General features: G+C 33.4%; 4 protein-coding genes and 3 pseudogenes across 8 annotated transcripts; 5 read left to right on the top strand and 2 right to left on the bottom strand.

Moving 5' to 3' along the window:
- The first annotated feature begins 2,890 nt into the window (after nucleotides 1–2,890).
- On the top strand, nucleotides 2,891–6,965 carry LOC147395659 (auxin-responsive protein IAA16-like). Its single transcript, XM_086451101.1, has 5 exons — nucleotides 2,891–3,345; nucleotides 4,215–4,450; nucleotides 5,977–6,112; nucleotides 6,427–6,488; nucleotides 6,651–6,965. Exons 1-5 carry the CDS (start codon nucleotides 3,056–3,058, stop codon nucleotides 6,686–6,688), a joined length of 762 nt encoding a protein of 253 aa, XP_086307227.1. The 5' UTR covers nucleotides 2,891–3,055; the 3' UTR covers nucleotides 6,689–6,965.
- A 9,756-nt stretch (nucleotides 6,966–16,721) lies between these two features.
- Nucleotides 16,722–17,639, top strand: LOC147395658 (putative CCR4-associated factor 1 homolog 6 pseudogene; annotated as a pseudogene).
- A 3,280-nt stretch (nucleotides 17,640–20,919) lies between these two features.
- LOC147395657 (putative CCR4-associated factor 1 homolog 2) lies at nucleotides 20,920–21,848 on the top strand. The gene is made up of 2 exons (XM_086452978.1): nucleotides 20,920–21,160; nucleotides 21,373–21,848. Exons 1-2 carry the CDS (start codon nucleotides 20,920–20,922, stop codon nucleotides 21,846–21,848), a joined length of 717 nt encoding a protein of 238 aa, XP_086309104.1.
- Nucleotides 21,849–29,526: 7,678 nt separating this feature from the next.
- Nucleotides 29,527–30,456, top strand: LOC147395656 (putative CCR4-associated factor 1 homolog 6 pseudogene; annotated as a pseudogene).
- A 4,308-nt stretch (nucleotides 30,457–34,764) lies between these two features.
- LOC147395655 (putative CCR4-associated factor 1 homolog 8 pseudogene) lies at nucleotides 34,765–35,700 on the top strand (annotated as a pseudogene).
- A 730-nt stretch (nucleotides 35,701–36,430) lies between these two features.
- LOC147395654 (uncharacterized) lies at nucleotides 36,431–56,055 on the bottom strand. 5 transcript variants are annotated; one of them, XR_015180343.1, is made up of 7 exons: nucleotides 55,849–56,055; nucleotides 55,666–55,733; nucleotides 40,699–40,927; nucleotides 39,873–40,064; nucleotides 38,376–38,447; nucleotides 37,448–37,551; nucleotides 36,431–36,642 (listed from the first exon to the last, which is right to left on the bottom strand). XR_015180343.1 is itself a non-coding variant. In XM_086449729.1 (6 exons), the coding sequence occupies exons 3-6, from the start codon at nucleotides 40,765–40,767 to the stop codon at nucleotides 36,465–36,467; spliced, it is 423 nt and encodes a 140-aa protein (XP_086305855.1). In that variant the 5' UTR covers nucleotides 40,768–40,927; nucleotides 55,666–55,733; nucleotides 55,849–56,055; the 3' UTR covers nucleotides 36,431–36,464. The 5 variants fall into 5 exon arrangements, 1 of the variants encoding a protein (XP_086305855.1); XR_015180344.1 differs by lacking the exons at nucleotides 55,666–55,733; nucleotides 55,849–56,055 and adding exons at nucleotides 41,581–41,620; nucleotides 41,717–49,577; XR_015180345.1 differs by lacking the exons at nucleotides 55,666–55,733; nucleotides 55,849–56,055 and adding an exon at nucleotides 42,404–49,572.
- Nucleotides 56,056–56,195: 140 nt separating this feature from the next.
- LOC147395653 (uncharacterized) lies at nucleotides 56,196–57,518 on the bottom strand. The gene is made up of 2 exons (XM_086449728.1): nucleotides 57,235–57,518; nucleotides 56,196–57,141 (listed from the first exon to the last, which is right to left on the bottom strand). The coding sequence occupies exons 1-2, from the start codon at nucleotides 57,394–57,396 to the stop codon at nucleotides 56,461–56,463; spliced, it is 843 nt and encodes a 280-aa protein (XP_086305854.1). The 5' UTR covers nucleotides 57,397–57,518; the 3' UTR covers nucleotides 56,196–56,460.
- Nucleotides 57,519–60,948: the final 3,430 nt, after the last annotated feature.

Genomic DNA, 60,948 nt, shown 5'->3' with positions numbered 1-60,948 from the left:
AGGAACTCCCACTTAACTTCCTAAGAAATTAATTTTTTTTTATAAGAAAATCATAATGTTTTTTTTTTTTTTATTCGAGGCATCCAATGTATATAGATAGTTTACATTGAGGGTCTATTCAAATACAAAGGAAAATTAGTGAGAAAAGGATTTTACAATGAAAATATGATTGCTAGATGTGTGGCTAGATTATTTTTTTTTAGGGAAAATAAATTTTCCTAAGAAAATGAATATACCTCCTTGGTAGGAACTCCCACATAACTTCCTAAGAAATTAATTTTTCTTGATAAGAAAATCATAATGTATTTTTTTTTTATTCAAGGCATCCAATGTATATAGATAGTTTACATTGAGGGTCTATTCAAATACAAAGGAAAATTAGTGAGAAAAGGATTTTACAATGAAAATATGATTGCTAGATGTGTGACTAGATTTTTTTTTTTTTGGAGGGAAAATAAATTTTCCTAAGAAAATGAATATACCTCCTTGGTAGGAACTCCCATTTAACTTCCTAAGAAATTAATTTTTTCTCGATAAGAAAATCATAATGTAGTTTTTTTATTCGAGGCATCCAATGGCCCCCCTCCTTGCCTTTCCTTGCCGACTAACCATGTAATAAATCCCTAAAAGTTATTGTTAAGGAGCGATTCAAGTTCAAGACCTCTGCTTCTTGAAGCGTGGTCCTGGTGGACATCTTGCCATCCCTTAAGAGTTAAAAGCCTAAAGTTATTCAATCATAACTACCCACATCTCTCAAAATTAAAAACCAATGTCCTTTTTGAAATTTTCTAAGTGTAATCGAACATAAACAAATATTTTCTAATGAAATCCATTTTATGTCAATTTTCTAAATAAAAAAAATTAATTTTTTGAGAAATTTATTTTATCAGCAGCTTTTATATATTCCTTCTTTCACCAAAATCAACCCTTGAGTTAACTCAATTCAAGTCAAGCTTTATTTTTATTTTTATATATTTTTTTCAATATCAAGGAAAATAATCAACAGATAAATATGTGTGTGAAGTGTGTGGGTTTGTAAAAAAAGGTTTGGAGGGAAGGGGAAGGGGAAGATGTGGTGGGGGCGCCTGAAGCAGCGCACATGGAAGAGGGTCTGACGCTAGGCGACATGCCAACATGTTCACATGGACTTGGTGGGACCCACACTTCCCCCACCTCCACAATGAATCATACCACATGCATCCCTCTTTTAATGGGTCCCACCCTCTCAACACATGGGTCCCACCCCATTTATTTCAACCAACCTGGATCTAGAGAGAGAAACTACATATTAAATTAATTATTATTTTATTATTATTTTTTAAATAAAGCATTATTATCATCTAAAAGTGATCTTGTACTCACTATATGGTGACGCATGTATATATGAATATTATCGGTGTGGGCCCACATCACAGATTGATTAAGAATAAATTAAACGGTCGTGATCTTTTCGATCTTGTATCTCTCAAAATTTATCTAAAATGCATATATATGTAGATGAATTCGACATAGAACTAAATCGATGATCGTCAATTTTTCTATCTTATTGAAAAATTAAAAAGAAAAGTTTAGATAAATATTTGAGATCGGCTAAATAAATATTGTTTCTCCCATCAAGTCACATAGGTCCCCTAAGAAAGAACATCCTCACGCGCTCTAGCCCCTCAATCAAAGTTCGTGCGAAGCTTTCTATTAGCGTGTTATGACTTTACAGTCTTTGTTTGTTGAATCGAATCTATTGAGTTCATACCAACTACTCCAGTTTTAAACATCTCTAATTTGTAGAATCATTGTAATTATGATTAGAATCGGCCTTCATTGCTCATGATCAAATCAATTTAATTAAATTCCTGTCAGGTTTTCACATAAATTGATTAATTATTACTGTACTTTTTGAGATTAAGTTTACTTCTAATTTTATCTTTCATAATTTTTTGAACCATTCATGTAACATGCTCATTGCATCCACATGCTGTTTATTAACTATAAAAAACCTAATTCCATGAAGTATGATTGATTTTACTATTAAAGCTCAATATGTAATCAATTAAGAGAGAGTCGGCTTAGATAATTTGAGCATATTTGATAAAATTTGATTACAACCTTAGTTAGAAAAAAATATTCAAGATGAATTTTTGTAATCTCAAACAATTATTTGAGGTTGAGAATTACGATTAGCATAGAATTTTAACGTTGTTGAGTTCCAGCATAATTGGAGAGAAACAAACAGGGCGGCTAATTATCTTTCAAAGATGGGATTAACTGTTGATTCAGTCGTGCAGTGATCCTCAATTTTTTATCTCAAACGAATTGAACTTAATTATGAATTACGATTGTAATACTTTATTTACTTGTTTGTAAGATCTTCCATTTTTACCAATAAAAGGGTGGGGTTTCATTCAACCCATCTTACCAATCAAAAAAAAAAAAATTATGAAAGGCTGAGCATCAAAAAAGTACATAATTGACGATTTATCCACAAAATATGATCATTTACAAGTTTATTATAGCAGGGTATTTATAATAAAAAAATTTGACAAAAGAAAGATAGAAAATTACCATTTATAACAAAATAAGTTGATTACCAAAATGGTGTTTTAACCGTTTTGGTAAAATATTTGAAAAACCAAACTCAGATGAAAGAAGAAAGGAAACGTGGCGTGCATGTGAAATAATCGGCGTTTATAACCCTCGCCACACTCCAAAGAAGCTGTCCACTCGTTCCTCCACAATCATTCGAGAAGTGACGTCAGCATGTCATCACCTTCACCCGGCAAACTCGCGGGAGATCCAACTAACGCGACAATTCCACGTGTCACCATCACAACGGTCGAAACTCAATAAAACAATGCACCCAATCACATATATATTAATACACACTAAGCCAAATACACCTTCTTCCAAGGCTTTATTATCTCCAAAGCTATTTCTCTTTTTTTCTTCATCTAAGAAAGCTCTCTTAAGTTTCAACCACTAAAAGACTAACAAAGCAACCCAAAAGATCAAGAAGGGGTGAATTTCTTGTCCGAATATTTGAGTTCTTGCCGGAATCTTCATGGAAGTTAGTCGGAAAATGACGAACATGCTCGGTGCCGAGCGGGACAAGTATAATTTGAACTTCGAAGAGACAGAATTACGTCTAGGATTGCCCGGTGGCGGCGGAGGAGGAACTGAAGGCGAGACGGGGAAGAATTCAGGGAAAAGAGGCTTTTCTGAGACAATTGATTTGAAACTTAACCTTCCGTCGAAGGAATCTGAGATGGTTCCAAGTGATAAGGTGAAGAATTTGCCTAAGGAGAAGAATCTTCTTCCTGCTAATGATCCGGCGAAGCCGCCCGCTTCTAAGTAAGTTTTTTTTTTTTTTTTTTTCTTTTTAATTTATTTTAGAACTTAAATGTTCTTGGGTTTTGAAGAAATTTGGTTAAAATTGTGCAATTTTTTTTTTTTTTTTTCTCATTTTTGTTTGGTTGGTGCAAGTTTATGTGGTGAGGAGTGAGGAAACCTTTTTGCATGATTTTTTAATATAAAATGTATATATTCTAGATTTTTTTTTTTTCTTAGATAATGATACTTGATTCAAGATATAAAGAAAAGGATCTTACCACATCAAAAACAGAAGAAGAGAAAAAGATAGTTTTCATGTTGAGATGAACAAGATTTAGAAAATTTAAAAGAAAAATTATTAATTGTAGTTATTATGTTCAAGTGTAAACGATTCGACTTCAAATTTAAATAATGCAACAAATTAGTCTTGGATTTCAAAACAATTCTTGAAGTAAATACTTGTATTTTATAAGAACAACACATCGAAAGATGATATATTTTTCGTAAATTATTAAATGATTTTAAGGGAAATATCTAAATTTAATTCTAAGCTTGACCAAAGTAGAGCAATAATATTGGAAAAAAATGGATTAACTACCATTTGCTTAGGAAAAAGAAAAGGAAAGAAGATAATCTTTGAGTCATTTAAGAGAACTTTAAAGGAAAAAAGTTCTCCTTTTATATATTTCACTTTACTTTATTAGTTTCAATTTTAGAAAAAAAAAATTGGTTTTGCTTTATCTTCTCTTACGTTTGCATCTTTGCTTTTGCTTTTGCTTTAGTGAAAGACACCTGGCCCTTCTATCAGAACTTAGATAGGGGCAATTTTGTAGATAAGTTGAAAAATGAGGGTAAATCATAATTAATAATTTTTATTCATTGAATTTCAGGGCACAGGTGGTGGGTTGGCCACCCGTCAGATCATTCCGCAAGAACATACTGTCAGTTCAGAAGAGTGCTACTGAAGATCATGAGAAGGTTAACAACAACGGTGCAGCAACAGCAGCACTTGTGAAGGTTAGCATGGATGGTGCACCTTACCTACGTAAGGTGGACCTAAAGATGTACAAGAGCTACCAAGAACTCTCTGACGCTTTAGGCAAAATGTTTAGCTCCTTCACCATTGGTAAGTAGTACATCACATACATAGATGTCTCAAGATCTTTAAAGTAATCAATCCATAATGATGATATTTGTTAAAGATACTCTAATGCTTAAGTTAAATTTATAAGTTATTCTTAATAAAAAGGATCGTGATAATCTGACTCTTTGTCATAGAATCTTAGATCCTTTGCTTCAAGACAAAGAAGTAAAAGACTTATGATTCTGTAACTGCCAGGTCAGGGAGAGTATGAGAGGTGTCTGAAAAAATAGCGTCAGATTATCTTTAGTCTAATAAAAATATCATAACATTTAAAACATGGAACTTACATCTTTTTATGGAACATAAGAGCTTTCGTACATGGTTTCTTGCCATTACGATCTTGTTTGATTTGCCAACCTTGGCCTAGAGCAATGGTGAGAACTATTCGTATAGTAGTTGGTTTGACAACTAGCTCATAAACATGCCATTAAATGCTAAGAAAACAACATTCTCGTGAAATTCCCTTAATAGTTCCCTTGATTCTAGGGAATCAACATCATCAATTTCCGCAAATCTTACTTTCAGTTATGCACTATCGTGTTACTTCCAATAGCGATGTTAGCATCGTCCCATCGAAATCTCATTGATAGGGATCTCTCTAAATGAGAAAAATTTCATCACATTGTGGACTCGTTAAGTCCTATTATCATTATGGTACTAGTTTTTCTTGATTACAAACTTCAGGAATGGGAGGCATTCAGACTCCCTTCCCATATTCAGTAACTCGAAAGTAAATCTCGAGGTGAAAAATGTACATCTATTAAATATTTCTTTTTTTACACATACAAAACAGACATAGATTTATAGATCTGCTATTAGCACCCCAACTTTTACTTATTACACCCTAATTTCTTGAATTATTTATCACACTTTAATAAAAGATTAAAACACACCATTCAAGCAAATATTGCAAAAGTTTGGTTCAAATTATCCTCAACATTACAAAGAATTGTAACAACTTCAACAATTGTTTAGAAGCAATTAAACTTTTAGCCACCTCCTTTGTCATTTGCAATTTTGAATTTTACTACAGAGAGATTGATAGAGTAACTGATTTCTTGGCTCGATTAGAGGAATTTTTATGTAATTGAGGATGAAGGTGTCATGCCTCAAGAGTTCATGAGAATCATTTTAGACAATGTAACAATTATATCGGTGGATGATTAATAAAAGGGAGGGGGATGTCCCCTAAAGCTCTAGCTTACCGATCAGAAGAAAAAGATCATAAATCTAACAAATAGAAATCTGAGCAAGAGAAAGAGAGAGAAAACGAGAGAGTTTCTATTGGCACCCCAATTTTTATTGTTTCTCAATCATTGACTTATTTTTTTTAATTGTAGTGTAATAAGTAAAAGTTGGGTGCCAATAGCAGTTATCTACATTTATCATCATCAATTCTATATATAGCCAAATATTTTGTTATTATCATATTTGTTTCATCACATATATAGTTGCTCTGATTAAATTTTTTTTTAATTAATTATTTATATATTTTTTTACTTAATTAGGTAACTGTGGATCACAAGGAATGAAGGATTTCATGAATGAGAGCAAGTTGATAGATCTTTTGAACAGTTCAGAATACGTGCCAACATATGAGGACAAAGATGGTGACTGGATGCTCGTTGGTGACGTCCCATGGGAGTAAGTCCTTCCTAATTTGTCAAAAATCCAAAAACCATGCAAGTCATGTAAAACTAATCTCAATTTAATTATAACATGTAATTTAAAATTTACTGAATTGGATGAAAATACGAGAACCCTAATAGAGTTAATATTGAAAATTACAATAATTAAAAATGGAAGAAACCCTATCTTTTGTAGTTTAGAAAATACATATCGATAATTTTCAGTACTATATCACAATATTGCTGATGATCTAATGTATCTTTTGCATCGTGTTACATTGAATCATATTTTAATTTCTAATCTCTCCATGCTTTGATTTGATCAATCAGGATGTTTGTTGATTCATGTAAGCGCCTGCGTATTATGAAAGGATCAGAAGCAATCGGACTCGGTAATACAAAATTATTAAACATGAAATATCTTTGTATTTAAAAAAATTAAATTAAATGTTGTAGAAAGATCTACGAAAAAAATATGTAGTATTTGAAATATATGTTATTTATATTCTTTTTCACTTTTTCTCAATTAATTTGATCTGAATTTGGAATTGCAGCACCAAGAGCTGTGGAGAAATGCAAGAACAGAAGCTGAAATTGTAACCATTATAGCCTGCTCATTCGATCGCGTGGCTTTGGAAAAGATGAATGTTAATGAAAGCGTGTTATATGGATCGAGTAGGGTGTCTGTCTGTATCAGTATGTCTGTATGTCTGTATCTGTATTGTGGTTTGTTATATAAATATGGAGAAAAAAAATGGGATATTTCTTATGGACAAGAAGCAATAACAGTTGTTTTCAAGACTTTACTATGTTTAGTTTGTTTCTTATTAATGGTTTGCTTAATAATCATCTCCTTGTGTTTGTTGTTATTGTTGTTGGTGATGTTGTTGCTGCAGTCACTACTGTTGTAGTTGTTATTATTATGTATCAGTTATAATGCTGTTTTTCCATATTATTTTTTTAGCATGCATGTTGTATTTCTTTATTTATTTAAAAAAAAATTATAAAAAAAGAAAAAAAAAAAAAGGGTATGGACCATGTAGCCATTAAAAAAGACAATGACCCAAGTGAAGAAGGGAGCAAGGCCATGTGCTGGTTGATGGAGGGGCATTAATTCATCCATTAATTTATTTTGTTTGTTTATAAATATGATTATTTTTTTAATATTTAATTATTTTAATGACTCTAGTTTCTTTAAGAAGATGGTCTTTGATGGGTTGGAACTTTATAATGTTCATGGTGGTTACTATCACTTGGGTTTGCATGTTATTTCTTTTATAATGGGCATGGTTATCTGGGGTTGTTGGATGGTGGTGTTGACCTTTTCTTTACTAGATATAGTATATAAATTCATCAATCCCAAAGATTATTGAAATATTTTTTTTTGAAAGTGAAGATAATTAATAATTTAAAGATTTGATTGATCAGTCAAGTTGAAACTCTACATCCCTCTTTCAGCCCTTTCATTCGTGGGCGATCTCGTAGCTTTTGGTATGTGAAGATCTATTGTTATGTGATCTATTTTATTTTCCCATTAATGAGGTAACATATGCTCGAGAGATAGTTGTCTATACGCTAATAAAGGATGAATGGATTCTCGAGAAGAGAAGAGCCATGGTGCCCCCCGCCACTGGATCGTTCAGATCTCACGAGTGAATAAAAAGTTAAATGTTTCTCTTTATAGGAATGAAATAACAATTTATTCTTATGAAGCATCCAGGAATAAGAAGATTTAATATATGGGTTAGAAGTTTCGAAATGGGCTAATTTTTTGTAAGGATGATCTCTCTATGGTGAGGAGATCATCCTCACAAAAAGATCAGCCCAATCTCAACCTTCTAACCCCAATTTATATATATATATTGAATAATTAGTTTATTCTAAAACTTCTAGTTCATATATTGAAAAATGTTTGACACATTGTTTGACTCACTTTAGGGTCTCCAAACGCTTTCCTATACATAGAGAGAGAGTCATGTTCAACAGCCAATGTTGGTAGCCAACATTTTATCCTATATGAGTTAGAAGTTTTGGAATGGACTGATTTTTTGTGAGGATTATATCTATGGTGAGGATATCATCTTTATAAAAAATCAGCCCATTCCGATATCTCTAATCCCATCAAAAATGATTTACAAATTAACAATAAAAATCAACGATCCATGATTCTTCAACTTGTAAACCACTAATTGGCATCTTGAAGCATGAACAGTTTTCAGACTAATGTTTGTCTTAGAACTGGTCAGAAAATCAAACAACAATAACTTGATGACCAAGTCAATTTGGGTTTGGTTGAATTTTGCAACCAATAATTAATTGGGAAGTCAACATTATCATCCATGGCCTTTCCCAAATATTGGGGTCAGCATTGGGATCTAAACAGGTTTCTCAATAATTGCTTCAACTTGACTTCCGTTTGTTGGTAATTATCAACCCAAAATAAACTAAAATGAATATTCACTGGTTGCTGAGTAAGCTCAATCAAAATAAAATAAACCGAACTTGGTATGGATTACATTGTTACATGGAACTATTAGATCTTTGTGTTCTATAAAAAGGCTCAGTTTGGCCGTTTGTGAGCTACCTCGATAAATTTGTGCCAATAAAATGACATAACTGATGTGATGTTAGTTGGCTATTACATTTAAATTGCCGATTCACATAAATACTAAGTTTCGCCAAAGCTAGTAATGTATGCGTCCTTAGTGACCTGATCCTTCTGTTAAGGGTACCGCTCATACTCTCAAATCTCGTTCTGATATGAGAATCCTCTCTCAAAATATTGAAACTCACTTACATAAAGAGTCTCATTTAACATATTATATTAAGTACTTTTTTATTTATTAAATAATTATTAGTCATGTTTGTCATAAAAAAAATATTTTAAGGAATTATTACTGAATATTACAATTGGAAACAACAATATTGTAATTACTTAAAAACATTAAAATATTACTGTAATTGTAGAATTATTTGAATCCTTCAAAATAGAAAGAGTTTCAACCATTAAAATATGTGTTAATTATTTAATTGATAATAATTATATTGATAAAGAATTATTTTGTTGTAACTAATTGGTGGTGGTGAGTAGTGTAGTAACAACAGTAATTAAATGGTCAAGCTATATAAATAGTACAAAAAAATACAAACAAACAATAGATGTAGGGCGGATGAAAATGTAACAACTATGGATCATGGTGGAATCATGCAAAGAATCTACTAGATTTATTGAAAATTATTAATTCTAAATTGTAAAAGATGTATATATATATTGCAAAAGAAATTAAAGTAGGTAGTGATGGATTAATTAAAGCAAATGAAGTATACAATAGTAAATTTGATATTTGAATATATTATATATAACTCACTACATAACGTTTTGGAGGTGTAGAAACTATGTGTTTTTGTGTTCCTACCCCCACTTTGCACTCTAGTCACTAAGTGCATACCCACTTAGATCAAGCAATTCAAGGTTAGGATAGTAGGAGACAATGGAAACCACAGATGCATCAGTGATTTCTGAACCGAGTACAAGAGAAAGCATTTGTAAACCCCTGAACAAAGGAAACAACCAAATATCACTTGTGAGTTTTTTTTTTGGTTGAGTCATGATGAATGCATGTGGTCCTGGTAGGCAGATGGGTACGTGGCTGATGTGACAAGGGCATAGAATCATAGATCGTTTTCATCGGGATACATAAGAAAAAGATGTGTAGCTCTATACCCTTGCCACATCATCCACGTGCCCAACCGCATATCAAGATAGCGTGCATTCATCATTTTTTTTTTTTTTTTTGATCCCACCATGAGAACGCATGAATGCAAGTATAATGTAAATCAAACACTAAGAAAAACAGAGAACAAATGCTGATCCTGGAAACAGAAAATGAAACTTCTACCAGTACTACTAATAGTAACAGTTAACAACAGTAAAAGATGTATCATAACACAACAGATATAAATCAAACAAACCATCAACTCAAGAACAAACAAGAAAAATAATTAGAAGCACAAATGCTTCAGACAGTAATAATAACTAATAAATCACATATCATGCCAAAAATAGATCAAACTCCAAAATTAACAGTTGAAAAGAACAACTAGGAAACACAAGTACAAATCAAACACCAATTTCTGATTTGACAATAACATAATAAATCAGACCAAATGGAGTAGAAGAATTAATGGAAAGGTAAAACATACACACAATCTTGTATCTTTCCAAACTAATGGCATGCCCCTAACCTTTTTGCCATCCTTAAATATTTTGGATGATTTAGAACCCACTCTCTTTGGTGGATATTTGAGATACCTCCACTATGTTTCACAAATTGCGGAAAACCTCCCTTTGACAGATCAAGATTGATAAATTACGAAGATTGAAAACAAAGAACACGAGCAATTTATGTGGTTCGACAAGATTTTCTACATCTACGGTCGGTGGTGATAATTCTTTATTGAAAAAACTATGAAAATACCATATAATTTTTAGGGTTCCTGAATTTAAAATATATATGGCATCTTAGGGCAAAACACCTATTTTCTAATTACAAAAATGTCTCCACACCCCAACTACAAGATGCACCCAAGAAACTCAAGTTTGGGCAAAACACCTATTGTGAAAAAATATGTCCCCATCTAGCCTTGATGCCCCCTCTCCCTCAATATTTTGGGTCATTTAGACACCCTGAACATTTTGGTGAATACTTGAGATACCCCTTTTGTTTTGAAACTAATGATGTACTTCCTTTGACCTTTTTCTTCACTTTTTTTTTTTAGTATTTTTGGTCTGTTATTTTTTTCTTCATATTTTTTAACTAACAAACAATAACCAAATACCCTCATTTTCAATATGCAACCAAAAAGCCTTAATTTTTTCTTCCTAAAATCTTTAAGATCTTCAAACTTTATGACAAATTAAGTTTAATATATTTAACCTCATCTTTAATCAATTGTTTTTAACCTTGCCTTAATCCTTGTAGAAAATTCTCAATTTTTGTATTCTTCAACTTTAAAAATCATATCTTGATCTTTCGTTAAAGTGGGGAAATAAATCCCTGTTTTATAAAACAAATTTTTTTTTTCCAACAATTTTACTATAACTAAAGCAGGAAAAGTATTTATTATTTTATAAAATAGGGAAAAAATTACTATTCATTTCACATTGTATCATATTAAAAAGAAAAAAATAGTTCCGAAAATGATAATTTAACATTTTTTTAATTTAAAATGAATAGTGTGTCATTTTGGTAATTCTCTCTAAATTACACAAAAACCCTTCTTAAAATGGAGTTGTTTAATAATTAACACTAAGGGGTATTTAGTAATATTAAACAGTTTATTTATTAAACTTTAATCCAAATCAGTAATTATTAACAGTTTTCCCAAGTAAAATAAATAATGCATTTTTATCTCTACTTTTCCATTAATTTTCCCCTGTTTTCAACTACAAATTTAACTTTGAGTTTTTTTTAAGGTCCAACATCGTTGGACATAACTGTCCAACAAACAAACGGATGAATTAGAAAGTCTATCTCGAAATTCTTTGGGAATCCATAGGAAATCTCATTTAATCTTTATCTTAAACCCTACGTATCTCAAACATTCTACAGAATTAGAAAGTTTATCGAAAAAAACAAACGGATGAGATATAAAGATAATCCTTTAATATCGCAAATCCTAGTTCTAATCGGAATCAGAATTAGAATTATCCTCCGATTGTGATTGTTGGATCACGTTTTCAAGTTTCAGATATAATCGCTTTTAGTGATTCTCATTTGTTATAAAATCAACAGACCTCTCATCACTAAACTCAGAGCTTGTAATTGATTTTCGATAGAAAACTTTGAAGAATTTTGAAGAAAGAGATGGAGATAGAAGAGGTTCGGAGTTGGAACTTTGAGAAGGAGATGTCTCGAATAGAAGAAATCGTATTGAGTTACCCTTATATTTCATTCGACACCGAGTTCCCAGGATTTTTACAAAATACTGATCGAGATTCATCTCAATTAGATCGATACGAGGATTTAAAGTTCAATGTGGATCAACTAAAGATAATCCAATTGGGTTTATCATTTTCAAACGAAAATGGGAATCATCCAATTTTAGGTGGAAAATCTGATCAGTAACATTTTTTTCTTCTCATGTTTGATTGTAATCAAAGTTAAATTTCTTTAATATAAGTGAATGTCAGTATTTTTTATTTTTTCTTTTTTCTTTTTTGAGTTTATGATATAGAACACTGGTTGTGGATTGTTGTAAATGGGTGGAAAAACAGTTTTGGAAGAAAAAAAAAATGAATTATTATTTACATGTATTATTCTATATTTTTACAGAAAAATCATTTTCTCTACTTAAACAATTTTTTTCTTTAATAAAAGCAGAAGGGTTTTTTTTTTTTTTTTTTTTTTTGAGTTCATGTTATAAAACAATGCTAGGGATTGTTAGTTGCAGAGATTTTTATGATTAAGATGTGTATTAAATATTAATCACTCCTAATTTTTGAGAAAAAAAAATATGTTATGTAAAAAATGATTTGCCAAGTAAATATTTTTTCATAATAATTTTTCCATCTTGGGTGGAAACTATTCTTTAATCCAAGTCCTAAGATAAAATAATTTTGTCATTTGTTGGAAAATCGTAAAAAAAAATAAAACTTGTAAGCTTGGGGCGGTGTCTCCGAGGATGCACAATTGGTGTTCAATCTCTTGGTGTTGTCAAATTTCTTATATCAGCTTATGGAAGGAACTTAAAAGAAAATTTCTTAGAAAACTTACCATTTTGGGGAAAAAAAAGTTGATTACCAAAAAGATCAAAAGCCATGTTGGTAAAGTTCGAAATACAAATTGGTACAATAATTATGATATTTTCAAATTTAGCCAACTTAAGGGTTGGTGTGTCCGAGAAATAGCATTTAGTCTTTAACTTGAGGGTCACAAATGACTCAGGTTTCAATCTCTGTTCCTGTAGTCAAATTTCTCATATAAGGGTAAATAATAGGAATTAAGAGAAAATTAGAAAAATTACCATTTTGGAAAAAATAAGTAATTTTAGTAAATATTTTGACAACCAGGTTGGTTCAATAATCTTGGTGAAAATCACAGATTGAAGACATTTCCAGAATTAAAAATGGTGCTTTATTGAAAATAGAGAGGAGGTCATATGGTGAAGGCTACAAGTCATTCAGTCACAAAATGGTTTCCTAATCTAATAACAAATTCAGTCATTTATGTTCTTGATTCAATTCTGTTTTCGTAATTAGAAAAACAAACTCATCTCGTAGATAGGTTGGAATAAATTTAATTTAAACGTGTCTAGAAAAATTTTATGTGGCCTAAAACATACACAAGTTTTAATTATAATTAGAGATATTTACGAAAAAGTGATCAACTTTTGACAAATTTACGATTCTGGCCCACTGTTCATATTAATTACCAAAACATGAAAGATAACAAATTCAGAGGTTTTTAAAGTGACTATTTCACAGGTTTGCAATGGCAATTTCACTTTAAACCTGCGAAATAATCACTTCATTCTGAATTTTTTAACAAAAACATGATTATTCATGTTTTGGTAATTAAAATGAAAAGTAGCCGGAATTGTAAATAACTCATTTTCAGCTTACGGTACCCTAAAATTAATGGAATCCATATCTACAGTATAATATAGGATCCCAATATCAAAATTGATGGGTTAGCAATTATTATATTATGACGCAAACATGTGGCATCTGCCTAATGGGTAGTAAGCTAGTACTCTCTATATTTATGTGTGACAACTATTTCGATGAAGCTTCAATGAAAATGACGATGAGGTGAGAGAAATATATTACATTATAAAAAAGTGTAATAATTACAATTACAAAGGAAACTATTTCACATCTGAAAAGATATGTGATGTCTCAGCATTACACGCAGATATACATATGATGCTTTTATAAAGTCTGATATCATTAGATAATGCGTTGTGTTACAAATAAATTACTATACAGTACAAAGGTAATACAAATCGTTACAAAGATGTTTTTCCATTTTTCAATTACATCTTCTTTTTCAATCCTCTTCATCTTCGTATCTATGTTTTCAATAATCTTCTAAAAAAATTTCTGAGTTTAAAATCTTCTTCTTCAACTAGTCTAATGAAAATTTTAGCGAAAAGGTGAGAGAAATATATTATATTATGAAAAAGTGTAATAATTACACTTGCAAAGGACAATAATACTAGGTTTAGCGTCAGATCAGGGTAAAAGACATTTTGGGTATGAAAAAATATTTTTTGATGATGTGGCAACTTTTGAGGGTAAACTCAAAATTTAGAAGAGATGAGGCCTAAACTCACAAGTTAGGAGCTTGAATCACTAAAAATCCTAATTTTGTGTGTAGATAAACCTCTCATCAAGTTTTAGTATTGCAGGACTCACTTTATTTCATTTACTTTTCACTCCTTCTAATTTTATTATATTTTATCTTTTTCCCTTTTTAACCTACTTTTACCCTTTCAACCCCCCGTCAAGTTATATATTTCCTTTACATTTCACCCCCTATAGCTTTTTTATATTTTCATTTTTACCCCTTTAATCTATTTTATTATTTTCATATTTTACTCATTTAACCTTAAAAAATTTCAATGATACTCCTACAACTTTATTTTTTACATTTTTACCTCCTTAACCCCGAGGGAAGATGTCTGTATCATAGGCATAAGTGGACTCTAGTAAGAATATATATATTTGTTTTATACAGACCTTCAACCGATAGACGAATTGAATTGATCGATTCTACATTTTCTTTACTCAAAAATCGAATCGCAACTTGTTCCAAATTGAATCAAACCAGTCTAAAGCTATTGATTTGGTTTGGTTCTCAGTTTGAACTAGATCAAGTTGCACCCATAGTATAAATAACGAGAAATAATGATAATAAAGTATGCAATATGAATCTCTCTTTTGATAAAATTTTGAAACTTGGGATTGTTTTGATTCTTTTTAGTGAGAAATCTAAAAAGAAATTACTTATTTCGGTCTATAAGGATTTTTTTTTTTCAAATAAATATAATATTTTGAACTTGAGAGTACTTATTATATATATATATATATATATATATATATATATATATGTAAGTTTTTTGTTTAAAAGTGAAATTAACATTGTAGGAGTAAAATAGCATGCTTAATTTTTTTTTATTGTGCACATGTCACCTCGAGACATCAATCCCATTCTCGATTAATTTGATCCAAAAACTTCTCCATCTATACCCCAAACCTTCACTGAAACATGATGACCATGACTCCTAAAATTAACAGAAACCATTAGAACTATTGAATAAGATGTGATTTCATTTATCAAGAAGTGACCTTCGAACACGATTACAAGGAGGTGAAGTTGTGAGAGTGAGGTGTCAAATTGGTTTCTTTTATTACAATTTGTATATTATTTACTCTTTCTAAATTAACTTAAGCGTCAAAGTGGAATCAACAGATACCCTATAAGCATGAGAGCCAAAGGCAACATAAAAGAAAGAAGAATCTCAACAGTTCGTATCGTGAATCCCAAGATGTCGTTCCAAGGACCTAATGTATATTTATAAAAACTTTTTTTCTTCTATTATTAAGCTTGTGAACAAATTTGCAATAAAATGGATCCATAAGGTCACATAAATAGTTTCAACAAAAAATATTTGCTATTTTATTTTATTTTATAATTATAATTATATTTAATTTATGAAGATTTCTAATAGCATATTAATGATTTATTTGTTATTACTTACAATATTAAAAAAAATCAAATTACTTATTTTGGTTGATTTACAAAACATTCACTAAAAATAGGTAAAGTCCCGAACAAGCACACTAATCATAAAATTTTACCGAGTAGGAAAGAAACTAATTAAAGAGTAATTTACCAAAAAATGCACTAACAATTGAAAAATTATAAAAATTTCCCATTGTTCATTTTAATTCCAAAATCAATAATTTATAATTTTTGGAATTACAATATTTTCATTGAAGTGGGGAAAGAATTGCCTGTTTTATAAAACAAAACAAAACAAAAAAAAAATCAATAGTTTTGGGGAAAAGTTACTATTCATTTTACAAATTTGTCATTTTAAAAGAAAATAGTTCCGAAAATGATAATTTAATATTTTAAATATTAAAATGAATAGTGTGTCATTTTGGTAATTCACTCTAAAATTACACAAAAACCCTTCTCAAAATGAGTTGTTTAATAATTAACAATAAGGAGTATTTAGTAATATTAAACAGTTTATTGCATTAAACTTTAATCCAAATTAAAACAAATAATATCCATTTCATCGGAATTTCACATTTTTTCTCTACTTATCCGTTAGTTTCCCCTGTTTTCAACTGCAAAATTTAACTTAAGGTCCGACATCATTGGACATAATAATCCTTTAATATCGGGAATCCCTAGGAAATCTCTTTTAATCTTCATCTAAACTTTCGGAAATCCTAGTTCTAATCGGATTCAGAATTAGAATTATCCTCTGATTGTGATTTTGAAATGTACGTAGTCGATAAGTAAGTCTCATTTGTTATAAAATAAACTCAGAGCTTGTAATTGATTTTCGATAGAAAACTTTGAAGAATTCTAAAGAGTGAGAAAGAGATGGAGATAATAGAGGTCTGGAGCTGGAACTTTGACAAGGAGATGTCTCACATAGAAGAAATCGTCTTGAGCTACCCTTATATTTCATTTGACACTGAATTCCCGGGCTTCTTACGAAACACTCCTCGAGATTCATCTCAGTTAGATCGATACGAGGATTTGAAGTTCAACGTGAACCAACTCAAAATAATACAATTGGGTTTATCGTTCTCGGACGAGAATGGGAATCGGCCGATTTCCGGTGGAGTCTGGCAATTCAATTTCAATCATTTTAATCCAAAATTCGATTTCCAGGTATCGAGTTCGATTGAGTTACTACGACGAAATGGAATTAATTTAGAAAAGAACTTCATACAAGGAATCGATGTGAATGTGTTCTCGTCGAGATTTACAAAGGCATTTTTATGTAATCGAAGCATCAAATGGATTACATTTCATGGTTTCTACGATTTAGCTTATGCGATAAAGTTGGTGATGAACAAACCCATGCCATATACATTGGGAGGTTTTTTGAGGTCCATCGATACTATTTTTGGACATGTTTACGACGTGAAATACATGGCTGGACTATGTGAAGGAATGATAGGTGGGGAGATTGGATTGGAGAGCTTGGCCAAGATACTAAAAGTGGAAAGAATCGGGGCATCTCATCAAGCAGGTTCCGATAGTTTGTTAACGACTTGTTGTTTTTGGAAGATGAAGACAGAATTTGATCAATTAACGGAAAACAAATGCGATGGATTTTTGTATGGGATTAGTTCGAATATGCGTCATCGATCTTATTTTGTTGGGTATCCAATTGGTGATCGATATTGTTACCCAGTTTATCGACAGCAGTGTACCAATCACTATAGCTATCCAGTTTATCGACAGCAGTGTGGCACATTTGTTCGCAGTTTCTACTTACCGAGGCCATAGTGGAAGATTTGATCAGTTACTGATTTTTTTTTTTTTTCTCATTTTTGTTTTTAATCAAATTTAATTTTCTACAATATAAGTGAATGTTTGTTTTCTTTTAATGAGATCGGTAACTGGGCTTTGTCTGGAAATTGAACTCAAGTCTGTGGTATCAAATTTCTTATATGAGGGTATGAGAGGAAATTAAAGGAAAATTAGAAAACTTACCCTTTTGGAAAAAAAATAAGTTGGTTATCAAAAAGATTAAAAACCATTTTGGTAAATATTTTGAAATCCAGACATATTCAATAATTTTGAAAATTTAAAATTTAGCCAACTTAAGGGGCAGAGTCTCCCACGAATATCATTTGATATTCAACTTAAGGGTCAGAAAATGAATCATACAAAGGTTTCAATCTATCCTGTTGTTGTCAAATTTCTTATATGAGGGAATGATTATTAGAAATTAAAAGAGAATTAGAAAACTTACCATTTTGGAAAAAAAATGAGTTGGTTACCAGTGAAGATCAAAAACCATTTTTGGTGAATATTTAATATCCAAACTGGTTCAATAATTTTTGTATTTTCAGATTTTGCCAACTTAAGGGGCGATGTCTCTCACGAATCGCATTTGGACTTCAACTTAAGGGTCACAAAATGAGCCTTACTAGGGTTTCAATCTCTCTTGTTGTAGTCAAATTTCTTATATGATTGTGGGGTTAAAAGGATTTGAAAGAAAATTAAAAAAGTTACTATTTGGAGTTGATTACTAGTAAGATCAAAAACCAATTGGTAAATGTTTAGAACACTAGACAGGTTTATTTTAAAATTTAGCCAACTTAAGGTCAATTGTCAAATTTTTACGTGATTCCCTCAAGATTGAGGTACATCCACAGATAACACCGATTACACTATAAAGAGAAAACTCGCAATTATAGATTACACTATTTCACCAAAAATAAAAAAATATAAATATCCCAAAAAATTAATTATGGTTTTACAAAATAATAGTGAAATTACGAAAATACCCTTAAAAAAATTTCTTGTTGATCAGTACTATCAGGCTCCACAAACCACAACAAACGTAAGAAAACTAGACCGACCCCAAATTTTCAAGATATTGTTTGGGTGATGACGTGAGAAAGCTGGGGCTTGGTAGAATCATGCAAAATAAACCAAGATTAGAGAGTTTTATTAAGATAACCGACAGCATGCTCATTAATTATGCTTTGCCTTGACAAAATTTACAAACAGAGGGACATAGTTGTATCTAAAATTTGTTATATGGTCTGGTTTATTTCATTCCATATGTGATAGCTGCATTGAGAAGCACAGACCATAAATCCGAACCTTGAACATTGGAAAGAAAGTTTAAGATTTTTTTTGGTCTCATAATGCCACCACCAATCTACTAACTTGATAGCCAAACTTATAATTTTAAAATTTTGTTATAGATTATTATAATTTATAGCTCTAGTTTAACGAAGTAACACCCCCATAATAATGAAATATTCTCATGTAACTATTGGGATCTCTTCCTCAAGTTTATTTAAATTTTACACAAGTAGTAGTATTGATGCTACGCTAAATATTGTGCCACGGAGAGGGTTTTGCTGATGTGGTGCCATCACCTGTCAGGATGACACGCCACATAGGACGGATAAGTTCTTTGATGTCTTGTCCCATGGGAGTGCCTATTTTTATCCTTGGGCAGCTCCACAACAACTATTGTTGTGCGCATGATGAGCCAGATCGTGGTGCCAGTCGACATGGGAGACGTGTATGACAGGTGCATTATGATTGGGAAAGGAATGAACCCCCCAAGGGTGACGCATCCGACTGGAAGATAGATAATGGGAGAACCCTTATCGTCATGTAGGACGACGAGCAATCCAACAATGCCACCTAGGGCTATAAAGGGAACTTATTGCCTCTTCCAAGTAACATGATCATCATCATCAAAGACTAATCCCAAATGTCTAGGACTAGCTGAAAATAATATTCCTCCATCCCATTATTCAAAAATCATTTATATAAAAATATTTCAAATGCCAAATGTGTTCCTATGCTGAGCAAGTGATTGATTCAACTTGGAGGAGAGCATGTAAAAAAGCAAGGTCGGGTGAGGTGACCGACCATGTAATAACAAGTACAAGCTAGATTTACCCCGATTGAGTAGAACAAACTCTTTGAATGTTACCATCTTCTTCTCTATTTAAAATTTTCTTCTTCCTCTTCATATCCGTGTTTTCAATCTTCTTAATAAAAATTCTAATAACACCCTTAACTATTTATTTGTTATTAAAAGATTAACTTACTTATTATGATTGATTTACCAAAACATTCACTCAAAACTATGAAGAGCTACTATTGCCACTCCAATTCCTATATAAATCTTCAAAGAATTGTACATAGTTGGTGAGATTTTAGTAAAAGTTGGTGTGGCAATGGCAACTCTCTAATTATAATTTGCCCTTACAAGAAAATCTTGGGTCTGCCCTTGTTGGGGTGCCAATATCAACTTCTATTGGCACCCCAACTTTTACTTATTCTCAACCATTTCCTTATTTTCTTTATTTCTAATTGAGGTGTAATAAATAAAAGTTGGGGTGCCAATAGCAGCTTTCACATTATATTTAATTTAATAAGAATTCTAATACCATCCTTAACTATTTATTTGTTATTAAAAGATTAACTTACTTATTATGATTGATTCAACAAAAAACATTCACTCAAAATTGTGAAAACTCCAGTAAAAACCACACTATTTATAATTTTTTACTAATAGTAATAGAAGATCAATTAAGTTAAATTACAAAAATACCCTTCTCAAAGTTAGTTAATAAATAATTAACATGGGGATATTTTTGTAAGTTAAAACAGTTTCTACCCTTTTGTTTAAAATCTAATTCCAAAACTGGTAATTATTAACCCTTTTTGAAATTAAAATGAATAATATTCATTTAATGGGACTTTCAATTTCAATTTCAGTTTTTTTTTACATCATTGGACATCAAAAGTGTCCAATAGACAAACGGATTCGATGTTAAGCGAATCCCAAGGAAATCTCATTTAAAAATCTTGCGAACTCGGAAATAGAAAGTCTTAACGAACTTTCTTCTTTGAAATAGAAAGTTTTCAAATTAGAAATAGAAACTCTATCATTTAATTCCGTTAGATCACTCTCAAAGTATCCGTTTTAGTAAGTTTTTCTTTTGTGATAAAACCAAGTTTTAAACTGAATTTACGATAGAAAACCAGATATTTTGAAGAATTCTGAGAGAGAGAGAGAGACAGAGATATGGAGATAGAAGAGGTCTGGAGCTGGAACTTTGAACACGAGATGTCTCGCATTGAAGAAATGGTCTTGACCTACCCTTATATTTCATTTGACACCGAATTCCCAGGTTTCTTACGTAATACTCCTCGTGATTCTTCTCAGTTGGATCGATATGAGGATTTGAAGTTCAACGTTGATCGCCTCAAAATAATACAATTGGGTTTATCCATCTCGGATGAGAATGGGAATCGTCCGATTTCAGGTGGGTTTGGCAATTCAATTTCAACCATTTTAATCCAGAATTCGATTTCCAGGTTTCGAGTTCGATCGAATTACTACGACGAAATGGGATAAATTTGGAGAAAAATTTCATACAAGGAATTGATGTCAATGTCTTCTCGTCGAGATTTACAAAAATTTTGTTGGGTAATCGAAGCATTAAATGGATTACATTTCATGGTTTCTATGATTTAGCTTATGCAATGAAGTTGGTGATGAACAAGCCAATGCCGTATACATTGAGAGGCTTTTTGAGTTCCATCGATACCATTTTTGGACATGTTTACGACGTTAAATACATGGCTGGACTGTGCCAAGGAATGAGAGGTGGGGAAATTGGATTAGAGAGATTAGTGAAGATATTGAAAGTAGAAAGAATCGGAGCATCTCATCAAGCGGGTTCCGATAGTTTGTTAACGACTTGTTGTTTTTGGAAGATGAAGACAGAATTTGATCAATTGACGGAAAACAAATGCGATGGATTTTTGTATGGGATTAGTTCGAATATGCATAATCAGTCTTATTTTGTTGGGTATTCGATTGGTGATCAATATTGCTACCCAGTTTATCGACAGCAGTGTACCAATCACTATAGCTATCCAGTTTATCCACAGCAATGTAGCACATTTGTTCACAGTTTCTACTTACCGAGGCCAACGTGGAAGATTTGATCAGTTACAGTTTTTTTTTTTTTTTCTCATTTTTGGTTGTAATCAAGATTGATAAATTACGAAGAAATAGATGTAGGGCGGATGAAAATGTAACAACTATGGATCATGGTGGAGTCATGCAAAGAATCTATTAGATTTATTGAAAATTATTAATTCTAAATTGTAAAAGATGTATTTCTTTTTTTTTTTTGCAAAAGAAATTAAAGTAGGTAGTGATGGATTAATTAAAGCAAATGAAGTATACAATAGTAAATTTGATATTTGAATATATTATATATAACTCACTACATAACGTTTTGGAGGTGTAGAAACTATGTGTTTTTGTGTTCCTACCCCCACTTCGCACTCTAGTCACTAAGTGCATACCCACTTAGATCAAGCAATTCAAGGTTAGGATAGTAGGAGACAATGGAAACCACAGATGCATCAGTGATTTCTGAACCGAGTACAAGAGAAAGCATTTGTAAACCCCTGAACAAAGGAAACAACCAAATATCACTTGTGAGTTTTTTTTTTGGTTGAGTCATGATGAATACATGTGGTCCTGGTAGGCAGATGGGTACGTGGCTGATGTGACAAGGGCATAGAATCATAGATCGTTTTCATCGGGATACATAAGAAAAAGATGTGTGGCTCTATACCCTTGCCACATCATCCACGTGCCCAACCGCATATCAAGATAGCGTGCATTCATCATTTTTTTTTTTTTTTTTGATCCCACCATGAGAATGCATGAATGCAAGTATAATGTAAATCAAACACTAAGAAAAACAGAGAACAAATGCTGATCCTGGAAACAGAAAATGAAACTTCTACCAGTACTACTAATAGTAACAGTTAACAACAGTAAAAGATGTATCATAACACAACAGATATAAATCAAACAAACCATCAACTCAAGAACAAACAAGAAAAATAATTAGACGCACAAATGCTTCAGACAGTAATAGTAACTAATAAATCACATATCATGCCAAAAATAGATCAAACTCCAAAATTAACAGTTGAAAAGAACAACTAGGAAACACAAGTACAAATCAAACGCCAATTTTCTGATTTGACAATAACATAATAAATCAGACCAAATGGAGTAGAGGAATTAATGGAAAAGGTAAAACATACTCACAATCTTGAATCTTTCCAAACTAATGACATGCCCCTAAGCTTTTTGCCATCCTTAAATATTTTGAATGATTTAAAACCCACTCTCTTTGGTGGATATTTGAGATACCTCCACTATGTTTCACAAATTGCTGAAAAACTCCCTTTGACAGATCAAGATTGATAAATTACGAAGATTGAAAACAAAGAACACAAGAGATTTATGTGGTTCGACAAGATTTCCTACATCTACGGTCGGTGATGATAATTCTTTATTGAAAAAAACTACGAAAATACCATATAATTTTTAGGGTTTCTGAATTTAAAATATATATATATGGAATCTTAATTAGGGCAAAACACCTATTTTCTAATTACAAAAATGTCTCCACACCCCAACTATAAGATATTCCCAAAGAACTCAAGTTAGGGCAAAACACCTATTGTGAAAAAATATGTCCCTATCTAGCCTTGATGCCCCCCCCCCCCCCCCTCTCCCTCAATATTTTGGGTCGTCTAGACACCCTGAACATTTCGGTGAATACTTGAGATACCCTTTTTGCTTTCAAATGGTGGTACATGCCCCCTTCCCCTCAATATTTTGGATGATTTCGACATGGTGAACATTTGAGATACTCATGTGTTTTCAAACTAATGATGTACTTCCTTTGACCTTTTTCTTCATTTTTTTTTATTTTTTTGCTCTATTCTTTTTTCTTCGTATTGTTTAACTAACAAACAATAACCAAATACCCTCATTTTCAATATGCAACCAAGAAGCCTTAATTTTTTCTTCCTAAAATCGATCTTTAAGATCTTCAAACTTTATGACAAATTAAGTTTAATATATTAACCTCATCTTTAATCAATTGTTTTTAACCTTGCCTTAATCCTTGTAGAAAATTCTCGATTTTTCTATTCTTCAACTTCAAAAATCATATCTTGATGTTTCATTAAAGTGGGGAAATAAATCCCTGTTTTATAAAACAATTTTTTTTTACAACAATTTTACTACAACTAAGGCAAGAAAAGTATTTATTGTTTTATAGAATAGGGAAAAAATTACTATTCATTTCACATTGTATCGTATTAAAAAAATAGTTCCGAAAACGATAATTTAACATTTTTTAAATTAAAATGAATAGTTTGTCATTTTGGTAATTCTAAATTACACAAAAACCCTTCTCAAAATGAGTTGTTTAATAATTAACACTAAGGGGTATTTAGTAATATTAAACAGTTTATTGCATTAAACTTTAATCCAAACCAGTAATTATTAACAGTTTTCCCAAGTAAAATAAATAATACATTTTTTTTTCTCTACTTTTCCATTAATTTTCCCCTGTTTTCAACTACAAATTTAACTTTGAGTTTTTTTAAGGTCCAACATCATTGGACATAACTGTCCAACAAACAAACGGATGAATTAGAAAATCTATCTCGAACAATCAGTTCGGGAATCCATAGGAAATCTCTTTTAATCTTTATCTTAAACCCTACGTATCTCGAACATTCTACAGAATTAGAAAGTTTATCGAAAAAAACAAACGGATGAGATATTAAGATAATCCTTTAATTTCGCAAATCCTAGTTCTAATCGGAATCAGAATTAGAATTATCCTCTGATTGTGATTGTTGGATTACGTTTTCAAGTTTCAGATATAATCGCTTTTAGTGATTCTCATTTATTATAAAATCAACAGACCTCTCATCACTAAACTCAGAGCTTGTAATTGATTTTCGATAGAAAACTTTGAAGAATTTTGAAGAAAGAGATGGAGATAGAAGAGGTTTGGAGCTGGAACTTTGAGAAAGAGATGTCTCGAATAGACGAAATCGTATTGAGTTACCCTTATATTTCATTCGACACCGAGTTCCCAGGATTTTTACAAAATACTGATCGAGATTCATCTCAATTAGATCGATACGAGGATTTGAAGTTCAACGTGGATCAACTGAAAATAATACCAATTGGGTTTATCATTTTCAGATGAAAATGGGAATCGTCCAATTTTAGGTGGAGTATGGCAATTCAATTTCAACGATTTCGATACACAATCCGATCTTCAGATGTCAAGTTCAATAGACTTATTACGACGAAATGGGATTAATTTAGAGAAAAATTTCTTACAAGGAATCAATGTGGATGTATTTTCGTCAAGATTTACTGAGGTATTGCTATATAATGGAAACATCAAATGGATTACATTTCATGGTTTCTATGATTTGGCTTATATGATAAAGTTGGTAACAGATAAGCCGATGCCATATACATTAGGAGGTTTTCTGAGGTCCATCCATGCTATTTTTAGACATGTTTACGACGACATGAAATACATGGCTGGACTTTGCAAAGGAATGAGATTGGATTGGAGAGATTGGCGAAGATATTAAAAGTGGAAAGAATCGGGGCATCTCATCAAGCGGGTTCGGATAGTTTGTTAATGACTTGTTGCTTTTGGAAGATGAAGACAGAATTTGATCAATTGACGGAAAACAAATGCGATGGATTTTTGTATGGGATTAGTTTGAATATGCGTCGATGTTATTTTGTTGGATATTTGATTGGTGATTACTATTGCTACACAGTTAATCCACAGCAGTGTGGTACATGTGTTCGCTGTGTTTACTTATTGAGGCCACTGTGGAACATCTGAGCAGTAACATTTTTTTCTTCTCATGTTTGATTGTAATCAAAGTTAAATTTCTTTAATATAAGTGAATGTCAGTATTAGTTTTTTTTTTTCTTCTTTGAGTTTATGTATAGAAAACTGGTTGTGGATTGTTGTAAATGGGTGGAAAAACAGTTTTGGAAGAAAAAAAATGAATTATGATTTACATGTATTATTCTATATTTTTACAGACAAATCATTTTCTCTAACTTAAACAATTTTTTTCTTTTATAAAATTAGAAGGTTTTTTTTTTTTTTTTTGAGTTCATGTTATAAAGCAATGCTTGGGATTGTTAGTTGCAGAGATTTTTATGATTAAGATGTGTATTAAATATTAGTCACTCCCAATTTTAAGGGAAAAAAATATGTTACATAGAAAATGATTTGCCAAGTAAATATTTTTTCATAATAATTTTTCCATCTTGAGTGGAAAATATTCTTTAATCCAAGTCCTAAGATAAAATAATTTTGTCATTTGTTGGAAAATCGTAAAAAAAAATAAAAATTGTAAGCTTGGGGCGGTGTCTCCGAGGATTCACAATTGGTCTTCAATCTGTTGCTGTGGTCAAATTTCTTATATGAGGGTATGAAAGGAACTTAAAAGAAAACTTAGCATTTTGAAAAAAAAAAAATTAGTTATCAAAAAGATCAAAAGCCACGTTGGTAAAGTTTGAAATACAAACTGATTCAATAATTGTGGTATTTTCAAATTTTAGTAAATATTTTGACAACCAGGTTGGTTCAGTAATCTTGGTGAAAATCACAGATTGAAAACATTTCCAGAATTAAAAATGGTGCTTTACTGAAAATAGAGAGGAGGTCATATGGTGAAGGCTACAAGTCATTCAGTCACAAAATGGTTTCCCAATCTAATAACAAATTCAGTCGTCTATGTTCTTGATTCAGTTCTGTTTTCGTAATTAGAAAAACAAACTCATCTCGTAGATAGGTTGGAATAAATTTAATTTAATCGTGTCTAGAAAATTTTTATGTGGCCTAAAACATACACAAGTTTAATTATAATTAAGAGATATTTATGAAAAAGTGATCAACTTTTGACAAATTTATGATTCTGTCTCACTGTTCATATTAATTACCAAAACATGAACGATAACAAATTTGAAGGTTTTTAAAGTGACTATTTCGCAGGTTTGAAGTGGCAATTTCACTTTAAACCTGTGAAATAGTCACTTCATTATATTCTTTTAACAAAAACGTGATTATTCGCGTTCTGGTAATTCATCCTAAAATTAATGAAATCCATATCTGCATATAATATAAGATCCTAACATCAAAAGTGATGGGTTAGCAATTATTCTATTATGACGCAAACATGTGACACCCACCTAATGGGTAGAAAGCTAGTGCTCTCTATATTTATATGTGACAACTATTTCGATGAAAGCTTCAACGAAAATGATGTTGAGGTGAGACAAATATATTACATTACAAAAAAAAGTGTCATAATTACACTTGCAAAGGAAACTATTTCACATCTGAAAAGATGTGTGACGACTCAGTATTACACGTAAATATACACATGACGCTTTTATAAAGTTTGATATCATTAAATAACGTGTTGTATTACAACTAAGTTATTCTATAATAGAAAGGTAATACACTTTGTTACAATGATGTTTTTCCATTTTTCAATTACACTTTCTTCTTCATTTTTAATCTTCTTCTTCTTTGTATTTGTGTTTTCAATATTCTTCTAAAATTTTGTCTCCGTTTGAAATCTTCTTCTTCATCTTCTTCAACTAGTTTGATGAAAATTTTAGTGAAAAATGGCGAAAAGGTGAGAGAAATATATTATATTAAAAAGGTGTAATATTTTCTTTTTTATCCCTTTAGTCCAATCTATTATTTTTCATATTTTTCCCTTTTTAACCTGAAATTTTGTTAATAATATCTCTCCAATTTTATTTTTTACACTTTTACCCCCTTAACCCGATAGAGGATGTTTATGCCGTAAGCACAAGTAGACTTTAGTAAGAATATATATTTTTTTGTTTTATACAAGCTTTGAACCGATAAACGAATTGAATTGATCAATTCTACATTTTCTTAACCCAAAAATAGAATCGCAACTTGTTTTGAATTGAATTAGACCAGTCCAAAGCTATTTGTTTGGTTTGATTCTCGGTTTGAACCAAACCAAGTTGCACTCTTAGTATAAATAACGAGAAATAATGATAATACGAATATGATGTACAAATCTACTTTTGATAAAATTTTGAAACTAGGGATTGTTTTGATACTTTTTAGTGAAAAATTAAAAATATATATATATATACTTATTTCGGTCTATAAGGATTTTTTTTTCGAATAAATTTAATATTTTGAACTTGAGAGTACTTATAATAAATATATATATATATATATATATATAAGTTAACATTGTAAGAGTAAAATAGCCTGCTTAACTTCTTATTGTGCACATGTCACCTCAAGACTTCAATCCCGTTCTCGATTAATTTGATCTAAAAACTTCTCCATCTATACCCCAAACCTTCACTGAAACATGATGACCATGACTCCTAAAATTAACAGATACCATCAGAACTATTGAATTAGATGTAATTTCATTGATCAAGAAGTGACTTTCGAACGCGATTACAATGAGGTGAAGTTGTGGGAGTGAAGTGTCAGATTGATTTCTTTTACAATTTGTATATTATTTATTCTTTCTAAATTAACTTAAGCGTCAAAGTGGAATTAACAAATACCCTATGAGCATGAGAGCCAAAGGCAACATAAAAGAAAGAAGAGTCTCAACAGTTCGTATCATGAATCTCAAGACGTCGTTGAACTAATGTATATTTATAAAAACTTTTTTTCTTCTATTATTAAGTTTGTGAACAAATTTTCAATAAAATGGATCCATAAGGTCATATAAATAGTTTCAACAAAAAATATTTGCTATTTTATTTTATAATTATAATTATATTTAATTTATGAAAATTTCTAATAACATCACTAATGATTTATTTGTTATTACTTTCACTATTAAAAAAATCAAATTACTTATTTTGGTTTATTTACAAAAAAATTCACTAAAAATAGGTAAACTCTCGAAAAAGCACACTATTCATAAATTTTTACCGAATAGGAAATAAACTAATTAAATGGTGATTTACCAAAAAATGCACTGACAATTGAAAGATTATAAAAATTTCCCATTGTTCATTTTAATTCTAAAATCAATAATTTATAATTTTCAGAATTACAATATTTTCGTTAAAGTGGGGAAATAATTGCCTGTTTTATAAAACCAAAAAAAAAAAATTCAATAGTTTTACTTAAGCTAAAGCAGTTAAATATTTAGTATTTTATAGAATAGTGGAAAAAAATTACTATTCATTTCACAAATTTGTCATTTTAAAAGAAAATAGTTCCGAAGACACGATAATTTAACATTTTAGAAATTAAAATGAATAGTGTGCCATTTTGGTAATTCACTCTAAAATTACACAAAAACCCTTCTCAAAATGAGTTGTTTAATAATTAACAATAAGGAGTATTTAGTAATATTAAACAGTTTATTGCATTAAACTTTAATCCAAATAAAAACAAATAATATCCATTTCATCGGAATTTCACATTTTTTCTCTACTTTTCCGTTAGTTTCCCCTGTTTTCAACTGCAAAATTTAACTTAAGGTCCGACATCATTGGACATAATAATCCTTTAATATCGGGAATCCCTAGGAAATCTCTTTTAATCTTCATCTAACCTTTCGGAAATCCTAGTTCTAATCGGATTCAGAATTAGAATTATCCTCTGATTGTGATTTTGAAATGTACGTAGTCGATAAGTAAGTCTCATTTGTTATAAAATAAACTCAGAGCTTGTAATTGATTTTCGATAGAAAACTTTGAAGAATTCTAAAGAGTGAGAAAGAGATGGAGATAATAGAGGTCTGGAGCTGGAACTTTGACAAGGAGATGTCTCACATAGAAGAAATTGTCTTGAGCTACCCTTATATTTCATTTGACACCGAATTCCCCGGCTTCTTACGAAACACTCCTCGAGATTCATCTCAGTTAGATCGATATGAGGATTTGAAGTTCAATGTGAATCAACTCAAAATAATCCAATTGGGTTTATCTTTCTCGGACGAGAATGGGAATCGCCCGATTTCAGGTGGAGTCTGGCAATTCAATTTCAATCATTTTAATCCAAAATTCGATTTTCAAGTATCAAGTTCGATCGAGTTACTACGACGAAATGGAATTAATTTAGAAAAGAACTTCATACAAGGAATCGATGTGAATGTGTTCTCGTCGAGATTTACAAAGGCATTTTTATGTAATCGAAGCATCAAATGGATTACATTTCATGGTTTCTACGATTTAGCTTATGCGATGAAGTTGGTGATGAACAAACCGATGCCGTATACATTGGGAGGTTTTTTGAGGTCCATCAATACTATTTTTGGACATGTTTACGACGTGAAATACATGGCTGGACTATGCGAAGGACTGATAGGTGGGGAGATTGGATTGGAGAGCTTGGCCAAGATACTAAAAGTGGAAAGATTCGGGGCATCTCATCAAGCGGGTTCCGATAGTTTGTTAACGACTTGTTGTTTTTGGAAGATGAAGACAGAATTTGATCAATTGACGGAAAACAAATGCGATGGATTCTTGTATGGGATTAGTCCGAATATGCATCATCCATCTTATTTTGTTGAGTGTCCGATTGGTGATCAATATTGCAACCCAGTTTATCGACAGCAGTGTACCAATCACTATGGCTATCCAATTTATCGACAGCAGTGTGGCACATTTGTTCGCTGTTTCTTCTTACCGAGGCCAATGTGGAAGATTTGATCAGTTACTGTTTTTTTTTCTCATTTTTGATTTTAATCAAATTTAATTTTCTGTAATATAAGTGAATGTTTGTTTTTTTTTATAAATGAGATCGGTAACTGGGTTTTGGCAGGAAATTGAACTCAAGTCTGTGGTATCAAATTTCTTATATGAGGGTATGAGAGGAAATTAAAAGAAAATTAGAAAACTTACCCTTTTGGAAAAAAATAATTTGGTTATCAGGAAGATAAAAAACCATTTTGGTAAATATTTTGAAATCCAGACAGGTTCAATAACTTTGGTATTTTAAAATTTAACCAACTTAAGGGGCAGAGTCTCCCACGAATATCATTTGATATTCAACTTAAAGGTCAGAAAATGAATCATACAAAGGTTCCAATCTATCCCGCTGTTATCAAATTTCTTATATGAGGGAATGATCATTAGAAATTAAAAGAGAATTAGAAAACTTACCATTTTGGAAAAAAAAAATTGAGTTGGCTACCAGTGAAGATCAAAAACCATTTTTGGTGAATATTTGATATCCAAACTGGTTCAATAATTTTTGTATTTTCAGATTTTGCCAACTTAAGGGGCAATGTCTCCCACAAATCACATTTGGACTTCAACTTAAGGGTCACAAAATGAGCCTTACTAGGGTTTCAATCTCTCTTGCTGTTGTCAAATTTCTTATATGATTGAGGGGTTAAAGGATTTGAAAGAAAATTAGAAAAGTTACCATTTGGAGTTGATTACCAATAAGATCAAAAACCATTTGGTAAATGTTTAGAACACTAGGCAGGTTTATTTTAAAAGTTAGCAAACTTAAGGCCCATTGTCAAATTTTTACATGATTCCCTCAAAATTGAGGTACGTCCACAGATCACATTGATTACACTATGAAGAGAAAATTCGCAATTATAGATTACACATTTTCACCAAAAACGAGAAATATAAATATCCAAAGAAATCTAATTAGGGTTTTATATAATAATAGTGAAATTAGGAAAATACCCTTGAGAAAACTTTCTTGTTGATCATTACTATCAGGCTCCACAAGCCACAACAAACGTGAGAAAACTAGACTGACCCCAAATTTTCAAGATAATGTTTGAATGATGACGTGAGAAAGCTGGGGCTTGGCAGAATCATGCAAAATAAACCAAGATTAGAGCGTTTTATTAAGATAACCGACATTAATTATGCTTTGCCTTGACAAAATTTACAAACAGAGGGACATGGTTGTATCTAACATTTGTAAATTTTGTCATATGGTCTGGTTTATTTCATTCCATATGTCATATGTGATAGCTGAGAAGCACAGACCATATCTCCAAACCTTGAACATTGGAGAGAGTTTAAGATTGTTTTGTCTCATAATGCCACCACCAGTCATACTAACTTGATAGCCATACTCACAATTTTAAAATTTTGTTACATATTACTATAATTTATAGCTCTAGTTTTACAAAGTAACACCTCCATAATAATGAAATATTCTCATGTAACTATTGGGATCTCTTCCTCAAGTTTATTTAAATTTTACACAAGTAGTAGTATTGATGGTACGCTAAATATTGTGCCACGGAGAGGGTTTTGCTGATGTGGTGCCATCACCTGTTAGGACGACACGCCACATAGGATGGATAAGTTCTATGTCTTGTCTCGTGGGAGTGCCTTTTTTTTTTCCTCGGGCAGCTCCACAACAAATATCGTTGTGCACATGATGAGCCAGATTGTGGTGCCAGTCGACGTGGGAGACATGTATGACAGGTGCATTATGATTGGGAAAGGAATGAACCCCCCAAGGGTGACGCATCCAACTGGAAGATAGATAATGGGAGAACCCTTATCGTCATGTAGGACGACGGACAATCCAACAATGCCACCTAGGACTATAAAGGGAACTTATTGCCTCTTCCAAGTAACATGATCATCATCATCAAAGACTTATCCCAAATGTCTAGGACTAACTGAAAATAATGTTCCTCCATCCAATTATTCAAAATTCATGCATATAAAAAAATTTCAAATGCCAAATGTGTTCCTATGCTGAGCAAGTGATTGATTCAACTTGGAGGAGAGCATGTAAAAAAGCAAGGTCGGGTGAGGTGACCGACCATGTAATAACAAGTACAAGCTACATTTTCCCCGATTGAGTAGAACAAACTCTTTGAATGTTACATCTTCTTCTCCATTTGAAATCTTCTTCTTCTTCTTCTTCCTCTTCATATCTGTGTTTTCAATCTTTTTAATAAAAATTCTAATAACATCCTTAACTATTTATTTGTTATTAAAAGATTAACGTACTTATTATGATTGATTTGCCAAAACATTCACTCAAAACTATATAGAGCTACTATTGCCACTGCAATTCCTATATAAATCTTCAAAGAATTGTACATAGTTGGTGAGATTTTAGTAAAAGTTGGCGTGGCAATAGCAACTCTCTAATTATAATTTTCCCTTACAAGAAAATCTTGGCTCTGCCCTTGTTGGGGTGCCAATATCAACTTCTATTGGCACTCCAACTTTTACTTATTCTCAACCATTTCCTTATTTTCTTTATTTCTAATTGAGGTGTAATAAGTAAAAGTTAGGGTGCCAATAGCAGCTTTCACATTATATTTAATTTAATAAAAATTCTAATAACATCCTTGACTATTTATTTGTTATCAAAAGATTAACTTACTTCTTAAGATTGATCACCAAAACATTCACTCAAAATTGTGAAACTCCAGTAAAAACCACACTATTTATAATCTTTACTAATAGTAATAGAAGATCAGTTAAGTTAAATTACAAAAATACCCTTCTCAAAGTTAGTTAATAAATAATTAACATGGGGATATTTTTGTAAGTTAAAACAGTTTCGACCCTTTTGTTTAAAATCTAATTCCAAAACTGGTAATTATTAACCCTTTTTGAAATTAAAATGAATAATATTCATTTTATGGGACTTTCAATTTCAATTTCAGTTTTTTTTTACATCATTGGACATCAAGTGTCCAATAGACAAACGGATTCGATGTTAAGCGAATCCTTTATACTTTCGGGCCCGTTCGCCACCCTTAGTTTTACCACACACTTTAACAAATGCGTTTTGTCTTACATGGGTTAGAAGTTTCGGAATGAGCTGATTTTTGGTGAGGATGATCTCTATGGTGAGGAGATCATCCTCACCAAAAATCAGCTCATTCCAAAACTTCTAACCCCATCAAAATTGATTTACAAAAAATGGACGGTCCATGATTTTTCAACGTGTAAACATGGGGCTAAACATTTCGGAATGGGCTGATTTTTGGGGAGGATGATCTTCTAATCATAGAGATCATCCTCACCAAAAATCAGCTCATTCCAAAACTTCTAACCCATGTAGGACAAAAAACGTTTGTTAAAGTGTGTGGTAAAACTTAGGGTGCTGAACATTTCCCATATAGGGAAATGTTCAGCACCCTAAGTTTTACCACACACTTTAACAAACAACAAGGGAAATGTTCAGCACCCTAAGTTTTACCACACACTTTAACAAACGTTTTTTGTCACTTTAACAAACGTTTTTTGTCCTACATGGGTTAGAAGTTTTGGAATGAGCTGATTTTGGTGAGGATGATCTCTATGATTAGAAGATCATCCTCCCCAAAAATCAGCCCATTCCGAAATGTTTAGCCCCATGTTTACACGTTGAAAAATCGTGGACCGTCCATTTTTTGTAAATCAATTTTGATGGGGTTAGAAGTTTTGGAATGAGCTGATTTTTGGTGAGGATGATCTCCTCACCATAGAGATCATCCTCACAAAAAATCAGCTCATTCCGAAACTTCTAACCCATGTAAGACAAAACGCGTTTGTTAAAGTGTGTGGTAAAACTAAGGGTGGCGAACGGGACCCTTGTTTAAAATCTAATTCCAAAACTGGTAATTATTAACCCTTTTTGAAATTAAAATGAATAATATTCATTTTATGGGACTTTCAATTTCAATTTCAGTTTTTGTTTACATCATTGGACATCAAGTGTCCAATAGACAAACGGATTCGATGTTAAGCGAATCCTTTATACTTTCGGGAATCCCAAGGAAATCTCATTTAAAAATCTTGCGAACTCGGAAATAGAAAGTCTTAACGAACTTTCTTCTTTGAAATAGAAAGTTTTCAAATTAGAAATAGAAAGTCTATCATTTAATTCCGTTAGATCACTCTCAAAGTATCCGTTTTAGTAAATCATTTTTAGTAAGTTTTTCTTTTGTTATAAAACCAAGTTTTAAACTCAATTTACGATAGAAAACCAGATATTTTGAAGAATTCTGAGAAAGACAGAGAGACAGAGATATGGAGATGGAGATAGAAGAGGTCTGGAGCTGGAACTTTGAACACGAGATGTCTCGCATTGAAGAAATGGTCTTGACCTACCCTTATATTTCATTTGACACCGAATTCCCAGGTTTCTTACGTAATACTCCTCGTGATTCTTCTCAGTTGGATCGATACGAGGATTTGAAGTTCAACGTTGATCGCCTCAAAATAATACAATTGGGTTTATCGATCTCGGATGAGAATGGGAATCGTCCGATTTCAGGTGGGGTTTGGCAATTCAATTTCAACCATTTTAATCCAGAATTCGATTTCCAGGTTTCGAGTTCGATCGAATTACTACGACGAAATGGGATAAATTTGGAGAAAAATTTCATACAAGGAATTGATGTCAATGTCTTCTCGTCGAGATTTACAAATATTTTGTTGGGTAATCGAAGCATTAAATGGATTACATTTCATGGTTTCTATGATTTAGCATATGCAATGAAGTTGGTGATGAACAAGCCAATGCCGTATACATTGAGAGGCTTTTTGAGTTCCATCGATACCATTTTTGGACATGTTTACGACGTTAAATACATGGCTGGACTATGCCAAGGAATGAGAGGTGGGGAAATTGGATTAGAGAGATTGGCAAAGATACTGAAAGTAGAAAGAATCGGGACATCTCATCAAGCGGGTTCCGATAGTTTGTTAACGACTTGTTGTTTTTGGAAGATGAAGACAGAATTTGATCAATTGACGGAAAACAAATGCGATGGATTTTTGTATGGGATTAGTTCGAATATGCATCATCGATCTTATTTTGTTGGGTATCCGATTGGTGATCGATATTGCAACCCAGGTTATGGACAGCAGTGTACCAATCACTATAGCTATCCAGTCTATCCACAGCAATGTGGCACATTTGTTCACAGTTTCTACTTTCCGAGGCCAATGTGGAAGATTTGATCAGTGTTAGTTTTTTGTTTTTCTCATTTTTGTTTCTAATCAAAGTTAATTTTCTGTAATATAATGGTTTTATTTTTTTTATTTTGTTTTTAATTTCTGTAATATAAGTGAATGGTTGTATTTTGATTTTATGATATAGAACACTGATTGGAGATTGCTAATTGCAGAGATTTCTATCTCAGGGTCTATATAAGCCAGCTTGCATGTGAAAATTGGTTGGAAAATAGTTTTGGGGGGGAAAATATGATTTAAATGTGTATTTTTTTATTCCAAGTCTTCTCAGAAAAACTATTTTCTCAAAGATAATAATTTTTCCATCTTGGCTGGTAAATATTCTTTAATCCAACTCCTGAGGTTGATGATTTTGTCACTTGTGCAAAAATCGTTCTTTTTTTTTTTTTTTGACAATGAGATCAGTAACTGGGCTTTGGCAGGAAATTTAAGTATGTAGTATCAAATTTCCTATATGAGTGTTGAGAGGAAATTAAAAGAAACTTGGAAAACTTACCATTTTGGAAAAAAATTAAGTTAGTTATCAGTGAGATTAAAAACCATTTTGATAAATATTTTGAAATCCAGAATGGTTCAATAATTTTGGTATTTACAAATTTAGCCAACTTGAGAGGCTGTGCAAGGAATCACATTTGGACCTCAACTTAATATGGTCACAAAATGAATCGTACTAAGGGTTCAATCTCTATTGCTATAGTAGATTTTTTACGAGGGAACAAAAGGAATAAAAAGAAAATTTAAGAACTTACCATTTAGGAAAAACTCACACACACACACACATTACAAAAATAAAAAAAATCACCACAGATAGATACATGGGTAGAGAAGTAGGAGATTAAAATGGGATGAATATGAGAGATGCAAGCATCATTCGACGAGCACATTACAATGTACTTGCCACACTCTTCTCCCCTTTTCAATATTGGATAGCTGCAAGAGGAAGAAAATCTATATCAGATTCACCAATTTTTGGGCACAAGTAACTATAAGAGTTCAAGAAAGATTTTTGCCTCCATAGGAGTTAGGGGTGCAACTTGGTCCGGTTCGAACAGAGAATCAAACCAAATCGAATAAGTTGTGGTTCGGTTCTGGGTTTAGAAAATGGAGAGCCGATCAATTTGGTTTGATTCCAGTTTAAGGCTTATATAAAACTGAACTGAACCTTATATAATAAATAAATATATATATTCATTTATTATGAATTATTTTAGGACATAAATTAACATTGAAGGATTTACAGTGGGGACAATGGGGGCAGTTGCCCCCCACAAGACTCTTTGAGACCTTTAAGGAGTAATTAGTAATTTATAAAAAAAATTTGAATACTTAAGAGTTTACCCCTAACAAAAGTTTCTAAAATCTCTTATTACCCCCCTACAAGAATTTTAAATACCTTGATGGGTTATTGATAATTTAAAAATTATAATTTCTTATGAGTTCGCCCCCCCCCCCCCCCCCCCCCCCAAACAATTTCTAAAACCTAAAAGGACTTTGAATATTTTTTTTTATTACTCCAATTTTATGTTTATTATTTATTTTTTTATTAAAAATATCATTTCGAACTAAGTTCATAGGATATTGATAACCCATGGCACTAACCGAATCAATTTTTGTTTGATTTGGGTTGGTTTGGTTCTATTTGCATTTCAGGTCGGCTGGGTTCTGGTTCACATTTAGTGGAACCGAACTAAGTTGCACCCCTAATAGGAGTGAATGTCAGGGGGAGGGGGGATACCTGTGGGGGAGGAAGTGCAGGACACAGACACGGACCCTCTTGGAACCATCTGCCAAATGCTTGCATGGGAAGTGATCGTCTACGGCACCAAAATCATTGCAGACCTACAACGCAGTATACGTGAATGAGTACACTGAGAAAGAGGAAATGAAGAGCTGTATTGTAACTTTCATTGGCCTATTCGAGAATCTGATGCTATAGTGGAAATAAGGCATTTGCCAATGTTAAAGGCCAAGGAAAGAGAGAATTAAAAACCTTGTGTTTGAGAATCCAAAGTCTTGATTCAGTTTTGTTTTCATAATCAGAAAAAATGAAATAGTCTCTAATTCTGCAATAGGACTTAACCCAGCTTATTTAAGCATTGAAAAGTTAGAATATTTTAATATAAATGTGCCAAAAATATTTTTATATGGCCTAATTCATATACACAAGTTTTAAATAAAATTTTGGATTATAAATTATCCAAATTAATGAGGTTAAAACTGATATCCATATCTCCAACCTACTCTAGGATTCCAACATCAAAATTGATGGGTGGGTTAGTGGTTATCCTATTATAACGCAAGCACGTGGCACCCACCTATTCATAGGTGGGCCATTCTCCTTTCCCTCCTTGCTACACAGCTTTTTTGTTTCTTGAAAATAGATGCTCCCATCATCACTATGTTGACGAGATTGGTGTAGAGCACCTATTGCACACAACTTTTGCGAAGTGAATCCAAGTTTTTTTTTGTTAGATTAGTATTTTTGTTCAATTAAAATCCTAGATCCATTGGCTTGTGTGGTTTTATGTTGGAGAAAATCTCCAAAACATGAAATGATCTCTGGTCCATTTGATTTATTCCTACTCTGAGTATCTGTTAAATCATTGAATCTCAGCAACCCAATATTGGGGAAAAAATAAGTCTGTAGAGACGCGCTTATTTACCTGATTTTGAAGTGCTCCCACCAACATGAAGCATGAATACTTTCCAGAATTGGCACTGAAGTAGTAACCGCTCTGCAAGGAACATTCGAAGAAGATTAATATGATTTTCAGTGTCCAAAATAGTGAAAAATCGATCTTAAAGGGAAGTCCAATAACACACCTGGATGTATATAAAAAATAAGTATATTAGAATTATTTAAACATAAAATTAGTAGAAACCACTGAAGCAGTTGCTTCTATATCCCATAAAAGTCTTAAACCAATGTTCGGAACTTCTACTAGCTCCAGAAGAAAATTAATCACCTAGCACAAACAGGCCTAAAATATCAGAAGATTGAAATTAATGACTTGGGTTTAGAAGGAATTGAAAAGAGCCACCCATAACGAATTGTGGAGCCAACTATATAAAACAACAGCAAAGCCTTATCATTAAGATTTGGGATTGGTTAGCACAATGTTATATATGTATACGATAAATCAAAACAACAAGAAAAGAAAGAAACAATTGTGCATAACATCTGGCCAGAAAATCTAACAAAAATAAACTCAACCACGTCAATTTGGATTTGGTTGGATATTTGCTACCCCAATAACGAAATGGGTGTGTGAGCGATAGTCCCATATCGCCTGGGTATCATAACCTTGGGCTATATATATAAACCTGGGGCAATCCTCACCTTACCAGCCAGTTTTGTGTGGATGAGTTAGGCCCATGGGTTTTTACATGGTATCAGAGCGGGTAACCACAAGGATGTAGGAGACACATTACACGTGAGGGGGACTAGTGATAGTCCCACATCACCTGGGTATCATAACCTTGGGCTATATATAAAGCTGGGGCAATCCTCACCTTACAAATCAGTTTTGTGAGGATAAGTTAGGCCCATGGGCTTTCACAGTGGGGAGTCGAACATTATCATATGTTAGGGTCAGCATTGGGGACTCAACAGGTTTCTTAACAAATACTTCAATAGACTCAAGGTGTTGGTATTTACCAATGTAGTTAAGGGCGAAAGGCACACTTAAGGCACAAGGCATTCTAACATGTATAAATATGAGGTTTATAAACATGTTAAAGTACTCAACACTCGAAGAAGAAGAAAGATCAGCAATAGCTGAAATATTAGAGGAAGAAGACCAAGAAGAGAAGAAGTAAAAGAAAGTCAGTAACAAGTATTGTTGCTGCTACAACATAACAACTAGGCCTATCAATGGGCGGGTCTAGGCCAGGTTTGGTTGAGCCTAACCAGGCCCAAAAGAGTCGTGTTCTAACTTAGAACAGCCCTATACCCTATCAGTCCTTAGTCAACTAAGTTCTACTGAGCTCAAGGCAAATAAAAATGACAAAAATGTCAAATTCAACATTTTTAATGGTTAAAATTTATAAATGCCAGTTAAATCTTTTTTGTATGTTACGATTATACAATCAAATCTAAAATTGGTGTCTTATTTGAACAAGATGCAATAATTTTATTCAGTTTATAGTGAGGTGTGCACCTTGAGTGAGCCGCAATCATGATGCACGACTTGGTACGCCTCACATGCTCGGTCTTGAGACACGTCTGAGACGCATCAAGGCACGCCTTGACTACACTGGTACTAAAGCTCATAAGGTTTTGAGCACCCTTCAATCGTAAGGCTTGAAAGACATCGTTTCTCAGCAACAAAACGACCCAACTCATCCCTGTGCTATAAAAATACAAATGAAACCCCAAGGTGAGGAAAAAACATGCAAATGGACATAAATAGTGTACCACTTTTGAAGCTTTATTCGAACACTCACTCTTGCAAATCTGAATTAAGTTAAAAATTAAAAGACAGTACGTAACACCCAAAAAATCCTACCAAATTTAGATGATGAAAATAATGCCACAAAACATCAAAAACCATCTCCTCAGTGCAATGAAACCCATAGGAAACAATTCCAATTGTTCATGTGTGTAAAGCAGTCAAGATAAGGGGGAAAAAAGGGTTAGCCAGTCATCCTTATAAAACCAAAGATCAAAAGATGGACAAAAGGGAAAATCAACCACAAAACATTGAGATCCTCCTTATATAACTAAAGAACAAAAGAAAGATGTAAAGAGGAAAAATACCCAAACAAAACATTGAGAACTATATTCTCCATAGTTTGAAACACATGGAGAACCATTCAAATTATACATGTGTGTGTGTGTGTGTGTGTGAGGCAATCCAGGAAAGGAAAAACTATCAGGTTACCCTTGTAAAACCAAAGATAAAAACACAGACAGACAGGAAAATGAGCAGAGTAAGCCACTCATCGATGGCGTCGCCATTACATGTTCCAGAAGATATTACTTACAGGTTTGGATGGCTCGAGGACGGAAGCCTTCCTGATGGTTTCTTCGAGGAGAAAGTGTGTCGTCTGCATCTTCAATTAACGATGATCTTCTTTTGAGATGAAATCCTTCAATCGAGTGTGAATTCTATCCAAGGGAGATGCAGCAGCAAAGAAGTCTCAAACTCATGAAGCCTTCAACAGTTCGCACGACAGTGAGTTCAAAACTCAACGGACTTATTTGACTGGGTCACTGGATAACAAATAAATACATATAGTTGTTTTAAATATTAAAAAATTTATTTTATAAATTTAATATAAGTCCTTCAACCCAGTTCCAATGGGATGAACATTTCCTGTTTAGTAAACCAGATCTAACATTACCTATTTAGTAAAACAGATCTTAGATTGTCCGTTTTATGAAACATTAAGGGAAGGGTATTCTAGTAATTTACAATATACATTAGAGAAGGTTATTTAAGTAATTTCCATATAAAATTAATATTTTTTTACTATTTTCTTAAAATATTTTAATTCCGAGAACAATTTTTTACTAATTTCAGAATTAAAATGAACAATGTATCGTTTTGGTAAAATTTTCAACGCATGTTTTGGTAAATCACCCTATAAAATGAATCAATTTGCTAATATAAGTGCTTTAGCTAATGGTGTATTACAAAATTTGGCACACACCGATAATATTTCTCCAACATAATCTATAATTGCATCACAAGCATTTAAATTTTTTTGTTTTTACCAAGAAGATAAAACCGTTCATTTAAACAACCTCTTGAAACCTAATCATTTAAAAATATCAACAAAACAAAGAGGATATAAGGGCTTTAGCTCCTGCAATAGGACTAGAAAAAGATGAAGCTCTACAAAGGGTTGAACATAGCAGCATACATAGTCCATGGTGGTGACCCACTTGTGCAGAACACCAAACCTAAAATAAAAATACATCTTTAAGACTCATTTTCCCTTCTCTATATAACAAACTAAAAATGCATTACCTTAAAAACTAACTAGGTTAAAGGTTTACCATAAATGAGTCAAAGAAAACCCAACATAGGATAGGTAAAACGAATTTTTACACAATGAAGCAAGGGACAATGTGAGAATCTGAAGTTGTTCAAATTTAATTGAGTAACTGCATGCAGAAGGAAAAAAATATATATAATATATTTACAAGAATAATTAGATTACAAAATTCAGTTATGCTAATACATATAAAAGCAAGCCTATAACCAAGGAGACTTAATCATCATCATCAGCTTCACCAAAGTACATACAATGAATTTGGGGCCGGCCAAATGAATACTATTTCAATATTCCATTCTGTCTAGAGCCACGTCTTCTGTTATAAAAAATATTTTTGTATCCACTTTGAGTATCCCAATCCCTGGTTTTTAAAATTTGAGCCCACATTTTGGATTCCAAAATGTTAAAATTTTGCAACAATATTAAGGTGGTCAGTCTTGCTTGTTGGCCAATCAAATTCACTTGCTGGGAATAGCTTTTCGTATCTTCCAAAGAGTATGATTGTAAAAATAGTCACCAAGTAGAGGTTACAGAATAAGTTGGCGAAGGAAAATTTCATAAAATTCAGTAAAATCGGAAAAAATGGAGTTAAGGTTAGGATTGTAATTATTCCTAATTGTTGGTGTTATCATATTATACATTACATACCATCAAATCCCATACTAAACTACAATAATAAATCACTAACCCCATATTGATATCATCCATGCATCCACAATAAATAACCACAGGTCAAGAACACATTCAAGGTTGATATTGTACCTGTCAAAATCATCAAAACAATGTTTCTCTCATTTGCATAATCATTATCTTACACTTTATCAGTAAAATGGTCACCATCATCTTCATCAAGGTCATACTCACTTACTAGTGCATCAAGGTCATCTATCATTTTTTCCGATTTAATTGTAAAGATCGTGATCTAATCTTTAAGTTTGTGATTTAACAGCAAATTTCGATGAAGAAAAAAGCCATGACTTAATCACAAGTTTTTCAATAGTTGAAGACTTTGGTGACTATGATTGTAAATACACGCTTCAATTTCTACAGCTTAGGGCACTAGACAGGTGGTTCAAAAAAGTTTTATTTTTTATCTCCTGCAAATAAAGGAAATGGTGTGGTCTCTACAATGATCTATCATAAAAAGCAAAGGACAAGATTGCTCTGATTGCTACAAAAGGCTGTCACTAAAAGATGGCATGACCAAGGTTTAAAGTTCCATACTGTAAGAATGTCTTGGCTGTGGCATACTAGATTGTTTCGTCTATGACCGAATGGAACATTGATCTCAAAGTATTCAATGTTTCAGGATTGTTTGGAATTGCCTCAAAATGTTTCCAAATGTCCTGAACGAGACAGTTTTTTATCTCCTGATTGAGAAAATGCCTCAAGAAGAGGTTTTAAAGCTTGAGCGTTTTAAGGCTACTTTGTTGCTTCTACGAATTTTGACTGGCACCAAACGAAGTACATATGATGAATGCAATTTATGAATCTATTTAGTCTTCAAAAAGAAAGTACAGGTGAAAAGGTTGACATGGACTATAGGCAGGGGCGGAGCTGGTGGGGGTAATTGCCCCCCACAGAACTTTGAGACACCCCTATATTTTCAACTAATTACATGCCCCATTTGTCCCCATTCCCTCACCTCTCTCCTTATTTGCCTCCACACCCTCACCTGATGACATTGCCTCTTGGCAGGGCCTTCTCATATACTAATTAGAAATGACCTAAATATCCTTTTCTTCAACTTCTAACCAAAAACGTCTGAATTTCTCCCTAAAACCATTCATCTTCAAGTTCTTTAACTATACAACTAACCATAGTTTGCCCCCACTACAAGAAAATCCTGACCCTGCCCCTGACTATAGGAAAGAAAAAATCAAACAGAAATACTAATTTTGAGAAAAAGAAAAAGAAAAAAAAAAAAAAAAGGTCTTCCCTCTTAAGGAAAAGGCCAGCGAAAATAATAAACAAGTCAGATTGAAGACTTTTTTTTCAAACAGAGTAAAAGTTCAAAATATAAGCTGAACCTAGAAGATGCAAGTCAAATTTCAATCCAACAGAAATTCCACTGAAAGTCCTTAAGAAAGGCTCACTTCATCATCGTCATATCATCAAAGCCTTGTCCCCAAGTATTCGATTTGGCTGAACGAATCTCATTCCTCTATCCTATTCTATCTAAAGCTGTAACTTCGACTAATTGAGTCCTCAAATCTGTTCTATCTGCCTCAATTCACGTCCATTTTGGTCTTCCTCTCACATTCCTTTTAGATGGGGCTGTTAATTTTTATTAATTCATTATATATACATACACACATCACACACAAACGGATGTCTCCAAAGTGACAAACATATTTTGTATTAGTTCCAACTTATTTTAAGGCCTCTCTAGTCTCAAACTGTGTTATCAGATTCATGCCAACTAGGCCGAACCGCAAACTGCTATGCCTCATATATACATACTGTAGCAAGGCTCTGCTACAAACTTTATCATCTTCCTCTTCCTTAAATCACCTCCACACCTCTCGTCTTCAATCCCTATCACCCCTACAGGGGTTCTCTTCCACTTTACACTCTAATCGCATCATGCGATAGGGGTTTGAGGTCTATTTGGAGCCTGTGATCAAGTTGTTCTCTCAGCAAGGCTACTGCTTGGAGTTAATGATAACAGCAACGTGATGGTATAGTGCTGGTTTGCTGAAGATCAAGCCTGCAACTCCACCAAAGTGCTTTGTGACCATAGTAGAAAGGTGTGTTTACACCTGCGATGCTATTGTTAGGTTGTTTTGAAGCCCACGATTACAACAAATTGTTGTTATGACCTTTGCAACTAGAGCAGAAAGGTGTGTTTGAACCTGTGATCACTGCAGAGGTGCAGTTTGAGGCTGGCGAACACAGCAGAACTCCTGTTTGAGGTCTACGATCATTGCAGAGGTGCAGTTGAGTGGCTGCGATCACTCCAGATCCTTTGGTTGGAGGCTACGATCACTCCAGACCCTATTTTGGAAGCTGCGATCACTGTAGCCTTGTTACTTGAAGATAACAACAGCAGTAGCAGAATATTTTCTTATTTTTTATTTTGACCTCCCTTCAAACCAAAACAACATAGATTTTTTTTTTTATGACCTCCGAAATGTCTTCTTCCTCGATCACCGGTGATAGTGCTAATTCAAGAGGTCTTTCCTCTTATTCGACTGACTTTCCAGGCATCCAAATTACTACTGTGAAGTTAGATGGTCCTAATTATCTTCCTTGGGCTTGATCGGTTGAAATGTTTATTAGTGGAAAAGGAAAGATCAGTTACCTCACAGGGGCAGAAAAACAACCGGCACCGAAAGACACTACTTATCCCTAATGGTTTGCTAATGACTATGGTCCATTCTTGACTAGTTACGTCTATGCAACCACATATTGCAACTGGTTTCATGTTCTCCAAGACCGCAAAACAAATATGGGATTCCACAAAGAATATCTACTCGCAACGTCAAAACAATGTCCGTATCTTTAACTTGGAGCGTGAGATTTCCCGCCTTTCATGATGTGACTCTTCAGTCACTTCCTATATATCACAGCTACATACTCGATGGGAAGAGTTGACCTTCTTCTCCTCGTCTTATACTTGGAAGGACTCTGTTTATTAGGCATTATATGCGTCAATTCTGGATAAGAATCGAGTCTTTCAGTTTCTAGCCGGACTCCAAGATGAGTTTGAGTATGCGAGAATTCATTTATTGGGTATGGATTCCTTTCCGTCCCTACAGACTGCATATTCTTATGTATTGGCTGATGAGAGTCGTCGCGCAACTGTCCTACATCATTCTACAGGAGACCACTCAGTTATGCTTGCTAGCCTACCTTCTCCACAGCCTCCTAGTAGGTCTCTACCTACCCGTCAACGACATAAGTGTAATCATTGTGAAAAATTGGGTCATGTGAAGGCTCGTTGTAATGTACTACATGGTCGTCCTCACCAGCAACGTCAACAGTCTTAACGTTCTTCAGCTCATGTAGTCTTTCAGCCGACTACTGATCTAGCACCTCCTGCAACTACTACAACCTCCTCGGATTGGGTATCTCTATCGCAAACTGAGCTTGACAAGTTCAGGAAATTCTTCAATCAGATGGAGACTTCATCTTAGCCAGTCTCTACATTCGTTCACTCAGGTACTTTTGCATCTGCACACAGTGTTTACACCACTTCCTCACCATAGATCATTGATTCTAGTGTCTCAAATAACATGACTGGTACATCCTCCCTGTTTAAAACCTATAGTGTTTGTACTAGTCGTCGCAAGGTTCGCCTTGCTAATGGTTCTTTCTCTTCTATAGCTGGTCAAGGTCATTTACCTGTTACATCTTCTTTATCATTAACTAACACACTGCATGTTCCTCAACTTTCTACTAACTTTATCTCTGTTAGTAGCCTTACCAAAAATTTGAATTATAGTACAATTTTTTATCCCTCTCATTGTCTTTCAGGATTTGGGGTCGAAGAAGACGATTGGCACTGGACGTGAAATGAATGCTTGTATCTCTTGGACGTACCTGGTTCACCTAGCACCCATTCTATCTCTAAGTTTAATAGTAATAGTAGTAGTCAATCTAATAAGGCTCTTGTAATGCGTTGGCATTTACGCTTAGGTCATATTTCCTTTGACTATTTGAAACACATATTCCCTACTTTATTTAATAATAATAGTTTGCTTGATTTTTCTTGTGAAACTTGCCAATTAGTTAAACATGTGCATTCTACTTATCCTATTAGTATGAATACTACTGCACCTGTTATGCTTGACCTAATTCATTATGATGTGTGGGGTCCTTCCCCTGTCACATCAACTCTTGGTTTTCGTTATTTTGCCTTATTCATCGATAACCGCAGTCGTACCACTTGGGTTTATCTTATGAAACACAAGAGTGAAGTTTATGAGATCTTCAAGCAATTTCTTGCTATGGTTCATACTCAGTTTGGTCGTACCGTCAAAACCTTCCGTTCTGATCATGGTACTGAGTACACCTACAGTAAGGTCTTGAAACTTTGTTTAAAATCTGGCATTGAGTATCAAATGTCTAATTTTAAGACCCCTAAGCAAAATGGTCGATAAAAAAAAAATGGCCATATACTAAAATTAGCTCGTGCCCTCTCTATTGGCATGAATGTGTCCCAATCCTATTGAGCCGATGCAATTCTTATTGTTGTCTATCTTATTAATCGGACCCCTTCCCGAGTTCTTTAGTTTGCCACACCCCTTTCTTAAATCTATCCGGATCGTCTTGTGTTTCCACTTCTTCTGCGTATGTTTGGATACGTCTATTTTGTTCAAATTCTTTACCAAACTCGTACTAAACTTGACCCTAAGGCCGTGAAATATATCTTTTTGGGTTATTCCTCTACTTAGAAGGGATACCGTTGTTACCATCCTGCTTCTCGACGGCATTTCATTTCTCGGGATATTTCTTTTTTTGAGCATATCCTGTAATACAATGGATCCGTTTGCATTCAATCTGAGTAGTTTCCCCTAGATTCCTATGATGATTTCTTACCTTCTTTATTTCCTCTTCCCATGCCTGTTCCTCCTTCTCCACCCCCTGTCAGTTTGTCACCTCCTCCACTACTAGTTTACTCTCAGCGTCCACGCGATACTGCCATCACTCCTATGCCAGACCAACTCGCCTCCAACCACGCCTCCTTCTGTACCCTGTGATGATCGTCCTATTGCCACTTATAAGAGTAAGCGTACTTGTATTTATCCCATTTCTAATTATATATCTGATTCTGCCCTCTCACCCTCCTATCGGAGTTTTCTTGTCTCTATTTTCGCTGTTTCTCTTCCTACTACTGTTGCAGATGCTATTACCCATCCTGAGTAGCAAGCAACTATGATTAATGAATTGAATGTTCTTGAAAAGACTCAGACTTAGAAAATTGTTCATCTTCCGCCTGGAAGGAAAGCTATGAGTTGTCGTTAGGTCTTCACACTTAAGCATAATCCAAATGGTTCTATTACTCGTTATAAAGCCCGTCTGGTGGCCAAGGGTTATGCTCAGACTTATGAGATTGATTATCAAGAGATATTTGCTCCGGTTGCCAAAATGACCACCATTCGCGTTCTCCTTTCTATTGTTGCTATTAGATGATAACCTCTCTTTCAGTTGGATGTTAAGAATGCATTTCTCAATTGTAATCTTCAGGAAGAAATCTATATGATCCAACCTCTTAGGTTTCTTACATCTACTTCTCCTGCACATGTCTATTATCTTCGTCGTTCTCTTTATGGCCTGAAGCAATCTCTTCGAGCATGATCTGAGCGTTTTACTAATGCCATGCATCAGTTTGGGTTCCATCAGAGTTTTACTGATCACCCTCTTATTACGTCATTCCCAAAGCAAAATCGTTGCTCTAATTGTTTGTGGATGATATTGTTCTTACTGGAGATGATGATGACATTACCGAGGTCAAAACTTACTTAGGACGTCAATTTGAGATTAAGGACCTTGGGCATCTTTGCTATTTTCTGGGTATTGAGACTGCGTGGTCCCATTCTGGTATATTTATTTCTCAGCGTAAGTATGTCCTTGATTTACTCAGTGACTCTGGTCAACTTGGTTCTCGTCCAGCTGGTACTCTTATTGAGTAGAATCACAGGTTGGCTGATTCTGAGGGAGAGTGTGTCAGATATTGATCAGTATCAGTGTCTTGTGGGAAAATTGATTTATTTGTCTATAACTCTCCCCGACATTGTCTATGCTGCTAGTGTTGTAAGTCAATTTATGCACTCGCCTCGAACATCTCATCTTACTACTGTATATCGCATTCTTAGGTATCTTAAGGAATGTTCTGGTCGAGGCATTTTGTTCAATAATCATGGTCATCTTCGCGTTGAGACATGGACAGATGCACATTATGCTGGTTCAGTAACTGATAGACGATCCATTTCTGAGTATTGTACTAAAGTTGGTGGCAACTTGGTAACTTGGCGCAATAAGAAGCAGGATGTGATCTCTTGATCAAGTACTGAGTCAAAATACCTAACTATGACACTTGAGGTGTGTGAGTTGTGACTTAAGATCTTACTAACTGATTTATGTCTTCCTGTGCCAGTCCCTTTCTTGCTATATTGTGATAATAAATCAACAATTAACATAACTGCAAATCCGGTTCAGTATGACAAAATGAAGTATATCGAAATTGATCGTCATTTCATTAGAGAAAAGATTATTTCTGGACAGATTTGTACTTCCTTTGTTCCTACATCTCAACAACTCGTTGATGTTCTTACTAAAGGTGTTAGTAAAACCTCCTTCAAAGGTGTCTTGTCCAAGTTGGGCGTTGTTGATATCCATGCACCAACTTGAGGGAGAGTGTTAAATAAATCTATGTCCTTTTTAGTCTTTTCCTCTACTCATCTTATGTAATACTTATATAGCCTAATTAGGGCTAATTAATCATATAATTTTTCTCTCAATTTCAACTTATTTCTTGATTGCCCAACATTCAACTCCAAAGCATAATCACCAAATTCTTCGACTTATTGAAAATTTCGCGATTGAATCAAGACTTTTTCAGTAAAACATGATTTTTGCAAGATTCGTGAAGCACGATTAAATAACGAACTTCACGATTAAATCGCGATCTTTGTGATTAAATCAAAAAAACAAAAGATAAATTTGATGCACTAGTAAGAGGATATATAACCTTGATGAAGATGTTGGTAAGTAACCAATGATGACGCAAATGAGGATATATATATATATATATGGGTAGCGATCAAGGGCAAACTTTTTGGCAAAACATTTTTCAAAACATAGGTTAGAGGTTTTGGAATGTGATGATTTTTGGTGAGGATGATCTCTACGGTGAGGAGATCATCCTCAAAAAAATCAGCCCATTCCAAAACTTCTAACCCCATAAAAAACAGTTTACAAAAAATGGACGGTCCACGATTTTTCAGCTTGTAAACATGGGTTAGAAGTTTTGGAATGGGCTGATTTTTGGTGAGGGTGATCTCCTCTCCGTAGAGATCATCCTCACCAAAAATCAGCCCATTCCAAAACCTCTAACTCATGTTTTGAAAAATGTTTTGCCAAAAAGTTGGCCATTGAACGCCCCTATATATATATATATATATATATATATATATAGTATAAACCTTTTTTTTTATAAATATAACTTTATTAATCAAAGAAAAAGGACGAGATGGCCCCCTTACATAACAAAGAACCAAGAAAAGAAAGAGAACAAACAAACACCACACACGCCATTAAAAGGAGCGAAGCTCCTCCCACTTAAAATACAAAGTCCTCAAAAAACACTCCATCAAAATCCTTGCTCATCTTACACCAGTAGAAGAGCAAACCCAAAATCACCTTGTGAAACATACTCTCAACTCCCTGAAAGGCTCTTCTATTCCTCTCTTTCCAAAATCCCAAACAAATGGCAAAATCAAGAATGGATCAAATTTAGGAACACCCATTCAACATGGAAAAAACAAAAGAAGTGATTCCAAATTTCATAATCGAAAAGACAACCAATCAAGATATGGTGACCTGATTCCCCACGTGCCTTGCAAAGACAACAAAAATTTGGCCATGAAAAACTCCGCTTAATTAGATTAGCTAAGGTAAGGATTCTATCAACAGAAGCTAACCAAACAAAAAACACAACTTAAGAATGAACAAGGCGAGACCAAACGAATGCCTCTGGGAATGACAAATCCAAATTGGGGAGCAAAGCATTATGAAACAATCGCACTGAAAAGGCTCTTTCCTTATTTTTGTTACACTCTTTTTTGTCTTACTTGGTCGACACAATGTGGGTAGATTTGATAGTTTCTAGCAAAGACGCCACTTCGTTAACCTCCTAATCATTGAGATTCCTCTTGAACCCCAAATTCCATGTTTGCCCATTCTCATTGCGAGTCACACTCTTTTCCACCGTTTCATTTTTATTCAAAGACAGCATATATGGAAGGAAATTGTGAATATAAAGGTGCATTACCACACCAACTGTCCTCACAAAATTGAACCATATTCCATCTCCCTACCTTGAACTTGATCCCCATATTGAACTGATGAAACACTGTTCCAAACAATGCACCCATAAGATGACCTTGACTCCCCAGTTTCCCAACCGAATTTTGTATTCTCATACTTTGCACTTATTAATTTCCTCCATAAACTCTATGTTTCTTCCACAAAACACCACAACCATTTACCTAGCAGAGCCTTGTTTGTCCTCTTTGGACCCTAGTACAATATAAACCTTGAATATGTTGTAGACCTATGATTATTTGTTGTAGACGATGGATGATGCAATATAATGTTCAATAATTTATTATTGTAATTTAAGATGAGATTTGTTAATAAAATGTGATAACACCACTTGTTTGGAATAATTACACAAACATATAACCCTAACTCAATTTTTCCCTATTTTTTTCTAATATTATTGGATTTTTCAATTTTCTTTGTTGCCGACTTATTCCCAAACCCAAACTTGGTGACTATGCTCCCAAAGAACATAAGTAGTCTGTTTGTTGTCTAATAATAGTCTCCTTCAAGTTTGGTTAAGATGCATGTACCACATAGCAATTTGAACTGTTTATTTCTAAGTATATCTATTGCATCATGTTCAATCACTCCAGCCTCATAAAGAATAGAATGAATATCAAATTCAAGGTATTTCATGGCTATCAATTTTTCTAACCCTTCATTGCTATGGGTATCATTACTAAAGCCTTTTGATTACAAATTAATTCTCACATGTTTAGATTACAAATTACCTCTCCACCCACACCCACACCCATGTCCCCTTTGCTCTAATATACAAATACTTTTTGTCCATTCATCAAGCTTCTCTTCAGACCTCAAAATAATCAAGATGATCCACTACTTACCATTCTTTTTCTCTTTAAAGATAAAGTTCACCAATCAAACATAGGAAAATGCTATTTTCTATGCCCAATCAAACACACCCTTAGTTTCATTAAGATACATCAGTCACAGCACTCTAGAGAACAGCTCCACCTAAACCATCTAGTTATCATTCTGTTTTGTACATCATTTTCAATCTATCTATCCTTCTAGATGACAAAACTAGGGTAAAGAAAATATGCATGCTGCATGGTATTTCATCTCCATCAATTTTTACTAGCCTTTCATTTCTCTATGGGGTGTCATTACTAAAGTTTTACTTCATATAATCCTAGTTATAGTTACTCTAAAGTCATTCCACTACAAATCAGCTCCAACACCTAATTTGCAGTGACTCAATTTCTTCTCTCATCAACAAACATTACATCACTTGCAAATAACACACACCAAGGTATCTGCTCGATATGAGTAGTTTTCCTTTATCAATAACTAGAGCAAACAATTATGGAATCAAAGCCAACTCTGAAAGTAAACCAAATGCAACAAATAACTTTCTTGTCTCCTTGCCATTTTTCCTCACATTGTCAAAACTCTCATGTATGTCAATTAAGCCAATACATACATTTCAAGCTCTTTTCATCTCCACTACAACTCTCTAAGCAATTTGTCATATGCTTTGTTGAAGACAATAAAACCAAATGAAGATTCATTCTCTTTTCCTTGTACTTTTTCCATTATTTATCCAAGTAAAAAAGACTGCCAGTTTGCCACTATAGGTGATATCCCTGACATAAGCCAAATTAGTCACTTGATATCTCTACTCTTCTCTTAATCTTTGTTCCACCAATATGTCTCATAATTGTGTAGTGTGACAAGTTGAATGCCCCAATAGTTAGTGCAACCAGTATGTCCCCTTTGCTCTTATGTGTAAGTACTAAGGTACTTTTCTTCCTTCATCCAAAATATTTTCAATCTTCAAAATGTCATTGACAACTTAGTTAGCCTAGGCAATCCACCCATGTATTTTATTCATCGAATATAGAGAAGTTTACCCTCTTCGAAATCACACCTTATCGTATGCTAATAATATCGACCAATGTACATTGTCAATAAAACTATAAGGTGATTCAACTTTTCCCTAAAATTTTCCATCATTTGTCCAAGTTAAAAATACTGCCCATACGGTAGTGTGACAAATTGAACGTCCCTGTAGTAAGTGCAACCATGCATGTCCCCTTCATTCTTGTTTATAAATACCTCCACTTATCAACAACAAACAACCAGAAAAGTATTTTTCCTCATTCGTCAAACATCTTTTTAGTCTTCAATATATTGTTACCTGTGTAACAAGCCAAGATCAACTACTTGTCGTTTAAAATATCAAAATGTATTGGTATCTACGTATCAGTATCAACCGAGACCGATAAGACATTCAATGCTTCTGGAATGTCTCAAGTTGTATCAACTGACAACCAGTACTATATCGATTTTTTCATAGATCAAAACATTCACTCGATTTGATATGATATTTTAACCTTGCTACTACTTCCCTTCCATTTATCAAACATCCATTATTTCCCATGCATTTTCTTCATTGAAAATAAAGAAGTTTACCCTTTTCAAAATTATGCCATACTCTGCTAAAAATATTGATCATTGTATTTTTGTTCTGAACAATGTGACTTTGCCTACACCTCTTCATGAAATTTCTCTTATTCTCTCTAAAAAGCATTTCCAACACCTCTCTCATTATTTGCATGATATGGAGATAACATCTTATTAAATTATCTCTTGACTACTAACTTTAAAAAATCACAACAATTGATCTCTTTAAAATAAAGAGTCCAGTCATGTTTTTCTCTCATTCTCTCTCTTTCTCTTCTTCTTAGCACATCTCCAATGTCTTCTCAAATTGTCAAATTTGAAGTGTCATATCCAATTTTAAAAGAATATCATTTTGACTTTGAACTTTACACTCTCCAAACTTAAAGAATAATTGTACCATTCAAATATGTCATTAACACAAAAAGATGAAATACCAATAAAATTGCTCTTCAATAGAGATTTTTCGTACAATATATAACATAATTATATTATACATCAGATGAAGAGAGAGAGAGAGATAATGTGACTATTTATATTAAAGAACTACACTATTGTGATTTTTTAAAATAAGTAATTAAAGGACAATTTGACAAGATGTAATCTACATATCATAGAGATGGCAATAAAAGAGTTAGAAATACTCTTTCATATATATATATATATATATATATATAAGCCGAAATAGCTTTCTCGGGAGCCTCTGGGGGGTCGGGGTATGAAATCCCATGAGACTCAAGGAGCAGGGCGTCGTATCCCAGGGGTTCGACTAATACATCGTAAAGCGGGTCCAGGTTTTGGGTTATACCAAAGAAAGGGAAACCACTACCTCCCTATTTGCTGCTAAAAACAGACTCTGGAAGAGGTTTTTGCTAGGATGAATGCAACTTCTATGTATTTCCCATCGCATTTTCATATATATATATATATATATATATATATGGGTCCCGTTCAGCAACAAACATTTTGGCAAAACATTTTTCAAAACATGGGTTAGAGGTATTGGAATGGGCTGATTTTTGGTGAGGATGATCTCTACGGTGAGGAGATCATCCTCACCAAAACCGTAGAGATCATCCTCACCAAAAATCAGCCCATTCCAAAACTTCTAACCCCAATTTACAAGTTGAAAAATCGTAGACTGTCCATTTTTTGTAAACCATTTTTGATGGGGTAAGAAGTTTTGGAATGGGCTGATTTTTGGTGAGGATGATCTCCTCACCATAAAGATCATCCTCACCAAAAATCAGCCCATTCCAAAACCTCTAACCCAACCCATGTTTTGAAAAATGTTTTGCCAAAATGTTTGTTGCTGAACATTTCCATATATATATATACACACACCCAAAAGAACCATTGAAAAATTGTTCAAAAAAAAAAAAAATCATTACAAGACAACTCCCCTGGTGCTAATATAACATATTTGAAAAATATATAATTACTCTATATTTGAAAAACACAAAACTCAAATCCAAAATGATTGTCTTTTAATTTAACATTGAATAAAAAACACTCTTCAAAGTGTAATTTGACCATTTGAAAAAGCATTGGAGATATTCTTAAAAAACTCCAAGTCAAACCATTATTTCTCTTATGTTCTAATTAAGTACTATGAATTGCATATCAACAAATCTCTAGAAAGCCAAACAAGCCTTGAGTGGTGTTCTTTATGTTGACCTATGAAGTATGAATACCCAATTATATACAAATTGGAGATACATAAAGCTATCATTCAAGTTCTTATATGCATGGAATTAGACTCCATGAAAACTACACTTAACAAACATGGGAAATGGATGTAGCAGAACAAATTGATGGTGCATCAGTTTATGAGTAGTGCATGGATTTAAGTGCACCATTTGATTAAACACTCTTTTGGTGTGTGTGTGCGTGTGTGGTGGGGTGGGGGGGATTTGGATAAGTGCCTTTCCTTATACTACAGCCATATGGCAATTTGTTCTCTCCCACAAATTTTTTGATATATCCAAACCCAACCCAACCCAAGAGTAATTCAAACCCCACAAATTTCCTACCATACATTTTGTTGCCTCAATAATTCTCTCCCACAAATTCTCTTGATACATCCCAATTCCCAATCCTCTACAATGCAACCCGTTAACCAACCACATCCTCAAATCTTTCCACAAGTAACTAACTCGATCATCTAACTGAAAATCACAATTAAATATTATTAGAACAAAATATATTATATATGCACAAAAAAGGATACCATTTGAGGAATTGCAAAGCTTTAATGTAGCAGAGTTACAATTGTGAATAAAAGTTCCAGCATGTATCAGGCAAAAGAAATGATAAAATGGAGACTTGACTTGCACATTAGATCATACCTTCACTATGTGTTCCAAGAGAAACGCACCCATATTAGCAATTCCACAAAACACTCAATTTGTAATTTACAGTATCCATAAAGCAAAATAAATACTGAGATGTAAACTGTTGTTAATTGAATTGTACCTGTGTTTGTAGGGAAGAAGCAGATAGATCTTCAGAATTCCAACAAGCTTCCAAGTACAAACCTGTAACTTTTGTGGAAAAAATGGCAATTTAGAACATTTATCCTAGGCAAAATACACAATAGTTACAAAGAAAGTATCATTAAATCAAATCAAAGATACAAAAACAGAAAGAATTTCACACCTAGAGTCCAATCACACTTACAAGATGACCCACCAAAATAAACAACCAGTAATACCGAATCACCCTTCATCCCTAACTTTCCCTGCAACACCCATGTTGACATGGACAATTTATCCTCATTATCTTCAATGGCACAAGAAGTAAACAAATTCAAATGAAAGGCCATGAACATTTACACTATTAAATAAAAGACAAATAAAAATAAAATTATCTCCATGAAAGATTACACAACCAAACAGATATCAAAATGCTATCATGCACAACAATTACAATCAAAACTAAAAAAATATATCTCCATGAAAGATTACACAACCAAACAGATATCAAAATGCTATCATGCACAACAATTACAATCAAAACTAAAAACCCAATAATTCTACTTTAGCTGTGCACCATGAGTACAAACTAGAGGATAAATCTAACTCTTTCATTCTCACTGAAATACCTAAAATTAAAAACACAAAAACTGGAAGGAACAAAAAAAAAAAAAGGGATCATGTTCAACAGGTACAGAAATCTTTCTTTTTGGGCATGTCGTCACTGAAAACATACCCCTAACCATTAACTAATTTACAGAAACTATCCTCAAGACTGAACAGATAACTTTCACCCTCACTTCTTAGCCTTCCTTGTTGGAGTTTTTCTTGCCGGCGTCTTCTTCACACTCTTAGCCGCTGGAGCCTTCTTAGTCACCGCAGCCTTCTTGACCACCGGAGCCTTCTTGACCGCTGGGGACTTCTTAGCAGCTGGCAATGGCTTCACAGCCGGTGCTTTCTTCCCAGGAGAAGTCCTAGTAGAAGTTCTTGAAGCTTTCGCTGGTCTAGCCTTTGGTTTGGGCTTCGGCTTTGCTACAGTCTTTGGCTTTGGAGCAGCTTTTGGCTTTGCTACAGCCTTTGGCTTAGCAGGAGTAGCTTTAGGCTTCACTACAGCCTTCGGCTTAGCAGGAGCTTTAGCCTTTGGTACAGCCTTCGGCTTGGCTGCTGCTTTCGGCTTTGTAGAAGCTTTTGGCTTTGGAGCAGCCTTTGGCTTTGCTGATGCCTTGGGCTTTGCTGAAGCCTTCGGCTTCTTAGCCACGACTGGCTTAGGTACAACAGGCTTAGTCGGTGGAAGCTTGAATGAGTTCTTGACCTTTACAAGCTTCCCAGAAGCGACTAGCTTCCTGAGTTGAACCAAAAGCATCTTTTTAACATTGGGAGGGAGATGTGGTTGATGCTTTTCTTCGATGAACTTCGTGATCGCATATTGGCTCGATCCAGTCTTCTCTTTCAACGAAAGAATCGCCTCTTTGACCATCTAGACAAATAAATACAGAAATAAATCAGAATTTGACACAAACAGATCGAACAAAAACGGAGAAAAAAATAAACGAGATTCAATCATTCATACCTCTAAATAAGGCGGATGCGAAGAAGGATTTCTAGGTTTTCTTGGACCAGAAGACTTCTTAGGTTTCGTAGCTTTCGTTACTGGTTTCTCTTCGACAGGCTCTGCTGGTGCTGAATTTTCAGCGTGATCGACAACTGGAAGTAATTCTTCTGCAGATCCCATGGTTAGAACAATTGAAGATCGAAGATCAGAAACTAAGGTTAGGGTTTTACAGAGAGAGGGAGAGGGAGATAGAGAGAGAGAGATCTGAAGGTTTGCTCTGTAAATTCGATGATGGAGGATGAAGGACTTGAGAGGGATTTAAATAAGGTGAGGTTTGCAGAGGTAAGAGAAAAGGAAAGCTTTCTGATTGGTCCACGACACTATCACTCGGATCTGTCAAATTCTAAAGTTTAAATGTAGGCCTTTAGATTAACGTCTATCAACGGTTAACATAGCTCATATTGTAAGGGTTCGGATGGGGTTGCAAAGGAATGGATGTGTAGTGTGGTTTTTAGGTGTGTTTTTCAACTTAATTTCTTTGGACTTAAGTTGAGTTATATTTGGTGGATTTAAGTGAGGTTTGGATGATTTTGAAGTTAAGGAGTTAAGCTTTCCAATGAGTATTTACATGGTTGAAATGGTTTAATGGTTTAAGATTAATTTGACTTTGAAGTCACATTGGTCGGGATTAGGGTTTGTTATGAGTTTATTGAGGTTTAGTGGTGATTTAGGAGAATGCTTCAAACCTAATTGGATTTTTATGATTTGATGTGATCGTAGTTTAGCAGTGGAATCCATTGGTTCAAGAATCGTGAAAATCCGATGAGAAATGACTAAGGAAATCTTAGGCGGAAGGTCGTAGAAGTTGAACAGGTCCCATTAAAATTCAATGGTTTGTAATATACAACATAAATTACATATCCGATTCAAATCAAAATGCTCGTTTATAGTTTGAAATTACTAATAAATGTATTTATTGACCTAAAATTAAGCATGAAATCCAATGTCAAGCAAATTACAAATAAACAATGGGACCATTATTTATGAATAGTCGATCGTTGATTTGTTACTACTGACGAACATATGAAATGGAGTATAACTTCATTCTTTAATCATCTTTTGAATGCTATATCAATCACTAAGTCTAGAAATTCGATTTCATGCTTGTGTATTGCTTTCTTCCAAAGTTGTTATCATTATCATTGTGATTATCAAATCCTTAAACCCAAAAATTTGGGATCAATTGAATTAACCACATATTTCACTTGATTTTGTATGAACCCATGTCATAGGCTATTGCAATTTTGTTCATCTCTATTCTTGTTAACTCGGTTCACATTCTTTTAGATCTTCATCTCACTCTTTTAGAATCTTCAATTTACTCATTCCTTCTAACTAGAGTTCTAATTGAACTTTGAGGCATCACTGTTGAAGTAGCATAACTTATTTTGTTATTGTTGTAGCCATTCATGTTTATAGGATGATCCAACGTATATTATTTACGAGGAAGCGGTGATTAAACTTGAGAAAAGATGCAATAACTTGTACTAATGCATCGTGGGCTTCATAACCAAGGTATAAAAAAAAACATGGGATATTTACGAAAAAGTGATCAACTTTTAACGAATTTACGATTTTGGCTCACTGTTCATTTTAACTACCAAGAAGTGAACGATAACGATTTCAGAGGTTTTTGAAGTGTCAATTTCGCAAGTTTTAAGTGATTAATTGAAAATAGTCACTTTAAAACAATCAAATTCATTAGTGTTCTGAATTTTTTTCAATGAAAAAGTGATCATTGGTAATTAAAATGAACAGTTAGCTAAAATCATAAATAACTCATTTTTAGCTCGCGAAATGGTAATTCACCCAAAAAACATTTCTAGATACACATATTCTCTAGAAATTTGTTTTAAGCAACTCTTACACATGCATACACTCCTCCGATACTATGGCGCAATTGTAATAATCATAAAATACCAGTCATAAGGTCAAATACCATATCAAGTCAAATATACAGGAGTGGATTTACAAAGGGGGCAATTGCCCCCACAAGAATTTTGAAAGTTTGTGGATTAGAGAGCTATTGCAACAAATTTTAGCAGTGGATAAAAAAATCTATCATTATTACCCCCACAAAAAAAATTCACTCTCAGTTGCCCTCACAACTATTTTATTTTTTTTCACTCTTAGTCGTCCCCATAAAAAAAAAATTCTACTCTTGGTTGCCCCTACACGAGCAAAATCTTGGCTTCACCTCTGCAAATATGTAATGGCTACTATCAAGCACGTTCTAATCTAATGAAAATTATTGATCCTACAGCAAACATCAAGATGAATCTTTTATCTAGAATAAGGTATATGGGTATTGAATGGTTCTCAAAATAAATTAATATGTTTCGACAAGGTGATATTTGTATGTGGTATGTGTCAACTTCCTTACAATGGCATCTACATCTTCATAACACTACAAATACTGTAGGCTAGCGCTCTACATTTCACAAGTTACCAAAAAAAAAAACTATAAGAGTTGTATCGAACATGGTTACACCAATTTAGACCATAAAAATGTTAGGGTTTCCTTTCATTAAGCAACTCATAATAATGTTGCTCAAATGATCCAAACCACCAAATCAATATGATTTCATTTTAATACTTAATGGAAGTTTTTCACGTACTCATCTTGACCTATCAAGCATTTGGGTGAACCAACTAAACGCTACCCTATCCTAGAAAGTCAGGATGCCACTTATCCAACCCCAGACCCATATCGTTTCTAATCTAGCCATGCTCTAGCAAGGTCCAAATTGAATCAAGTCGAGTTATTGCTAGATTCAATATATAAAAAAATCCTACTTATGGGTTCATATGACATTTCAAATCGTCCAACCTGAAATTAGGATACAAAAAAATTTCAATGTTGATATGAAAAGGGATTGGTTTTCTTGAGTGAGAATTAATCTTGCGAGAGCTCAACACAATGCTCAAAAGGTTGGGAGCTTTCAGGGAAAAAATTTTCTTTTAAACTCACCTTGAGAAGGGAAAGGCTGCCCGTTCCTTAGAATTTCTAATATCAACCATCCCAATTAAAAAACAAAACATTGAGGTACCTTAAGTGGAATTCAACCTAAATTCAGGTATTTTTGTTTTTTGATCCTCCAATCTATGACAATGTCCATTAGAAAGAAAGCATAAATTTTATTCAAGATTTTAAAAAAAATGATCCAATTGATGATCAAGATCACATGATCCAATTAAAGACAAGGCTAATTAGAGCAAACCATTCATTCCGAGTGATAAAAGAATAGATATATCAATGTGATCAAGCTAATCCAACAAAATTGAATCATGAAGATACATGTGAAGTGCCGGATCAAGAAATATATGGAATTTTGGTTTGCATTGGAATTCAATATCTATTTGAAGAAGTAATGATTGACCAAGAAGAGACCCAAACTCAAGGATGATGTTTCTTCCTAGCGAGGGACAATGATGTAGTTAGGAATCATCAACCTTCTCAAATTGAAGCATAACATAGACTCAAGTCATCAAAGCAATTTGAATTGCCAATCAAACCATTGAAATATCTTTAACAATTATCCATCATGCCCACTTACAAAGATCACATAACCAATCATCTATGTATATTTATCAATTGATTCATCAAGCAATACTACACCATCATCAATGATTTAGCTATTTGACCCTAAGATCATCTTGGGTTGCATGAAG

The sequence above is a fragment of the Akebia trifoliata genome, chromosome 8 (assembly GCF_017979445.1).
Source record: "Akebia trifoliata isolate Shusen 1 chromosome 8, ASM1797944v1, whole genome shotgun sequence".
In the NCBI taxonomy this organism is placed as follows: domain Eukaryota; kingdom Viridiplantae; phylum Streptophyta; class Magnoliopsida; order Ranunculales; family Lardizabalaceae; genus Akebia; species Akebia trifoliata.
This window is presented reverse-complemented; position numbering and strand designations above follow the sequence as displayed.

Excerpts from the sequence above, each read along its gene's own strand:
- LOC147395659 (XM_086451101.1), top strand. The coding sequence starts at position 3,056 with ATGGAAGTTAGTCGGAAAATGACGAACATGCTCGGTGCCGAGCGGGAC. Across the intron at positions 3,346-4,214 it reads GCGAAGCCGCCCGCTTCTAA|GGCACAGGTGGTGGGTTGGC; the intron begins GTAAGTTTTTTT and ends ATTGAATTTCAG. Across the intron at positions 6,113-6,426 it reads GTTGGTGACGTCCCATGGGA|GATGTTTGTTGATTCATGTA; the intron begins GTAAGTCCTTCC and ends TTGATCAATCAG.
- LOC147395657 (XM_086452978.1), top strand. The coding sequence starts at position 20,920 with ATGGAGATAGAAGAGGTCTGGAGCTGGAACTTTGAACACGAGATGTCT. Across the intron at positions 21,161-21,372 it reads TGGGAATCGTCCGATTTCAG|CTTATGCAATGAAGTTGGTG; the intron begins GTGGGTTTGGCA and ends TCTATGATTTAG.
- LOC147395654 (XM_086449729.1), bottom strand. The coding sequence starts at position 40,767 with ATGCAGACGACACACTTTCTCCTCGAAGAAACCATCAGGAAGGCTTCC. Across the intron at positions 38,448-40,698 it reads TCCTCGAGCCATCCAAACCT|AGCGGTTACTACTTCAGTGC; the intron begins GTAAGTAATATC and ends TGTTCCTTGCAG. Across the intron at positions 37,552-38,375 it reads TGGGAGCACTTCAAAATCAG|GTCTGCAATGATTTTGGTGC; the intron begins GTAAATAAGCGC and ends ACTGCGTTGTAG.
- LOC147395653 (XM_086449728.1), bottom strand. The coding sequence starts at position 57,396 with ATGGGATCTGCAGAAGAATTACTTCCAGTTGTCGATCACGCTGAAAAT. Across the intron at positions 57,142-57,234 it reads CGCATCCGCCTTATTTAGAG|ATGGTCAAAGAGGCGATTCT; the intron begins GTATGAATGATT and ends TTATTTGTCTAG.